This window comes from Embiotoca jacksoni, unplaced genomic scaffold (genome assembly GCF_022577435.1).
Source record: "Embiotoca jacksoni isolate LCO1_2020_lvr unplaced genomic scaffold, fEmbJac1.0.p SCAF_8, whole genome shotgun sequence".
NCBI classification, from domain to species: Eukaryota; Metazoa; Chordata; class Actinopteri; family Embiotocidae; genus Embiotoca; species Embiotoca jacksoni.
The window spans coordinates 4,331,707-4,403,381 of NW_027185436.1; the positions used below are offsets into that span (position 1 = coordinate 4,331,707).

The window sequence follows — 71,675 nt, forward strand, 5'->3', positions numbered from 1 at the left end:
TTGCAGGGCTCCTGCACAATGAAGCTGAACAGTTCATCAGAGTTGATGGTGAGTAAATCAGCAGATCTGATGGAAACAGGAAGTACTTTCTCAGTAAATTCTCATCACAGGGTTCAGTTTAGACTTTACTGAAAGCCTTCAACCATATCTGCTGGCCTTTCTCATCAGAGGATGGAGAAGGTTTAGTTTGCACTTCTAATCTGTTTCCGTGACAACTGAGCAACTCCTCCACACAGTATTTATCGTCGAGCTGCTTTTTTCCAAACAAACCTTAAAGTTTAACATGAAGTGGTTTTAAACGGTTGATTTATTTCTTTCTTTTTTTGTGTGTGTCCTCCGTCAGCCCATCACCTGGAGGGAGTTCGCCAACATCCACCCCTTCGTTCCTCTGGACCAGGCAGAGGGCTACCAGAAACTCTTCATGCAGCTGGAGAAGGACCTCTGTGAGGTGACGGGCTACGACAAGATCTCCTTCCAGCCAAACAGGTGAGACCACAGACCTATGTAATCATATTTATATATTTGTGCTGCAGCACACAATCGTATTTAACAGGTCAACAGTGTAGGTCTGCTTCTAAATGCTGCCTTACTTCATGAAATCATTATAAACTCCGTGGTCCAGAGCGACCCAATTTAGGGCCCGTCGGCCAAGTTTGGAACACCACAGCGTTTGACAAGGTCGCGCTTATTCTCAAACAGAAACAGATGGATGCTTTTATGTTTTTAGGAATAGTTTCTGCAGAATAATACAAGTACAATTGAGCAGATTAAAGAGTGGTTAAGTTTCATCATTTTTTCATTCAGAATGTACAATTTGTGAGACGTATTGCATTGAAATTAAATATAATATCACAGAACATAAACATTTACTATTGGCCATCGGACATTAACTGCTGTCAAAGTAAAGGTTACAATGATTATTCAAAAACATTTTTATTGCAATGTATGATTTGTTTGCGTGCTCCTTATTTATCTTTCTATGATCAATAAGTGATCGTGTTCTTATTATTCTGCGTAAACATTTCTACCTGTTCGAGGTTTGGCTGATAGAGAAGTAGAGACTCTTTTGAAGTGTAACTGGTTTCAGATGGACAGTATCCAGCAGGTCGGTGTTGGGAAATGCACGCTTCATATTTCAGATTGGAGCTGATAACGCTCGCACGCCTTCCTGCTGTCAATCACCACTTATCAGCAGCAGCGGGTTCATTAATGGCACACCGGGCGACATTGGCCAAGAGAGTTATCATGCAGCTAGCTTTTCATCCCTTCTCTCGCTCCCCTTTTGGTAATGTCTGTAGACTGCTCTTTGGACACACACACACACACACACACACGCACACACACACACACACACACACAGTGTGTGCGCGATGCATAACCATGGTGTGTTTGTCTTGTCTTCCAGTGGTGCTCAAGGAGAATACGCCGGCCTGGCTGCCATCAAGGCCTACCTGAACTCAAAGGGAGAGAGCTCAAGAACTGTAAGTGTGCAGCTGCAGAGAGAAAAGGACACTTCATGTTTATTGCAAAAACATTTCAGGCTTTTATGTTTTTCTTTTACTAAACACAACCTAGACTAATTGACTAAGATTATCTGCACTGCAGACCAATAAGACAAAGTATGTTACAGTCAGAGCTACGTGCAGTGTCCTACAACAGTAAATCAAAATATACTTAAAGGAATCGTTTGACATTGATTGGAAAATCTGCTTATGAAGAGTGGTGAGAAGATGACACCTCACATCTTTGTTAAATATGAAACCACAGCCTGCAGAGTTTGACCCTTTTTTTTTTTTGGTATAAATTTTTCTTTTTAGTCTTCCTGCAAATGAAAGTCTTGTTGTTGTTTGTTTTTTGTTCAGATTAATCAAAAAAGAAACAATATGTGAAACTGTGCTGTGAAGCTGCTGTTAGGAGAGGGGTTTGTTATAATGCTTTCATACTTGATACTCCCTACTGTGCTCAAGTACCTGTAGGCCCAAGTTGTGTACCGTACCCGGTCCATTTGGAGCAGGTGGACACGGGTCCAGATCGGCGTACGTGGGTGCGGTGCGCATCAAACATGTACGGGTGGTGAGGATATTTTCAAACATAAAAACATGGTTCTCTGCACGGCTCGTCTCTTCCGAAATGTGGCTGCTCTGAACGCTCACGTTCACTCGCTGACGTGACAGATGAGGTTTGAAGACAGGTGAGGGTTAAGTAGTGCTCCATTGTAAAGTTGGTTATAAAAACTGTATCAACTGGATTAGATTGTTACTGTGTTCATGCACTGTGCGATGATATAATTATACTCTGTTACAAAACGGTGTTTTGAAATGAGTGGGGGACATTTTACTGGTGCACAGTATAGATTATTCGTACTGTATGTGGAAGCACACATGGACCGAGCCAGTGCAGCCGTCTCTACACTCAGATCAGCTCTCCATGCTGCTGCTGAGGATCTGATGCTCAGACATGAAAGTGGTATCTGTTGTTACTTTTTACTTCTTCGTCGTTTTCAGGACACTTTGCCTAAAGGAAGGATTTAAAGAACCAATCCATGTGAACCGGAAGCTCCTGAAACTCAACATAAATGAATAATACGACACTTCAGTTGGAGCACGAACCAAACTGAAAATAAAACCGTTAACTTTCAAGATTAAAGTCAATCAATCACTTCATTTAAAGTCACCAAGCAACATGGTCCCAAAACACTTTACAATTAAAAAGAATACATGGACCAGGACATACAGCAAGTGGATGAAATAATTAAAGTTTTAAAAGCGATTGATTCGTTACTTTTAGACGTTATGACCAGAGATAATTTATCACCAGTAGTTTCTTTGATAATCGACCGACCGAGGTCGATAGAGGTTACACTCAGTCGCTCTTTATCAGTGGGGGGGTCCCGACACTCAGGGTTTTTGTTCGCAGGCTACATCTGGTTACTCCACCATCACAGATTAACATGCTTTGAGGCATCCATGTGGGAAATTCTTCCAGTGTCCCGACATGCTGATTGGCCGTAGGACGAGGCGAGATAAGACATCCTGTCAGATTACAGACCGGCTGACTCGAGTATTTTTTTTTTTTTTCTTGTACTGTGATTTGGCCTTTGGTTTTTTTTAATAGCTTCCTCATGAGTACATCTTGGGTAGTGGCCTGATCAATGGAAACAGTCAAGGTCCAAACTGACGCCTGTTTGTGCAAACAGAGGGGCTGAAAGCGCTGTGATCCCACTATAGGCTACCTGCTTTCAAGATCCCATATTTGGAGGTTTTAAGACTTTGTGAACTAGAAGTCAGCAGCGTGACGGGCTCAGCAGTTTTTTTTCCCCCAGTCTGTCATAAATCAATGTTGGCCAACCCACAGGTCTAAGTGCCCCAGATTTCATGTGTGACTAAGTTGCAAAATGCTGCAAGTGTCAACCTAATAAGGGATAAAATCAAGTAGAGACCTACTGGTAGGTTACACATTAGTGCCAGAGGTGAGTGTCATCGGATCAATATTCAACCAAGAAGAGCGACAGCATTTCCTCACACTAACTGAACCCTGAAAAGCCCTGCTCTTTCTATAAAGAAAATATATTTAAACATTTATTCTGCAGCATTACATCAGTATTACCTGTGGTGGCTTGGTTTCACTACAGTTAACATAACTGATTTCTGCCTTTTTAAAAACTCCTCCATGTCTTGATTTAGTTTTTTTTTTTTTTTTTTTTTTTTTTTTTGGGTGTGTGTAGAAAGCAGGATTTTTATGTTAAAGTTTGCTGAAGGAGATTAACTCTAATATTCACCTCCTGTAGTTGAAAGCCTGTCTGACAACACTGTCCCTACAAATCCTGTGGCTTTAATCAACACTGGTTCTGTTCTCCTTTTATTGCATAAACTGCAGCCACAGCCTTTTAATCAATATTGAAATATTCAAATCATGATTTGCCGTCAGCCTACATGTGCTACAACCTGCTGATATTCAAGATTATCTATCCAACTAATTAGTGTTCACCTAAAATTGGTCCTGCTCGACTGATATTTTTTTCTGTCTTCCAGGTCTGTCTTATCCCCAAGTCAGCCCACGGCACCAACCCAGCCAGCGCTCAGATGGCGGGCATGAAGGTCCAGGTGGTGGAGGTGGACAAAGACGGCAACATTGACCTGGCACACCTCAAAGCCCTGGTGAGAGCCGAACCATTTGAGTTCCCCTGGTTTTACTCATGAGGGTCAGTTAACCTGTGAAAACGTCTGTGGAAGGAGCTTTGTCAAGCATTCACCACCAGGATTATTTCAGGTTGGACTTGATGCATCACATTTGGGAAAAGGATTTTGGAAGATTAAGGCATTTACAGACACTCATGAGTTTGTAGGATGTTGTATTTTTGGAGCTTGACTCTAGTAGTCAGAATATCACATCTTCAGCCTCTCATATAGGCCTATAATTAAAGAAATCAGACTTTTAATGAGTGTCTTAACTTTAATAGTGCAAAGGTAAATTGCTGGAAAGCCCCCTTTTTTTTTTTTTTTATAAGTAAGGGTTTTCTTTTGTCAATGAAGAGTTACCTACATACTTATTTTACAGGAAAGGATACAATTTTAAATCTACATTTATGCTTTATTTATGACGTCCAGTCTGATGATCACTGTAAACCTAAACAGGCTTTTGATTGCCTGCTTTGTCCACAGTGTCCCTCAACAAAGTGATGAAGTCATAGCTTTTAGGTCTGAATCTGTGCTTTATGGTCTTGAAATCTCTTTCCTGAATTATTTCTGCAGTAATCAGCAGGTTTTTTTTTTTTTAAACCGGTGTAAATTACTTGCTGATTAAAAATTGAAGGTGTTCATAAAAGACCTTTGCAGCTTTGAACTAATGTAAAAAATAAAGTGGGATCAAGAGATATCGATGTGATACCTTACAGCTCAGAGGTCACGGGTCAAAGTTTTGTCAGCTTAGATGTCCTCTATACGAACATGTATCCTAAATGAATTTCTTCCAGGTGGACAAACACAAGGCGAGCCTGGCGGCCATGATGATCACCTACCCGTCCACATTCGGTGTGTTCGAGGAGAACATCGGAGAAGTGTGCGATCTCATTCACCAACACGGCGGCCAGGTGTACCTGGATGGTGCCAACATGAACGCGCAGGTGAGAGAAGAGACAGCAGCACAACGAGAGAGCATGAAGTTTGTTGTGGCAAAAAAAAATGCTGCTGTTGGAAGGTAGTTGTGAAAACTGAAGGCTAATAAGATCAGGGTTTTTATTTGTGCATTATGGCACTATAAATAGATAACCTTTGGTCTCTGCAATATGCAGATGACTGCTTGTACGCCAGATCCACCTCCACCATTCCCTGACAGACATAGTCTGACTTTTAAAATGGAGACCTCCTCCTTTTTTATTGGTGGGATAAAGTCACATGACTCCTGAATTTCTAAAGTAGTCCCAGACTATTTTAATTTAATTTGTCCAGTTATTCAAAAGTGTTTTTTTTTTTTGTGCCATTACCTTTTATGATTATATAATCTTGTACACACATAATTCTTATGCAATGCAGTATTTTTTAAATCTGTCATTTATAATTTTCTTAATGCTATTTCATGCTGCAGCTACTTACACTTGAAAATAAAACTAATCAGATGCTGGAAAATCTGAGCCGAGACTAATATTTCAGTTTTTCTGCTTTTCCAGTAACTGATCTTCCTGAAATGGGTCAAAAATAAGAACTGTGGAGATGAATTTATAGATTTGACAGCTACTTTTCTATTCGGTGCAATACCACTGATCACTGCAAGGCTAGTTGTATGCAGCACTCAGTTTCTTCTCCTCTCTTCTTAGTATGCATACTTGTTGACCTGTTAGTCACATAGCTGAAATACGAAGGCTACAAGCTTATTGTATATACTGTGCATTTTTATATTTAATATTTTTTTTTACTGTTATTTTATTTCTTTCCTGTATCTATATTTTCTCCCTCGCTTTGTCTTCAAGGTGGGTTTGTGTCGTCCTGGAGATTACGGCTCCGACGTGTCTCACCTGAATCTGCACAAAACCTTCTGCATCCCTCACGGCGGAGGAGGACCCGGCATGGGGCCCATCGGAGTGTAAGTCACAATATGAAGTATAAAATGCTAAACTTGGCAGACAAGAGGGGAAACTGTTTTGATGTGTGCATTTTAACATTTTACATCAGTGAAATTTACGCTGTGAAAATGATATTGTTGTATATGCACACAATAACGTGCTCACTGAACACATTTTTTTTTTTTTTTTAAACGTTTACAGACCACTAAAACTTGCCCATAGACTTTACATATGAAATAAACCGGTTTGCCCTCTTAACCTGGTGGTGTGTTCTCACGGCTTTTCATGTGCTCCTCACCAGGAAGGCCCACCTTGCCCCGTTCCTGCCGAGCCACCCGGTGGTTCCCATGCATTCAGTGAACAGCGGCAGGTCGCTGGGCACCATCAGTGCGGCTCCCTGGGGCTCCAGCGCCATCCTGCCCATCTCCTGGGCTTACATTAAGGTCGGCGTCGGTCTCGTTTAAGATGACGATTTGTTCTGGTGCCAAATCAAAAATCTCTCTCTAACTTTGTGGAAAAAGATTAGAAACAAAGTTGATGGCAAGAGAGCGCAATAGGACGATCACTAGAGGACCACACAGAATATTTAGGAAATAATCAGCTACAAATAACTTTGAAATTGAGACCATAACATTTTTTTTTTTTACACAATTAGTTTATCTCTATTTAACATTCAGACGGCAAAATATAACAAATTGTAGCAAGTTCACATTCAGTCAATGGTTAGTTTCCGGGGGTTTAAACCTCTTCACATGTTGTTGTGAAAGTCACCATGTGAACTTTGCGCCAGCATCACATGAACTAAAGTGTACGTTCTTAATAAACTGCATGAAGGAAGGTCAGGATCTCACTCCAAGTAGTTAATCAGTGTCATAATGACTCTTTGTAGTGTTTAGCAGGGAGGTGACGTGATGTAACGTGGACCGTTTCAATCAGTAATACAGAAATCAGACATTGCTCTCTGCATTAAGCAATTTATATCAGTGGGTCTGAATTCTTACATGAACTGTTTCACTGGGTTGTTGTTTTTTTTAACAGCCCAAATTTTGAACAAAACTCTTCATTTGATCAGTGAAAATTACTGCTGACATCACTCCTGTTTGGTGTTTAGATGATGGGATCCAAGGGACTGGTTCACGCCACCGAAGTGGCCATCCTCAACGCCAACTACATGGCCAAGAGGCTGGAAGGTCACTATAAAATCCTCTTCAGAGGCAGGAAAGGTAAAGCGGTGTTTCCGTCACTGCATGAGGACCTGCAGGGATGTCCGCAGTCGATTTATACAACCCTCTTTGGTCTGGTGTCTCGGTCTGAACAGGTTTTGTCGCCCACGAGTTCATCCTGGATGTGAGGCCATTCAAGAAGACGGCCAATATTGAGGCTGTGGATGTGGCCAAGAGGCTGCAGGATTATGGTAGGCCGAATGATGTACTGTACATTTCTCTGTTACTGTAACAGAAACTCTTTGATACAGTATGTTGAAGTGCTTTGCAACCAGTAGAACTGGTTTCTGATGTTGTTGGTTTACTTCTTTTTTTTTTTTCTCCCCCCGCTGGTGTCTATAGGTTTCCATGCGCCCACCATGTCATGGCCGGTGACCGGTACTCTTATGATTGAGCCCACAGAGTCTGAGGACAAGGCCGAGATGGACCGGTTCTGCGACGCCCTGCTCGGTATCCGACAGGAGATCGCAGACATCGAGGAGGGAAGGATGGACTCCCGCATCAACCCGCTGAAGGTGCTCTGCTCGCTCCATTTGACTCTTTGAAATGCCTCTTTTCTCTTCATACAATGACGTGTGTGTGCTATGAGGTCCTCATGTTTGTGTGTTTGTGTGTTTGTGTGTGTGCAGCTGGCTCCTCACTCTCTGGCATGCATCTCCTCCTCCAACTGGGACAGACCGTACTCCAGGGAGTTTGCTGCCTTCCCCCTGGTGAGTGCCATCATCTCCTGGACTTTACACACTCCCCACTTCACCTCTGTTGAGCCAGAGGTGCTTAAGATCAAGACTTCTTAGTCTCGTTCGCCCTCTAGTGGTGAAAAGTGTGACAACACTAGACCGGTGCATTAATGATGGCGACATTCCAGTCGGAGCAGGTCGGGCAGCCGTGCATGTTCACTGTCCGACTTACTGGGACACTTAATACAACTAGGTTATTATTAATATCAATTATTTTATTTTATTGCTGTGATGAGTTAAAATGTCTGTTTTGACAGTAACAACGTTGGTCTCAGTAATTGTCACACCAATTCAGTCCAGAAGAAAGAAATCAAAAAAGTAAAAAAAAAAGAAAATCCACAAATGTTTTGATTTAAAAAGGAAGGAAAAGCAAAGTAATTTCTTAAGATTAGTCAAACTTAAGTTAAACAGAGTAATCATGTTTTCTCAGGCTTTCTGTCGGTGCAGCTGCAGAACCTGACTCCAAAAATGTTTTGCGGTGGCGGCTTAAGTCGGACAAAATTTCTAACCATCATGGATTGTTGCAAGTCCAGCATGCATCACAACATGAAGTTAAACTCACTCAAAGTAACTCTGATTGGAGTTTAGGGCCAATCAGACTTTATTTGTACAGCACATACCGTGTAACACAAAGTGCTTAACAATACAAACAGTTTATCTTGTAGATAAGAAATATTACTCTGCTACTTAAACACAAGCAGAGGAACCAAGGAAGCACTGATCTTAACTGTTCCCCGTTTTCATAAAGTAAGAAACATTTTAATATCGGCTCTTTTGTTCGAGAGGTTTTGCATAGTGCAGTAAGACTCATTCAACTATTTTGCACTTACAAAAATATTTAATTCAATTTATTTATTTAACTTCACAGCCCTTCATAAGGCCCGAGACCAAATTCTGGCCGACCATCTCCAGGATCGACGACATCTACGGCGACCAGCACCTGGTGTGCACCTGCCCGCCCATGGAGGTGTACGAGTCCCCGTACGAGGAGAACCGAGCCTCCTCGTAGACGCTCTCGGTGCCAATGTCCCTCCTGCTTCAAAGCACCAACGCCCCACAGACTGCCAACACCCGCGAGCTCCTCGGAAACAAATCAATTATGAGAACTTGGTGAAACCACCCGAGCTGCAGCTTTTCCATTATAAGTGAAATGTGGCGCTCATATTTCACGTGTCGTTTATCAAAACTCCGTCGCATGACTGGGCATAAAAGTCCATTTGAAAGACAGAGGGTCCAGCTCTGTCTTTTTTATTTTTTTTATTTTGAAAGACTTTCCCTGCTTATCATTGCATTTAACATTAGCACTCTTTGAACTGTGATGTACACATTAGTACAATCTCTGCCAGGTTTTGTTTGAGGAAAATCAGCCAGTGACGGGTGTTGAGGTCTGCGGGGAGGTGGACATTGGGACTGAGCTCTGTCTGACTGCACCCTGTCTGCCGGGGTCGTGGGGTTCACCCCAACTCGAACTGTTCAAATGGACCAAAGGTGCGACTTTTTGCAACAACAACAAAAAAAGCGCACCCTTCGACACAGAGGCAGCTCTGTAACACACCTCTGAAATACTGTACTTTGAGCCGAGTGCAATTGATTTCTTGACCCCCCCCCCCAACTTCTACAAAAACAAAAAGCCCTCGGTGCCTCTATTTCGTTGTGTAAAATAGCTGCCTTGACTTTTCCCGTTTGTTTTCAAATTCCTGACAGGAAATAGTTGTTGTAGTTGTTGTAGGCTTTTTTCTAATATGCCTGTAGTATTTGAAAATGTGTTAATGCGTTTTGTGACATTTGTTGAACAAGTAGATCGTCTTTAATTGGAAATAAAATTTGTTTTTAATCTGAACTTTTGGTCTGTAGAAGAAAATGTTTGTATTAAAATTTTTTTGTCTTTGATCGTGTATGTGGTTTTGTATTAAGATGCACTTCAGGTAGACAAAGATGTGTTTAGGAAACACTGCCACCTGCAGGATTCATACAGTCTTTACTGCATATTGACGAAACAAGTTACAAAGAAACATCTAAAACAAAGGATTTGTTTTTAGGGCACCGAAGATGTGAAAGCTCTATTGTTATCCAAGGAATTATTATTCTTTTCGTTCCTTATTTTTCTCCTCAAAGAACTGCATTTTTGGAGGCTTTATCGTTTTCAAAAACTCGTGAAAGTTGGTACACCCGTCTCTCCCAGGGGAACATTTCATATTCTAGTGGAGTGGAGAGTTGGTGTGGCCAAATAGCTCGCTAGCGCCCCCTAAAGAGATGCCCCGGTGGCTACATTTATCTACATGCACAAAATTCGGTGGACACGTGTATCACACCGAGACGTACAAAAAAGTTACATTGCACCATTACCTCAACTCAACAGGAAGTCCACCATTTTGAATTTAGTCGCCATTTTTGGTGATTTGCACGTTGTACTTTAACGAACTCTCTAGCTGAGAGGCAGCAGTGCCCCCCACTGCACCATCTATGTTCCCAGGAGCATCGTGACAAATCTTTGGCTCACTGCAACCTATAACTCCACCATCCATATTCATTCAAATGCGACCAAAATTGCCGCAGGCATTCTTTGGATAGTAGCTATACGTGTTTTCAAGGGGGTCTGCAGTGATATTAAATATCTTCCTGTAGTGTATGCAAAACTTTTTCAATTTCTCCAAAAGTTTCAACTTCACTAAAAGTTAAATCACCATCAACAGGCCGAGGTGGAATCTGAACGATAGCAACCTTGGTGAAATAGAATCTTTTACCTGTTGAGTTAACCAGACTGTCTGTTGAGTCTCCTGCCGCGACTCGTTCTCCGGCGTCGAAGATAGTCCAATGGTCTGCGACGCCGCTTCAGAGCTGGAAACGACCTCATGAAGACACGCTTCGAGCCCTGCTCAGGTATTACACATGGTTCACGGAGGGCGAGTCCCTCTAAGGGTAAGCCACACGGGTTTGGGTTTGTACATGCAGTCATACTAGTACCAAACCAAAGGTCAACAACAATACAAAAACCAACAATGAAAAAAATCCCCCAAAAGAGGCTTTTTTTTTTTTTTTTTCATATTTCAGACATGCTATAGTGTGACACAGTGGTGCACTGGTTAGAGCAGTTGCCTCAGTGAGAACTAATTTGAGGCATGCATGTCAGTTCAGAAGGTCATACTTCAAAAAGTGATACAAAAATTCATACTGTGTTATCTGAAATATAAAAAAAGTCAGACTATAGCATGTCCAAAAAGTGATAAAAAAGTCATTTTTGTATATAGTATGTACTATATAGTATATAGTATATAGTGCATTGTATATAGTATATAGTATAGCCAGGGCGATGCGGTTAAGTTTGATGTTTCGCTATGACACAGGAAGTTGATGTTTAAAGTCAAACGATGCTCCAAACCTCAGGAAACTTTGCACATGCGTCAGGCACCAACTTTTTGAAGATGTTAAAGCTGCCAAAAAAAGGCAATTTTTTTTAAAAGAAGAATAAGGAACGAGATCAAGAAACTACGAGGGGGAATATGCGGACCCTTCCGTGCTGCACGCTGGGGAGCTGGCGGCCCCGACCCGTTGGACCCCCGACGTGCAGCCTGCGAGGGTCCGCGCATCACTGCTTGGAGTTTTAATTGTTTTTTCTCATCTTCAGCAGGTTTTGTATCCCAATTTGTTTTAGTTTTTGTGGCCTTTGGAATATTTCTGAACTCTATCTGCAATAAAATCATGACAGAAAATGTATTTTCTGATTAGTGAATGAGATTTTCTTTTATGATTAGTGTGTGTACCGACCATAAAAGAACATCTCACTGAATTTTAATCTGGGCAGGACCTTTCCTGGGCAACTAAAGCTCAAATGAATAAGATTGAAGCTAAATTTGATCAATTAATAAATTACCATTTTGATAATCAAGTAGCAATGATCCTACTATAGCAAATTGCTGCTTCTCACTTGTGAGGATTTGCTGCTTGTCTATTGCATTACGTGGTTAAACAGAAACTGAGGTTCTGAACTGTTGGTTGAACAAGCCATTTTGTAACATCACATTGAGCTTGACCAAACAAATGGGTGAATGGCACAAAGTATGACTGCAACCAATTATGTTCATTTCCAGGTAACCCGTTGGTCCATAAAGTGGTAAAAAAAATGCCCATCACAGTTTCCTGAAACCCATGTAGACATATTTAAGTTGTTCAGTTTGTTTGACCAACAGATATTTAGGAACCATCACGTGACAATAAGGAACCATCTGGAGCTGGATTGGGAATTAGGTTGCATAACTGTACTTTTAACATGTGAGCAATTTGTACAGCACATACCAACAAATGTCCTCATCCTGGTATCAGTTTCCCACTGGGGGGGGGGGGGGGGGGGGGGGGGGCAACTCCTGAAACTCAGAGCCAGCTGTTTGGGATGAAAGTGAATCTGGGTGACACACAAGTCAGACACTTAAAACCCACAGAGGAGATATTCATTTTTAATGTGAAGTGGTGATATGAAAAACATTTAATATATAGACATAAAGATTCAATTTTATACATAAAAATGTGCAGAGATAACCTGAAGATATTCAGTGTTAAAAGTAAAAAAAAAAACAGCTTTGATTGTCTGATTTCAAGTATAAAAATGTACAGTGGTCTACATGTACATCAAAAATCATATGGATTAAAAAAAAAAAAAAAAAAAACACTTGGAAAATGAATATTTTATTGATAAAAAAAAATGACCAAACTGCATTTCCTTTTTAAGACTTCATGTTTAAATCTCCGTTTCAAAGGCAGAACAGCTTTGATTTGGACAAGATGAATATAGTAATAAAAAACATGTAAAATGACACAAAGACTTTCAGTATGACAGTGATTAAACACTAAAGTAATGAGGGAAACCTGAGCAGCCTGACCATCATCAGGTTGAGAGTCCTGCAGGAGTCGTAAAGCTTTAAAGAAACTGTTTCTTAAGTTCTTTTGCTCTCAGAGAATCCAAACCTCGTGTCCTGCTGACGACTTAGTGAAATCGACACAGGCTTTCATTCAATCATTTTGCTGTTACTGTTCAACACAGTATACATATAACTAACATGAAACCCTGTTTCCTGTTCTTACGCTTTGTAAAATGTAAATAAAAACTGAATTAGCTGATTTGCAAATCAAATAAACCCATATTTGTGCAAGCTATTTATGCCATTAGCACGAATGCATATCTTTACCACCACAGATGCTGGATTTGGAACATTGCGCTGATAACAAGCTTGATGGTCCCTCTCCTCTTTATCCCGTAGGATGCAGCGCCCATGATTTCGAAAAACAATTATCAAATTTAGATTTTTCAGACCACCAGACAGTTTTAAACTAAAGTCCTCAGTCCATCTTAATGAGCTCCGGCCCAGAGAAGGCAGCAGCGTTTCTGGATCATGTTTATAAATGATATCTTACTTATATTGTAGAGTTTTAACCTGCATTTGAGGATGCAGCGATAAACCGTGTTTACAGACAATGGTTTTCGGAAGTGTTTCTAAGCCCATGCACTGATTTCCACTAAAAATGGTCTGTTTTTGGTGCAGTGCCACCTGAAGGCCCAAAGATCACTGCCATTCAATAAAGTAGGTCCCCTCCCTTTCCCCCTAAAAAAATTATTAAATAAAATTTCTCAGTTTCAACGTTTGATATGTTGTCTTGTTATTATTTACATTTTACACAGTGTCCCTACATTTTTGGGAAAACGGGGTTGCACATAGCTGATATTTTAGTTTTTCTACTTGTCAAGAACTGTTTCTCTAGACCAGGGGTCTTCAACATTTTTCAGGCCAAGGAACCCCAAACTGATAGAGAGATGGAGCACGGACCCCCTAATATATATATTGTATAAAATTATGTTTTATACTAAACTGGAGGAGTGCAGGAGGCTTGGAGGGACGGGTCCAGGTTAGTCTCACGCTACGAGTGAACCGGTGTCCAGCTTGAGAGAGCTCCTGTGTGTCGCTGAATGTGTGCATTTCAGACTGAAAGATAACATCTTCTGCCTCCATTTATTCATTAGCTACAATATGTTGGATTCATGTTAATGTGTATTTGAAGACATTTAAATTTGTGGAAAAAAAACATTAAAAAAAATAAAATAAATTTTAATCAACCATAAATTTCACAGCGGTACCTCCGTGGACCCTCTGAGCAAACTCTGCTGTGAGCCACAATGTTGCACTGAATTACATCACGATGAACAAATGCACTCTTCCTGTCACCAGCTTACAACCACGCAGCACATTAATGGTGAGGTTATCGTTTATAAATATGATCGCAAAAGCCGTGACTGAATAAAACATCGAAGTGCAAGCTGAATAAACTCTCTCTGTTTGTCTACTTCTGACACATCTGTTTCTGCTGTGGTTTTCAGGGCTGATCTACAGCACGCTGCGGCGCGACGCGCAACAATAACACAACAGGCGCTACGGTTGGAAAAAAAAAAAAAAAAATGGAGATATGATTTCCTTTAGCATCCACAAGAGGCGTGGAAGCTCCATAGACTCCCGTTCACCTTCTCTAACTAAAGTCTAAGTCAATAAATTGTCTCGGTGTCGAAAGATAAAGTCGCTCCTTCTTATCAGCGTTCTATCTGCTGAATAATCCCGTCATGTCATATCAGTGTTTTTGGAGGCGTGTCGGGGGAGATCGACAGGTCTGTGGCGTAGTCGGGTCACGGCTATCGGTTGGCGGGACGTGGTGTTGTCAGGTTTCCGATCAGATGTGCTGCTCGAACTCAAGGCCTCATAACAGGCGTTCGCAAACCAACGGGTGATGTCATTGTCGGTTGCCGCCTAATTGGCAAAAACAGGTGAGTGCGTGTTCTCACAGACTTTTCTTTTAACACTCCAGGCCTGGAAAAGGATTTCTCTCTAATTATAGAACTTTTCTAGCAATGTCGCGTGTCAGTTCTGCGTCCATGTTCACGTGCGAGTCATGCATCCGCTGGTCGACTTGACCTTTTTGCTTGAGGAAGCTAACGAAACAAAAAAAAGTCAACTGTTTGGAGGTATTTCACGAAGTGAAGTCGAGTCACACGAAAGAACCGTCGTTGTCTCTTCCGCGCAGGAAGGTGCACAGCTTATTATTGAACCGCTGGTATCGGCTGATACTCGAAGCCCGGGTGTTGGTGTCAGGGCTGAAACAGATGGGACGCGTCCCTATAATCAGGTGTTACAATTTACAGGATGGACTATAACGATATAAAAACAACAACAACCCAGCTCTAAAGGGTGTGTTAACACTTACAGTCAGACCTGTTTGCACCCAGTGACCTACATACCACGCCAGTCAGCAGCTGGCAGCAGACCAAACGCCGCACACACACCAACACACACCAAATGGCTCGGCTGGCACCTCGGGCTCAGGTCAACAGCTCTTACGCAACACAGTGTCACTTGACTTGTCCTCTCTCCCGGTCGTCCTGCTGGCTGTCGGCGTCTGCGGCCCCCCTCCTCCTCTGAACCAGGCGGTCGACCAGGACGACGAACACCGCCGAAGAGACGAGGCAGAGGCCCGAGAGGTAGAAGGCGGCGCTGTAGTCGTTGGTGTGGTCCACCAGCCAGCCTGCACAAGAAGGACGAGAAACATTATACCCCACGGTGTGCCGGCGCTCAGAAATAAACGAGCGGGAGCTTTCTGTTCCTGCGGCGAGATGTTTGGAAGCTACCGTTTCAATTTGAACCGTGTCGGCACACCGCACCGCGCGCTCCCGCGTCGCACATGTTTAGAATCCATTCTGGGAAAATGACCTTGTTCTCGTCACTGTGACAGTGGTGTGACAAGAGCTGTAAATCAGTTTTTGGACAAGAGTAACACACCAGATAATCACGTTACTACTTAAATGTGTGGGAGGCTGTACAGAATCAATTATTTACAATTTACAGGATGGACTATAACGATATAAAAAAACAACAACAACACAGTGTCACTTGACTTTTCCTGCACAAACACAGATCTGTAAATGCTAACCTCGGCACGGTCACAATGACCGTCCTAACATTTGATAATTAGAGTTAAACAGGGTAGATCGAAGGCTAATGGAAATATCAACTGATTTTATGGGCTTATCATTGTGAAAATTGTGAAAATTAATTCCGAGGAGGACGTGAGTTTCTCTATCAAATGTCATGGCTACAAATCCCCTGAGATATTTCCCTGTTTTCAGAAAAAAAAAAAACCCCACAGGTGATTAATTCTTTTGATTTCAGCTTGTGATCCACTCTCAGAGTCATGTGGGCTTCTTGGCCGGGACGTGACTCCAAGTCAACCCTGCTGACAGCCCCCCCCGGAGGAAAAAGACCACGAGTGCACTCACTAGCACGTCTGTCTTTAAAAAAAAATGTCCCCTCGGGATTAATAAAGTAACTACCTAACCTAACCTAACCTTACGTAACGATATCAGAGGTGATTAGGTTCAGCTCTGTCTTTCATGGGGACTCAGTTTCTTTAAGTCGGCAAAACCTGCTGCGGTGAACCTCCGATCCGAAGTCCATCCTGTACACCTGGCGTGCGGAAACATGACATTAAATGTGAAGTCAAATTCTTTCTCTCATCGGATATTTTCTGATCTGAATCAGAAAACGTCTCTGATCACTTCAGGCTTGCAATTGTTTCATAGTCAGTCCACAAACACTCTAAAATGAACTCCTGAAATGAATCATCTGGGCTAACATCTAGGTACTCTGCATGCATTTATCTTCCACCGTCACATCTCATTACTTTATTAGTTATTCTTTGTCTCCTCACCGGCGTAGTTCTGCGCTTTATTTATGTCGGTCAGCTGACCGTGGAGCTGCATGTGGCTGGTTTGCGACTCCTGGCTCCACCAACTGTTGATTGTCCTTTCTCTCCGCTCACCTCCTTTTCCTGTTGAAGGGCGGCTCGTGCTCTATAATGTCGGAAGGACTTTACTATTGTGTTGTGATGTCAATCTATATAAATAAAACTGAGTTGAAAAAGCACGATTTATTACAAAGGAAGAGTACTCGGGTTTAAATGAAGCAGTTCTTTCATATCAAAATTCCTGTTACTATTCCTACAGGAAGTTAGATTTATATTATAGACTGGAAATAATCATTTTTATTAAGTTTAATTTTGTTTCGTGTTTTTTTTTTTTAAACAGCTTATTTTCCTGAGGGCGAGTTTGACGTTTACCCAAATGAAATGTGTAAAATCACGTTTTCTAGATGTTCCTCAAACTAATGTGCTGAAACAAGGCTTGTGTTTGCAGGAGAGTGACATCACACCCCGTCCCGCACACGGCCGCTTCTGCTCTGCGCTCGTTGCGACGTCACGTTTGCAGTCCCAAAACAACCGGAGAGGAACGCGAGCGATAACCTTTCCGCGTTTCTTTTGAGCGGCGCCTCCCCGCGTACCCGCCGCGTCGCTTCCCCCTCCCGCCGGCCCGAGGACGGACCGCTCACCTGCAGCGGGTGGACCGACGAAGCCTCCGACGCTCCTGAACAGCATGAAGAGGCCGAGCCCGCTGTCGAACCCCTCCAGGGTCACGATGTCCGCGATGGAGGTGACGTGGATGGCCACCACGCAGCCGAACAGGAAGCCGTAGAGCGAGGTGAACGCCAGGACGGCCCAGTAGCAGCGGCTGACGGGCAGCAGCAGGATCACCACCCCGAGCAGGGTGGTCACCACGGCGAGCAGCTGCAGGTTCCTCAGCAGCCTCATGTTGGCGACCCAGCCGCAGGTCAGGCGTCCCGCCAGGTCAGCTAACGCCAAGACGGAGAGGACGGAGGCCGGCCAGTACTCGTCCATCCCCAGACTGTAGGCGAAGGGCACCAAGAAGAGAGGAGGGATGAAGAACCCGGCCGCCGCCAGGATGGCGAACAGGATGTAGAGGCAGAGTTCAGGTTTTCTAATGAGGGAGCACTGGAAGGTGCTCTTCCTCTTCGGCGGCGCGGCGGCGTCTCCGTCGAGGCGCTCCTCGGTTCCCCGCGCGGAGCTCGGCGTCGTCTCCAGGGGTCTCATGAGCGCGCCGCACACGCACAGGTTGAGCTGAAGGCCTCCGATGACGATCAAGGCGCCCTGCCAGGTGTACGTCTCAATGAGCCACTGGAAGGAAGGGCTGAACGCCACGGCGAAGACGCACTCCCCCGAGCTGGCGATGGCGTAGGCGATGGGGCGCCATCGCACGAAGTAGTGGCTCACCATGCTGTTGGCGGGGATCCACGAGAAGGAGATGCCCGTTCCTGGAAAAAGAAGATGGACATCTTTGACCTGAGAGACTGGAGTCCTTCGATACTGCATCGACCGCCAAAAAGTGGCCACCTTTGATCCACCCAGCTGCAGAGCTTAGTGCCAAATTGGGGGGAAAAAACAAAACAAAGAAAATCTGATTTGTGTAAAAGAAAAGCAACACAGAGCAACGCAGATTATTTTCTAAAATGATCATTGTGTCTCCTGTAGATCGAACACAGTCAGAATAAAGCACACAAGAGAAGGATCAAATCCGTCAGGCTGGTCGAGGTCAATTTCTTCTTCTAATATGCAGTTGAAGAATTGTTTTACACACATATCATCTTGTGTTTAGAATAAATCATTTTGTATTTATTTAATACCCTCAAAACTACATTTTTTTTTTGCCTTCTCCATAACTCAGATCTTAAAACAGCCACATTTTTCTCAGCCTGCCTTTTCATAATAAAATGGCTTTACAGATGTGTGCACGTGCTGACATTTCCTTTTTGTTCTAGTTTTCCTTTTCTGTAACTGCGCCAACATACAAACTGCGTCTCCATTCATAATCAGAAATGGAAATGTGGAGCAAATAAAAGAACTATAAATAGCAGGGCGAGAGACTCCAAACAGCTTGCCGTTCGCTCCGGGCACTGAAATAGGACAGAGCTCTGGTTCCTGACCTTTCCCTACGAGGAAGCCATGTCTGCTTGCAATCTCCTCGAAGAGATTTTGTTTTTCATTTCAATTAAGGGTTGGAAATGTGCTGTTACTCCAAAAAAAAAGAAATTACACGCCTCAAAATTAGAGTAGCAGAGCAATGTCTTTCGTTTCTGCTTTTCAAATTATTTTGAAACCCCCTGGGGGGTTAAGATGCCACCACAAAAGTCAGCAACAAGTCTGTCAGATGGCGGCAGACGTATCTCTGGGTACCGGGAGGAAAGAAGTCAAAAGAGCCGGCGACGCTTTCTTCGGGGTTCGGCGTGCGTCCTTGTGTGTGCTACCTTGCAGGACGCCCATGGTGAGGTAGAGCCAGGGCAGGCCGAGGTCCAGAGATGCCAGCAACATCCCCAGAGAGGTCAGCAGGCCTCCGATCATGATGACCACCCTGTGAGAAAACCGGAAGGCCAGAGCGCTGGCTGCTGGGGCTGCGGGGAGAGAAATGAAAGCAGCGCTATTGTAAAAGCTTTGGAGTTAAACACTGCCAAGAAATTCAAGCTGATTAAAAACCGCATCTTGACCTCCGAGGTGAAACATGGCAATGGCTGTGGAGGTGACCCAGGATGTGGTGCTGGACAGGACTCCGAAGTGATTCTGGATGTCCAGGAAGAAGAGGCCGAAGTTCTTGAGGACGGCAGCCGTGAGGCCCGTGGTGAAGAAGGCCGACGTGACCACCACCCAGCCATACCCCCCGTCGGGAGGTCCGGCTCCGCTGGGCTTCATCCTCCTCAGCTGCTCTGCCGGCGCTCTGGAAGTTGTCCTGCCGCAGAGCAGGGTGAACAGTGGAAACAGTGGAAACTTCGGTTCTGGCAACTATCACTACTTATTTGTACTATTACTATTTCTTAAATGTTTACCGGTATTGGACGTTATGTATGACTATGCTTTGCTTCTCCGTAGAGCACTTTGTAAACTCTGTTTTTAAAGGTGCTATATAAATAAAGTTATTATTATTATTATTATTATTATTACTTCACGATTTTAATTTAGGAAAGAAAAGTTGTGTTGGAATTTTAAGAGATTTAATGCTGTCAATCACAGTGACCAAGAAATCCAGCACAGCAGTCCAGTAATGAACTTCTGTGGACATTTCTAATATTATTGGTCTTCCACATTAAAAATGAACCAGTTCAATATAACCTCATGACAAAGTACAGCCTCTGATGATGCTTTTGAACGCACCACGGTTCCTTCAAAATAAGACCAAAAAAAACCACACTTACAATATCGTCCCAGCTGTCACACCAAGTCTGAAACAAGGAAAAAGGTGAAAAGGTAACTATCCAGCCAACTATGTGTCCCTTTACTGTCCGACTCCCGATGTCCTCATCGCATCATTTACCCACCCGCATTCAACAAAGACCCCCCCCCCCCTGCTTCTGATTGGCTACTGGTCGCGTGCCAGCCGGTCTGTCTTTGGGAAAAGTTTGCCCTCAGAAGTTTCTGACAGGAAGAGCAAGTATTAGAAAAAGATAAGCTGGGCAGGTTTTCTGGAAGAAACGAGGGCAAACTTCTCCAGCGTGCGGGCCAAATGGGTGAAAGCCAACACTACTGATTAGTAAATATAACTTTCTGTCTAACCTTACATCTTTTTTTTTTTTAAACCAATAAAAGCTCATCATTCAGAACCTAAAACAGGATTAGTGTTTAATAAAGAGATTTGTAAAAACAACAACAACAACAACCCACAAAACAAAAAACAACTTTGTAGGCTTCTCTTATCAGGTTACTAATACCGGGTCTAATGCAAAGTAATGATTATTAAATACCTCTCAGCATTGGACCAGTGTCCCACCTTATATGGGACTTCAAGCCTTTGAGATGATGTCCCAACTTTTTGATTGTCTCTCGTTAGTTCCCAATAAACACTGCAGGAAGGAAGCTTTTCTCATGTGAAGAAAGCGGGGAGGGTTTGTTATCACGGGGCTGCAGCGTTTGATGTCCGTGAAACGATGTGGGTCAACTTCAGCAGAGCCTGTTAAAATATTAAAATGTGACACCAGCTCTCAGCATTGATAACAAAGTCCCACATTGGTCCCGTGTAAAGTTTGCCCCACGTTTGGTTTGTTAGGCTCTGTTCATCCCACCGCACAGAGCCGAGAAACCGATGCTGCGAACTAAACCAATCACAGGACACCTGATGGTGGGGGCGACGAGCACTAACCAATCAGCGGCGGAGGAGGGCGGGTCTCCGCGGAATGCAGGTGGGAAATAAATCAAGCTTCCGAAACGTGACGTGCTTCAAACACGTTTCCGTTCTCGCTGCCAAAACCCAGCTGCTCTTCAAATGACGCGTTTATTGTCGCTGTTAAGATGGTCTCATTGGAACAGAAAGAGGCTCCCGTTGAGGATGTGTACATTTCATCTCGCAGTACGTTTCCGTTTATCAAACAAACACCACAACGTTCAGCTGAAGCTAAAACTCAGCGTACACAACATCCGGATTTCAAAATAAAGTGTCGGTTTACATATAATTCCGATTCCGATACGAACATAAAGGGAATTTTGTGTTACTGGTACTTTACTTGAGTGTTTCCATCTAATGCTGCTTTACTCCTCCACTGCATCTTAGAGGGACATATGGTACTTTGTATTGAACAAGTTATTTGACAGCTTTCTCTACTTTTCAGATGAAGATTTAACACAATGTATGATAACAAGCTTCAAAACTATAACATGTTAAATATTAAACCAGTGGTTTTCAGCCTTTTTTTTTTTTTAGCTTCTGTCATCTTACTAAAAACGCCGTGTTGTCAATAGCTCCACTAAACTGTGATTTCCCCCCCCTAAACTTCTCTCGTGGTTTACATTTCAATAAACGTCCAAATGATCCAATATCTCAGCAAAGATCAAAGATGAGAGAAAAAGTCCCAAAACTGAAAACAGATTTGTGTATCAGGTTTAATATTTAACACGTTTCCTCTGCCAGTAGTCATCTGAGGACACTCGTTTATCTGCCGTCTCTGAGGACACTCCTCGTTTATCTGCCGTCTCTGGATATAAAGTAGTTCAAACTAGCTCCAAACACGTCACTTCTTTTGTTTAAAAGTAAACCATTTTTTTTTTAATAATTAACAATAAGTTGGACTTTGAAGCTTTAATCCTGCTTCAATTTCTCTTCCTGCATGGCAACAGGCCTCCAACAACATCCCCCAGGAGTGAACCGTAAAAGCACAATTGCACTGAACTGTAGCAGTGGAGCGTAGTAGAGTTAAATACGTTTTAAATACCTAATAACTGCTTATTTTATTTTATTTTTTTACCACTGGTACTTGTTAACAGTTTTGATTTTTGTATTCGCCGCTGTTCTGTTTATTATTCTTCTTCCTTTGATTACGGCCTGTAAGCCTCCGGCTCACTGAAGCTCTGTGGACTGTAAAAGAGGAGTCCCTCATCCCTTTTTACTGCAGATACATAATCAAGAGTACACGTTACAGCACCGGCGCCTGCAAAGGTTGAACGGTGGAGATGTTTTGCTCCACGCTGCAGGAGATGAGGAGCCGAGCTTCAGCTACAGAGATCGATGAAAACAGAAGAAGTCAAACACCCTGACGAGCTGCCTGAAGTCTTCGTTTCCGCGTCATTCTGCAGGTCGTCAGACTGGATTTGCGGGAGAACGTTCCTGGATGAAGTGAAAACACTTTCACTTTCAAATGTTAATGTTTCGAGATTCTCAAACTGTTTTTGTCTCTTTGCTGGTTTTGGTGCAACGCTTCACGAAGTGCTGTGATTTCGACAGCGAACGTATTTACAAAGTGGAAACGGTGGAAGAATTCGCTTCTCCGAGACGCCGTTGAATTAAATTGTTCTTTAATTTTCACACCACCTCTCACATTGAAAACAGAAAACAGATTGTTTAAATCACTTCATTTACAAGGACATCTTGCTGGCAGTTCAAATATAGTGTTTACTATATTCTCATTTTATAAAATTATAAAAATTTTTGGACATATGTACACAAATGTACTGGAGGTATATACACAGAAAATATTCAACTCGAAGTCCATTTCTCTTCTGGTGACGGGGACAAGGGGATGGCAAGAGCTAGCCCTGCTAGCTGTTTGTATGGACACACACGTTCACACACAAACACACATTCTCTCTCTCACACACACACACACACACACACACACACACACACACACACACACACAGAGAGAACTTGTTCGCCACAAGCATCTCTAGCTTTACGCCTGGCAACAGTCTAGTCACAGTTTCTAAAAACTCTACAACTCTTCTTTATAACTTTGACCAATCACGTCCACTCTGCCCCTCCAACCTCACCTTCAACAGTTTGACCATCCAATCAGCCGTTTCCATTCTGCTGCAGCAACTAAGCTGCTCCACTACAGAAAATGGGGCGGTGCCTTGCTTCAAGGCACCTTGGCAGCAGTTTTTGAGCAGGTCCTCGTTCTGAACCACCTCTCTACCACTTACAAGCTGCTTCGTCACATGCTGGCTGCCAGCAGGTTGAAGGACCTCCCTTGGCTTTTGTCCCTTTGCAATAACAGGGCGACAACGTCAAGAGCGTCGTGGTTGAAGAGGAGCGCGGCACTTTGGGTGATTTTAAAACTCCTTACTGTCCCTGAGCAGGTCGATGCGCAGAGCCAGCTCCTTGAAAGAAGGACGCAAGCCGGGGTCTTTGTCCCAACACTCCTCCATGATCTCGTGTATCTGAGACAAAGAGGAAGGAGAGGTTTCAGCACGGAGCTCCAAGAAACCACTCGGCAAATTTGTCTGTACACGTTGGATTTTGTATCACCTGGGAACGTTCAGAGCCACATTTATGTTTATCATTTGCTTCACCAAAGCCTCCTCTGGATATTAATTTTTCTTTGGTTTACGTCATCTGTAATTTCTGACATATCAGACCCACATGTGTGGAGGAGCTTCCGTCAGCCTGCACGGTTCATTTATCCACCGCAGCGCAGATCCCAACCCTTTCAAACCCACTGCAATCATTAAATAACCTGAGCCTGAACTGACGTGATTAAAAAAACGCTTTTTACGGTTCAGATCGTAAAATTACAAATTTGAGTGTTCAGACATTTACAAATGTATACAGTAATCATTTTCTAACAAACGGAGCAATAACACGAGACTCCAGTGAGCAAAGATGTCTCATTGTGTTAAATCCCAGTTGCTTTGACTCCTCTCCTGCTTCCTGTAGCTTTCAGAAAAAAAAGAAGAAAAAAAAAAGAATAACAGCAGTGGATGTTCGTACCTCTGTGGGACATCCGAGGGGTTGAGGCAGCCTGCTGCCTGATTTGAGGAGCTCAATGAGGTGATAGACGATCAACTGTCCCTGTTTGTCGTTCCCCATCATGGACATAAAAAGCTGAACAGGACAAGAAGAAGAAAAGAAAAATGTCCAGTTCTTTTAGAGGGAGCAAGAAAATCCTTTCGGGTAATTTAAATCTGTAAACAGTAATTGATGTCCACAGAAAGACGAGTGATAAATCTGTTATAAGTGAGAAGGACACAAAGCCAAACATGTGCAGCAACCAGAGCAGAGAAACGTGGTGGAGTCCAGTACGGAAACACAGAACTCAGAGACACTGAAAGCATCTCCTGAACATACGTATGTATGTACACACCTGGAGATATGAGGGTCCAGGTGAGGGCGGAGAGCTTTGTTCCCCGGAGCAGTTAGACAAGCTTTCAACTTGTCAGGGTTCAAATGTTAAAGTTTGTTTGACCTTCGTACAGAACACGAATCAATGTCCTCAAATTATTGTTGCCAAGACATTGACAGGTTGACAAGTCAGTTCTCCAGGTAATTCACGTCTTTGTTCACTATGATGGATTCCAACACGCCTCTTCACGTCTTCTGTGTTTTTACGGAAGAGTCACTTACATAACATGTTTTTTTTTTTTTTTTTAACAGATAATTTACTTCTTTGGCATTTGCCTTTGACTGATAATACAAATTGAGAGGATGACAGGAAATGAGGAGTGAAACAGGGATAAAAGAGTAGAGTTTTAAGCAGCCTTTGTGGATGCAGAAATGAACTGTGTTCACAGGCAATGGTTTTTGGAAGAGTTCCTGAGCCCACGCAGTGATTTCCACGACGGATTCGTGTGCGTTTTTAATGCAGCGCCGCCTGAGGCCCGAAGATGCCATTCATTATTTATAGGTTTTCAGCTTTGTCCCTTGTGTACAGAGATTTCTCTGGATTCTCTGAATCGTTTTATGATATTATGTAGCATAGATGATGAAATCCCCAAATTCTACACAACTTTATGTTGAGAAACATTATGTTGCACTATTTGCTCACGCAGTTTTTCAGAGTGGTGAACCCCTCAACACCTTCACTGTGGAGAGACTCTGCCTCTCTGAGATGTTCTTTTTATACACAATCATGTTACTGATATGTTGCTAGTTAACCTAATTATTTGTGAGATATTCAACCAGGTGTTTTTTTTGTTTTGTTACACAACTTTTCTAGACTTTTACTGACCCCGTTTCAACTTTTTTGACACATGTTGCTGGCATCACATTCAAAATGAGCATATCCTTTTCGTAACAATAATTTATGACCACACACCCGTCTGAGTTGCGAGTGCTGCAGTAACTGGAGGCTTCTCTGTGTGACGCCAGCAAGCTAGGGTCTCCCTCATGGTGTCCGATCCCATCTACTAAATTTGACCGCTCGTTTAGAAAAAATAATCCTCTGCTCCAAGCTTTTTCTTTGTATGTCCAGTGTGCAATTGGTGGGATGACCTCGCAGTCTCAAGATCTAAAAGTATAGTTGTATTGTTCCTTTTACAAAAAAAAGTATTTTACTTTCTTTGAAAAACCCTGAACATGCGTTACCGATTTCCCTCCACGGAGAACTTGCATAGACGATATCTGTTAATTGTAGCTGTAGAAACAAACCTGTGTCATATCATCTTAAAATGAAAAAAAAAAGTAATCATGTCAAAGTCAAGGTTATAAGGTTACCGGTATCCAAACTTTTTCAACGACACCCAGCTGTAGTCAAGTGTTCTGGCTCCAAACACATCAGCTGCAGTGAGCCGATGTTCATATTGTAGCTGCCACAGGTGAAGATGAACCTTTTAACAGACGTGTCAAACCAGGTTGCAGGTAACCTGTGGAGTGAGCTAGTACTCCCATAGAGCTGTTCTGCTATGAACGGGTCGCTGTTTTGTTCGATGCACAACACAATACATAGTGTCACACTATTTTGCAGACCTGTTAGTGGTGGTAATAAAAGAAATAATGCAGCAATGCGCCGCAGACAGGAAAGACGAAGACAGCTTATGAGTACACATGGACGCAAGCAATGCAGGTTGCAAACTCTTGAGGAAAATTGACTTTGCAAGTGTATTATAAGAATACGTTCTTTACAATTGTTAGACCTGACACTGAATGTAAACGTGAATTTTGTTTTACAAAAAAAATGTTATGAGTTATTTAGACATTTATGCAGCAACATATCTTGTATTCCTTTTGTTTTGTTTTCAATAATAAAAAAAAAAAAAATTGGCTTCTAAATGTGGACTCCACCTTTAATGTTCAGTTATTTTTTTGCTGGTCTTTTTACTGCAGTAAGTTCAACCGATGGTGAAACGTCAGTGTGTCATTACTTACTGCAGGAGGGCTGCAGTTCTTGTCACTGTGGGTGAAGAGTTCATAAAGCACAACTCCAAAGCTCCAGACATCCGACGCCACAGAGAACTTGCTCTCGGTCAACGACTCAGGGGCATACCTGCAAAAATTGCACATCATGTGACTGCCTGTCCCGACTCTGCTTCTGTGAAGTGGTTGTTAATTTACAGGATAACCTCAGCACCACAACAGATATCACAGTTTAACTTCCACAGCAGCGTCGTAGTAAATACATTCAAAATGATGGCTGTTGCTGAAGAATGCCTGAGAGGAATGACTTGTGTGTTATCGTCTGTACAAAACGGTATTCAGAAGTTTACTGGAAGCTAAAATGAGGCACGAGCCATCAAAATAAATCAAGTCAAGTGGATATCTTCTGAAGTTACAGCGTTTTTAGTCCAAAAGTCCTGCTTTTTGTTACCACATCTCCACTGCAGCTCAACAGGGAAGCACAGAATTGAGTTTTTACATTTTATACTGAAGACTTTGGCTCCTTTTAGAAAATATCTCGACCAACTCAAGTAATGAAGCTTTAGCTTCGGATACACTTCAAATGCATTTTTGCACAACACGAGGACTGGCTGTTACAAACCAGAGGAAATATTACCGCAAGCAAAACCCCTTTAGTTGTATATATGGATACAAGGCGATTGTTTTAAGATAGACTTGAAAAATTGTGAGCCTATCCTTCAAATCACACCTCTCCCCTCTGCAGCACAATGAGGAGGGTAAAAAGCTTCCGCAAAATCAATAAAATATCAAATCAACATTATAATACTGACCAGAATATGGGGCTCTCTCCCGGCTCTTTCACCATGTAGTACTCTTTGTCCTGAGGCAGAACTTTGGTGAGGCCGAAATCCCCGATCTTCACTCTCAACTCGCTCTCCACCAGGATATTTCGGGTTGCCAGGTCTCTGTGGATGTAACGCTTACTTGACAGGTACTCCATACCCTGCACCAACACAAACAAACATTTCAACCTGTAGCTCCGGTCATCCACAGCCCCAGAGAGCAGAACAGGCCAGCCGGCAGTACCTTGCAGATCTGAGAAGTGTAATGCATGAGCTTCTTGTGGTCGGTCCTCTCCTTGTTTTTCATGAGGTAATCTCGCAGACTTCCGAAGGGAAGATATTCCATGATGAGACGGAGATTTCTTCGACCTGAAGGGAGTCAAAAAGAAAATGAATGCCAATCTGCATGTGGCAGATAAATACAACGTTGAGAGATTAGTTTATCCAATCTACGGCCCGCAGGCCCGATACTGCTGATACATCTATTGGCCCACACATGCAGGTGTGTGCCCTTGCATGTCCTAATATAACAATTAATATTATGCTGGAAGTGTAAGAGTTATTTGAGGCCATTAATTGACAAAATTTGTCATTTCCATTAGTTAATTCAAATCAAGTATTGTTTTTGGTTGTTGATGAACCACAGTTACGTAAACAAAGCTACTAAAACGGCTGTCAGAAGTACCTGCACTGTAACAAACGCCCTTGTATTTGACGATGTTCTCGTGCTGGAGAGATTTTAGGATCTCGATTTCCCGCTCAAAGTCCCGGATGTGTTCTGCAGTGCTGTGCTGGAGCTTCTTCACAGCCACCACCTCTCCCGTGTTGTCCTGAAGCGGGTCATACCGGCACATCTCCACGCTGCCAAAGTTTCCCTGAAAGAGAAGATCAACTTCAGTCAACCATTTTTTTTACTCATAGCTTGATTGTATGTTTTGCTTCTTCTCTTCATTACTTTTTCTTCTTCAACAACTCCAGAGGGAAACATTAAACTCTTTAGCTGCCAAATGTTGCACACTAGCTTTGTCCCTCTGGTTTTTTTTTGTGCGGCATGTAGCATACAGCGGTTTTATCACCGCTGTTTTACTGAATAAAAAGTTGTGAACTTCATATTAAAAACGATGGGCCTAAAGATGCTAAAAAGCTGTGTGAAGCACAAGGGAACTGCGGAGTAAGGTGATAAGAGGTGAGATCCAGAAAAGTGTGAACTTCAATATTATATGATTGTTCTATGACAAACCATTAACAATCTGGATATAAACCTGCAATAGCCCTCATCTGCTCAACCTGCGACGGAAATTATGGAGTTGTCAACTCTACTGAGAGAAACTTCAGAAACGTTCGATGTCTTAAACAGAAATAATTGAGAAAAGTCCGAAAAAAAAGTGTAGGAAAGCGCCTTGTCACTGCAAATACTGCTCCAGAGACATTTCTACGTCTTCAGATAACACAGCGTCAGTCTCATCCTTCAAAAACTGGAGTCTATTTCCTTCTACAGACAGAACAGACGTCGCATTTGGAAGTATTTGATCCTTCACCTGAAAAAGATGTGCCTCATTTCTTTCTGTAGAAAAACCTAATGATGAAGAAAAAAATTCCTTTACATTTAATTGAAAGCACATTTGCTTCAATAGCTTACTGGATGGAACGTGGCACACACACGTGGACTGTGCTTCACGTTCAAATCCTTCTAAGAAAATATTCACCGCGCGCACTGAGCAAGGGAAGCACCATATTTAAAAGTCTCCTTCATACTTTGCCCAGCTGTTGTAAGAATATGAGGTGTCTCTCTTCAAACTGAGCTGGCTCCTGATTCTCAAAACCCACGGTGGTCCAGCCAGAGCCCACTGTCCTGTTCGGCAGGATGTCACTGTCCACGATCAGCTCATAGTCTGGGAACACAAAAGGAAAGAAAATTCAGCGGATTCAAGAGATCATGGGATGTTTCAGAAGTTAATTTAATCAGCATCTACTCAAATAATTAACGTCAAAATCTACTGAAAGAATACAAATGTTTTCTCTGACAAGTAAACTTGGACCCTCCGGTCATTCCAGCGCTGGTTCCTCGAAGGCCCCAAATTAATATTGAATGTCTCTTTTAACTTCGAGTAGGAAAACGTTCCCAAAACGCTAAAGAATGGCTTTAACATGATCCCTACTCTACCCTCATCACATTCCACCGACATGTTTCGGAGAACACCGTGATAAATGTGCGTTCGGTCCGAGTGGGTGCGTCCGATGGCATTTGAGATTCCACGCCAGTGGCGACCTAGATTCCTGATCCTGTTGTGACACACTGTCATATGCACCAACCTGGTGTGAAGAGGCCGTGGAGGTCACGGATAACCGCGCGAAATGTGGGCCTGAATGTGGGCTCGTAGTCCATGCAGCTGGTGATCAGGTTGGCCAGTTCGGTCCACTTTGGTGCAGGAAGCTGGTGGTGATCCTCGTAGAATAGAGTTTTCTATGACACGAGATTTAGGATTAAAGTAGGGGCGACGATGCCCTGGGCTACTCGATAACAAACAGATATATAAATGAGAGGAAATGCAATACAAAAGTACATCAACAATGATCTTTTACTGAAAAGAATTGAAATGCCAAGTTATTCCCTCTTGTGCAGGATTTAACAACACTACTACCACTCGTACCATGATACAGACTGTACTGATACCATCCGATATTAAATACGCACTTTACTAGCATATGCTGTATGTTGTAGGTCAGACCACTCAGCCCTACCTTAGAGTTGTCTAGTGTTGCTAAAGGTTTCTCCCCGCCGCTGCAGATTTCCCATAGTGTGGTGCCAAAGCTCCACTTGTCTGCAGCCAGGCTCAGTTTGGCAGCGTCCTCGATACATTCAGGCGGCACCCAAGGGATCCTCTCAATCAGGACTGATCCCAACAACAAACACATTTCACCCACCACTGTTAGTTGATGGACAAGCCAAATTTCAGCTGATTCAGTTTGATTTAGTGCACTAAGTGAAAACATCCCTGCACTGGATATTAGATCATTTGGCAGCTTGCACTAAAACAGAACTTATGATTGTATAACAAAACAACATATCAGTGTCGTGCCACTTATTCTAATTTGCTTTTGTAACAAAGTAAGACACAAAAACTAAGAGTAATCCAATGCAGTGTGGATTTAAAGAAGGCTCTACCTTGCTGCAGTTACAAGCCTGTTAAGTAGCGACCTACTGCCCCCTGCTGATTAAAGAGGGTCATTACTGGTTTGCGGGGTAATACAATTAAACTCACTTTCTTTGGGCAGGACAGTGACGCTGATACCGGGGTCACTCAGTTTGATGAAGGGGGGGTTCCCAGCCCTCCGGTCCTCCTCTCTGATCAGAAGAACATTCTTAGCACACACATTCCCGTGAACAAGATGCTTTTCTTCCTGCAGTGACAGAAAAGTAGGGACTCGTCAATCTCTTACCAACATTGAAAAACAATTTCAATACAATTTGTGCACCCATTTAAAGAGGAGAAGCCTCAGATCTACAGCTGTAGACAACAAATACACCGATATTAATCAACACTTTGGGGACAACGAGTGAAGGCCTCCGACATGACATGGAGTCGTACCAGGAAGTTCATGGCCCAGGCCAGCTGCTTCGCCACTTCAAGCTTCCACAGAATGTTGATCGTATTCTTGTTCTTCTTCAAGTAAATGTCCAGTGATCCGAACTTCACCAACTCCTGCACCATGATGTCTGAGAAAAACAAAAGAAAAACAACAAACATTTTTCACGTGAAATAAAAAATTACTTCAGGATTTTGAGATTAATTTAGTTAAAGAGAAAAAAAAAAAATCAAAGAGAGACACACGTGCTAATTTGATTATATCGTAAACTGCCTGTTGCTGGTAAAGAGTATCATCTCTGACGTCTCTAGGATGGATTTCTTACTGTAAAATAAACAAGAGGATGTTTGCTCTTGAGGTTTTAGACAGCTGTAAAAGGTTTTCTTAAATTCAACTGTGGATAAATTGGAAATATCACTGTTGCTTTTCCATTTAGTACAGTCATGGATTAATTTGTTGATATCCTTCTCACTTTACTGAAAAAAAAAAAGCCTTTATTCCTCCTGGAAAGCGATGAAATTAAAAGCAATGTTCTCGTATACCTGATGTATATCATCGAGTTAAAGCAGAGAACGTGTGAAAAACATGATTGCTTCTTCTACAAAGAGTATTCTACAATGGCCTGGACAGATTTGTCAGTACAACTATAATAAATTAAAATCAAATTCAAATGAACTGTTGTCTTTAAATAGTGTCACATGTCTTCAATCTTGTAATCGGTCATTCAGCCTATTTAAATGGAGAAAAGTGGTCACTATGCTGTTTAGTGTCATTGTATACACCACACTGAACATGCACCAGAGAAAGCAAAGCAGTGAGTTGTCTGGGAAGATCAGGATGAAAATTATGGACAAGCATGTCAAAGCTAATCGCTAGAAGACAATCTCCAAGCAGCTTGATGTTCCTGTGATGACAGCTGTACATTTTATTAACAAGTTTAAGATCCACGGAACTGAAGTCGAACTGCCTGAAGGCGTCTGCGAGAGGAAACTTGACACCAAATTGAACAGAAGAATGGTATAAATTAGTAGATATAAGCTGAACTACAAAGTCTAGGTACATCAGTGTCTGATGGGACAACTCCACTATTGAAGGAAAAACTTTCATAAATGACTGGAATTTGCTAAAATGCATATTGACAAGCCACAATGCTTCAGGGAGAGCTTCCTTTAAACAGATGAGCGAAAACTGGAGCTCTTCAGTAAATCACATCAGCTAACAGACAGAATTTTCCAAGAAAACAACACTGTGTGAAACATGGAGGACATTTGGTTCCGTTTTAGGGCTGCGTTGCGGTGTGGCACAGGGTGTCTTAAATCTGTGCAGGGCAAAATGAAATCTCGACAATCAAGGCACTCTGGAGCAAAATGTGCTGCCCAGTGTCTTCTGGGGTCCTCCAACAGAAAAATGACCCAAAACACAGCTAAATCCAAGAACAAAACATTGGACTGTTCTGGAGTGGCCTTCTGTGAGTCCTGATCCGAATCCTATTGGACATCTATGGAAAGCGCTGGAACACAGACTGGAGAAGGCACCCTTCAAGCCTGAGACAGCTGGAGCAGTTTGCTCTGGAAGAGTGGACCAAACTACCTGTTGACAGGTGCAGAAGTCTCACAGTAGTCATTTGTTTGCAGTGATCGTCTCTGAAGGTTGGGCAACAAAACATGAGGCTCCCACCAATTCTGTCATTTTCTGTTGTTTTTTTTTGTTTGTTTGTTTTTTTAAATGGAAGGGTACCAACAAATTCATCCATGACTATATATCTCAACAGGTGTAAACAATGTTGGAATTTTATTTGCCAAACCTATCAAAATTGCCTAATGATTGATGTCAATTCTGATAACAAAGACAGAAAACAATGAAGACAACTGCAGGCCATCCTGGGCAGATGACCACAGTACATTGTGCTGCAATGAGGTCTCATGAGGTCAGAGGGGTGCATGTCCGGTATGGGTATTGTAATCCTCTTTAGAATAGTCAGCCGCTCACGGTTTGATCGCTGCTTTGAGCCGGGTTAATAAGGCTGGTCAAGATTATAGTCTGGAGGGCTGATGACATCAGTGGACCATAATTACATGGCTCATGTACGGGCACTTGGGGACATATGTTATGGTGAGACAACTTGAGAGTGGCTGTACGTCTCTGTGTCTGACTAGCTTATGTGGGAATTGTTGAATTGTTGGGTTTCTCTGTATAATATTGTAAAGTCTTGCTGTAAGGACTTTAATGTGTTAAGTGCCATGAAATAACCTGTGTTGTGATTTGGCGCCATATAAATAAAATTGAATTGAATCGAATTGACTTACTCTCCTCTCCGCAGACACATACTCCGTAGTTAAGGATCAGGTGCTTGTGGGACAACTGGCTCATCATGCTGGCAGCTTCAAAGAAGGACTGTAGGACAAGGAAAAGATAGAAAACCTAATTATTTATATGGCCATGTCAGAAAAAAAAATGATTGTGGCAGCACATGGTATTCATGTCCTACAACTAACTCAGGTTGGAGGGCAGTATATACAGTATGTATATAAAGCAGTCTGCAAACGTTTAGGCACTGCTGGCAAAAAACATGAAAAAAAGAGGTAAATAGGAAACCTGCAGCAAACAAACAAAGAATTAAAGTTGCCAAAAATGCAATTCTTTACAGAGAATAATAATAATAATAATAATAATAATAATAATAATTCCTTGAAAAACAATAGGGGCCTAAATAGAGCTGACTGATGCTTTCAAAGTAGGGGACGATATATCACATACAGCAATTTCTACAGTCTCAAATGTCATTACGACATGGTAGTAAAGTGACTCTTGAGTGGTGGTGTGCTGTTCCTCTGTGCACTGTTAATGCACAGTTGGGCAGCTGATGAAAGTCCATTACAAACGGTTAAGAATAGAGTTGGAAGTATTATAGTTTGTGATTGTGTGTCCGCCAGTGGCACAGGACAAACTGCCCAGAGACAAATGTAACACAGTTATTCAAGAACCTGAAATAGAAAGGAGGCCGACTTCTACAATAAACTGATATATCAGCTGGCAAATCATCACAGATGTATCGATATCGATGTATCTGTTGGCTGATATACAAATGTTTTTTTTTACAATACATGATGCAGAAAAAGATGCTTGGGGTAAATTAGAAATGGTTCTATTTGTGTGTTTTTATGGATATATATACATAATTATAATTATTATATTCCCAGTGAAATTTATTCTTTCAGTGCACTGATGTCAGCGTGGTTAATAAACTGTAAAATATCCAGCCTCCATGACACATCTTTGTCACAAGTGTCAAAAGTGTTTGATAACCACATTTGTGTCTTTATAAACAATATCGGCTGCTTTATCAATATAGAATTTGTTTTACTTCCTGTTATCGCTATCTGCCCCAAGTCCCAGTCAGTCTCTACAAAGCACACCACAAAATTCACCATGAACTACCAGTTGAGTGCAGTGACTTGATTTTCATATAAAATGTGAATGTAGATCTTTCTGTGCACGACAGTCGATTCCTAAATCAAGAACAGACAGACATTTGGAAGCTGTGGTTTCTGTGTTGGAGGACTGTTGCACAGCAACAGAGGAGTGTGCAAAGCTTGGAATATATGTTTGCTGCAGGGGTTGTATTTGTTTCATTACATCTGTCCATCCATCATCTGTCCCCTCTTTATCCTGAACAGGGTCACAGAGAGGCTGGAGCCGATCGCAGTTTCATGTCAGGTATCAACACAATATGTACTTTGCATACAGTTGCCCAAACGTTTGCATTTAGCTGCCAGTGTCTCTGTTGAAAGTTTTTTTTGGCACAGCTTTTAAGCCACAGACCTCAGAGTAATTCCTGTGGGCCTGGTCCAGGACTTTCATGACAACTTCTGTTTGGTGCACAAGTCCGTAGTCTCCCAGCTCCTTTCGGACTCCTTTGAAGATCTTCGTAAACGTCCCTTGACCAAGACTCTCCATCTGACGGGAAGATCATTACCGGATAAACATTCAATTCTAACACTTGAAAAGTGAAGAACCAAATTCATTCAGAGGCTTAATTGCTGGTAAAATGGATAGTCTACTATGATGTTGTAGTAATATCGTAGTTTAACATCATAAATGTAGGTTCTCATGACCATTCACGTACAGAATGACTGCATAAATGAGGGAGTACAGAAATATCACAGTCCTTAATATGCAAATTAAACTTACAAATTCCAGGTCTTCTTTCCTGATCTTGTGAAACACCATTTGACTGATGTTGTGTCGGTGTAGTGATGGAGACAGAGGCACTTCTGGGCCTTTGTTGCTCCTGCACACGAGGAGGCAGGACTTTTCTGTTGGCAGAAAGAAACACACTTACAGTTTCCGAACATAAAGAGTTCAACTGAGAGCACGAGAATCGAAGATGTGAGTCAAGAGATTCAAGAGAAGGTCCATAGTTCTTCATTAACTTCTGTGGAAACCGTTCTGGTATAATTAAGAAAGCAGGCAAGGACCGAGTCACCTTTGACCTATTCTGTCTGTTAGTTTGTATTCTGTGCATTGTCATCATGAGAAAGTGTAAGCTTGCTTGGAACCCCAATGGGGGCGGGGCGGGGCGGAGGGGCGGGGGGGGGGGGGGGGCAATACTAAAATAGTACCAGGTACCAGATACCATTCACAGACAATGGGAAACCAAAAAAGCGAGGGGAGTCGAGTTGAGTCGAGCAGGTACTGTCAATGCATAACCAGGCTAATGTCTATCAATCTGGCATAACAGTTTCCTGCGAGTTTTACCTTTGGATTTAGGAGGACAGCACTTGCTGAATTGGAAAATGATGCTGTCTGAGCGCACAGTTTCCTTTTGGTAGCAGCTGAGCAGTTCCTGCAGGCTGCTGAAGTTTCTTTTGGTTCCACTGAGGTTAAACTCTCCGCCGGCTGATCTGGTTATCTGGCAATGCTTGTATTCCACAGCATCATACACCTGGCAGACACAAAGAGGAGCTCAGAAAGTATAAATACACATCATGTGACTTTCATTCATGGACTCAACACAACTTACACAACACAGATTGTAAGCATGACACTACAAATCTACAATTAATTAAAAAGAGAAAAAAACAAGGTCTTAAAAGGGCATTACTATTCATGTAGGCTTTTATAATTCTGTTTACTACTGAACCCGTGTAACACGACTCCGCTCATATTACTGAGGGCTGAAAAGAGCCAAGTACTGAAAGCTGGCACACTATGCTTAGCAGATCCTTCGGCCATATTCAGAGTGATAAAAGCAGCACATCAAGATTACACCCCTGTGTTGGTTTACTATAGTAATGCATAGTAACATGCATTACTATGTTACAGGTGACGAGATGAAAAACAGAGCAGGGAGTCCACTACAAGTTTAAACTACTTTGAGGCACGATTTTCTTTAAGGTAAATGGTACAACGTAATCTGCCTCATCTGTGTCGCAAAAGTTGAAGAAGGATAAACTTTTTTTTTTTTTTTTTTTTTTTTTACCAGAGTGTTACTGTGTTTGTATCAATCAAATGATTTTACTTCATGTATATATTGATCTCAGTGATAATTCAGCTTTATTCAGGCCAGGTTCTTCTGTTTGTCACAATATTAAAGATGATAAAAGTTGAAGAAAAAATGTCTTTAAAATTAGATACGACAGCAAAATAAAATATTTTGATGTTTGTACTGAAATTTATGATACTGGCGCTGCTATCAACATATTTCCCACATAGCAAGAGCAGAACAACACAGAGACACAAACACAGCAGAAGACAACTGAAAAAATGGTAAGTATTACTGTCATAGGTTTGGGCAACATACAGGAGAAAAAGTTTTACTATATTTCCATTGTTACTCTAAGCTTTACCTGTCAGTTATAAATATATGAGGTGAAATGAACCACCACATGAATGATACTAACCTCAACAGGGAAAGTCAGAAAGTACTTGTTGAAGTCTTTAGGGCTACATCTTAAAATGTACAATCCCCGCTTGTTTCCACATTTATGAAGCCGGCTGACAGCAAACTCCATCCTACAACAAAAACCACAAGAAGCACTGCAGTCAAAACATTGATGTGGCAATTTCACTGCCGCTAAGACAAAACTGACTCATGCAGTTCACCGGAAAACATGAACACTGGCAGAGGAAGGAGTGTAATAAATAGAGAACTACATTTGCAGTTGGACCCATTTGTGCTCTTGTTTGATCACTGTGGAAATGGGGTGTGACTATTGGTTTGTCACTTTTGCAGAGTTGCAAAAATTAGGTGGTGCGATCACAAATCTGACTGAGGAGTCATTTACAAGCGTGTCAGGCCCTGCAGGCACCACAAATTAAATCAGGTTTATTTTCAACCAAAGTATCAGAACACTTTCTAAAAATCAAACAAAATGTTTTGGAAGACCTCAACAAAGAAAACTGTCCACTTGTGATCGGATCACCAAAGACGCATGTTAGTAGTGCGCCTGTGTTGCAAAATATGCATCTCACACATTTATTTATCTATGAGAGTAAAACCCCACATTACTTCTTTCAGCTAACTTACAGTAAATACATGTCTGATAACAAAATAACTGAGGCTCAAATAGCACAAGCAATAACATACAGACATCTTTGATTTAAAAAAAAAAAATCTGATTAAGATCCATGCCTAATAATTCAAATACATTTTATTTTAGTTCATTCAAAGTTAATTTATCCTTTACTTACGAAATGGGACCATGGCAATGAGAAGATGTGGCCTCAACTAGCCGAGGAGGTGCCACTTCTTTACAAAGGTAGTGATGTGCATCTGTGGTCAGACGATAGTAGCCATCAATGAGGGACACAAAGGAGAGGGCTTCAGACAGGCAGGGGAACTCCAGCTCCTGAAATAAGATATTAAATAAGAGAGTATTAAAAACCATAAGAGACCACATCCACAGGATTCTGTCAGGCATAATGGTGAAAAGCAAACAAGGTGAAACACTGATATTCAGTGCTTCCCACACATAGACTTCACTTGGGCGGGCCGCCCAAATATATTGAAGGCCACCAAAGTATATTTGGTGACCTATTTCAGCATTATCTAATTCTTCATGTTTTAATCTCCGAGATAACAAAGCTATCGATGGTTTAACGAGTGGACAATCTCCCGTCGCTCCCTTCGTCTGTGTCTGCTCCGCACCGTGTTAGTGCAGCAGAGGTTGAGCTCTGAGTGACACACAGAGATCAGAGGACAGAAAAACGACCGTCGATGTGCCTGCAAAACGCAAGAGACTCACACCGAGCTGGAAAGAAACAGGTGTTCATAAATTATGAAAATGACAAATACAATATTTTTGACTGGACTGCAACAGCAGGGCCAGAGCTAGAAATCAAGTGTCTGTCACTGTGAGAGATCAAAGCTACACGGCAGGTTGGCTAAACACCGCATTGGACACTTTTCAAACTAAACTGCACGAGTCCCTGTGTTCACATTGGTTATACGCCGTGCCACCCACTACCACGAGTAAATTCTCAACCCATGGTAAACAATGATTTTACATTTCCTTATAAAATGAATGCTAGTATTTGCTCTGGTGAAATCAAAGGACTGACAAAGATCTAGAAGGTGAAATTACCAGATTCTTGCCATCCTGCTTGTTGATGGTGACCGTCCGGCTCTCTGCAGCGCCCTCTTTGCTGGCCTGTTTGATGCTGATGTCAGTGACTTCAGGGAAGTCACACAACGTCTGCAGCTCCTGGCCAAATAGTAGAGCAAAAGCATGACATTTAATAACTTTATAATAAAAAAACAAAAACAAAAACAAAACAATTTCACTTATAAACAAATTGTGCAACAAACCACTGAAACATTTGGAAATTACAGTTACTCATTACAGTTATTGGGGCCAATGTATTCTGTAATACTTCATGTCTATTGGACGAATTCAGCTGTTTTATGTGTAAACTTTAACTTTAACATTTTAGGGTCTCAGAAAACTGACCTGACCTGCACACTGGTGACAATTAGTTCCTTTATGTTGATGATTTGAGAAGAAAAAGCAGCCTGTGTCACACTCATTTTATACTTCTCTGCATAAGTCAGTTAAAACTAAAATATATACCACTGTGACTTGCTGAAAGCTCTCATGGTACCGACCTGGTCAGAATCATTCAATTTCTGTCGACACCACTGTATGCCGGTGGCCGCCGCCACCAGCATGATGAGCTGCCCGCTGGACGGTTCCCTGACCTGGAAGGTCTCTGTGTAGAAGGCCTTCTCCAGGGACTCCATGCTGATGAGGTACTTAAGCTTAAGATCGCGAGCTGTTGTCCGACACTGACTGAACTGCTGGATGAAGCGCTTGAAGCGGAAGCGGATTCGCTTCCGTGTCAAGAAGTTGCAGTCCTGGATTTGAGCTCTCATGTCCTTTGGCAAGAAGGACTTGTAGCTAGAAGAGATTCAGCAGAGTTTTATATCAGCATTAGGGCAGATATCTTAAATCCATTCAAAAATCTCATATCATGCACAGTGAAGGAAATAATTATTTGATCCGGTGCTGATTTTGGAAGTTTGCCCACTGACAAAGAAATGAACGGTCTATAATTGTAATGGTAGGTTTATTTTAACTGAGAGACAGAATATCAAAAGAAAATCCAGAAAATCACATCATATAAAAGTTATAAATTGATTTGGATTTGATTGTGTGAAATAAAGTATTTGATCCCCTGGCAAAACATGACTCAGTACTTGGTGGAGAAACCGTTGTTGGCGAGCACCGAGGTCAGACGTTTCTTGTAGTTGGTCACCAGGTTTGAACACATCTCAGGATGTTTGGTCGACTGAATTTTAAATATTAATTTCACACCTTATAATTTTAGCAAAGTTTCAACTGTTCTATTTGAAAAGACAAAATTCAATTAGTGAAATTATTGAAAAGCATTTATTTTTCATCATGAAAATCTGGGTTATATTATACCCCGCAACACCGGCATTGTACAGCCAGACAGACGACATGATTGAAATCCTTCCTAAACAAAAATCACCATCAATGACATCATTCCCTCAGTGAGTGCTTCGCCTGTATTCACTTCACTCGGATGTCAAACACTCAGATCAAAAGCCTGTCTTTCTTTCTCTGTCTTTCTAAAGTACCTTATAGTGTGGTAGATGTCCAGAGGGGACATCCGTCTCTCCTTGGCTGTTCTTGTCATGTCGAGTACAGCCATACCAAGGCACTCCTCCTGCGTCTCGTGGGAGCTGGGGATCTTCACCAAGCCGTTCACAAAGTCATTCCTCCACTGCACACAGAGATGAGAGGAACACAGTGGTTGTTACGACAACAGGTGAGCATATCTTCTGATTGTCTGTGTTTCTTTATGCACTTAGGTTGAGTGTCTACAACCTCACACTCTCATGTGAAGTCTACCAATTCCTGCAAACTGTATGTGCATGGACGTTTTGAATCAAAACAATCAGGTTTATTGTGTAGGGGTGTAGATTGGTTATATGTTAATCCAAAGCAGACTGGCTACAGAGTCATGTGACGTATGTGACATCAAGTGAATCCAAATGCAATTCACACATGTCTATCTGCTGATCAAGGCCTCATTATGTTCCTGTCCTTCCTCTTATTCTATTTTGCCCATACACAACTACCTGTTCGTCCTTTTCTCAGGCTCTTCATGACCACGGGAGGAGATATGTAACAGTTTGGAGAACAATTGGGTACAACATTACTCGCTTGCTGTCACTGGAACAAACTATGTTTTTCCGTTTTCCCCTGCAGGCCCATGTAGCATGGATGATGCAGGATGGCTGTTCACCACAGCTGACCAATGAATGCGCTTCCTGTCAGTGCATCTGACGTCATGTGTTCAACTCTTGTTTTAACTGTTATTACTCAATGTGAACACTAAACAGACCAGAACTACAACATAGCAATATCCATTTTTTCCCCTCTGCATTGGTCTGAATGCTGCGTAACAAGTGTCAGCACAGCCATGGGTGATAATCAAACTATATTGTTTCTCAATGTCTTTTAAAAATTGGAAAAGGATGGGCTTTTTTTGTTGTTATATTTACCTTCAACTGACAAATGAAGATATTTTTCATTTATATTGTACAAGTTCCTTTTGCACACAGCTGAACATATCATGCACAGAGCAGAGGAAGCTGTAACCTTTGTGACAAAGTACTCAAAGTTTTGTCACTTGATCATAATCAGCACCTGAGTTACACACGTTTTTGTGACCACTCGGACGAGGACTTTTGTGTCAAACTCTGGATGTTGGCAACAGAAACCCATGAAATACTTCAGAAAGACTACGGCAATGATGTTGCTGTTTTGGTTGACATTTGTGTTTTAGACGGGCAGAACGTTATTATCCAAGACCGAAGAAGGAGCTTCAGGTCAGGAGCAACCAGGTGGGTTTTCTATGACATTTGTGGAGTTGACCATTGAGTTCGTCCGCCAGAGTCAGACTGTTAACAACGGGTTCAACTGTTAAGTTCTGAAGCATCTGGACTAAACATACGGCACAAATGGACCTGGACTGTGTAGCGATGGCACTTTGGTTCTCCAACATGACAGAGGTCCCGCTAATAGTGTGTGAAAATGCCTGTAACAACACAATCGTTGCTCTCCACCACCCAAACTTGTCAGAATTGACTCCCTGTGTCTTCTTTCTGTCCCCCAAAATTTTGACAGAAAATTTGATGAAAGCTCTGCTCAGATTTTGAATCAATGTTAAAATCGCAGAAGCAACAGACAAGTGGTCAAAACAATGTGTGTAATTCAGGTGCTGAATTTGATCAAGGGATTAAACTTGGAATATTTACTCACCAAGGTCACCGCTTTCCTGAGCTCTGTGTACGTAATGGTGCTGCACTCCGTTTGTCTTTGAACTTTCTGATTGCACCTCGTACATCAGTGGAACCCCGACTCCCCAAAACAGAGAATTTACTCAAATTACCAAAATTACGATAATTTATCACTGTTCTTAGAAAAATCAAAGCATTGATGCTTTTTGTTGCTGTATTGGCTGATCTCCAACTACAAATGCAGAGACACACCTTCCCTTGCAAATAATAATAGCCTTCCTTTATCCCAAACTCAGAAACTGAGCTCCTGATCAGACTGCAAGGAATCCAACATATCCGTCACAAGTTAAAAACAACATCTGCACCGAGAGAATGCAACCATGTGTATTGGCTGGCACTTCCCTTCTACCTTTTAGGCTTTTCCTGAGCCACCAGGGCAGATTTCTAAGGACAGAATTCCACATAATCCTTTGGTTCACGCAGAGTTCAGCTCCAGTCATATTACTGGCTGCAGTTACTTGGATTCACCTCCACTATAGGCATTTCTATTGTAATGTGGGCTATATATTTTTTGATTGGGTTATGCAGAGCCCTGATGATTCATCTGATAAGTCTCTAATGTACTTTTCCTGTCCTACACCCATATGTTATTGTTAGTGCTGTGTGGGAAAAAAAATACAGAACTGGAAACTCAAGAAGCCAACAAGGAGAAACAAAAGTTGAAAATGCACTCCATTCAAACACACCACACCAGAAGGGATTTACAGTGTTACTTCTTAACCAACATTAACCTTTAAGCATTAATAAAGTAGCAGTATGCAAGTCAGTGCAGCCTCCATGGGCCCATACCACAGCTATGCTACATCTATCTTATCAACATGGGCACTACAGTGTATTTCTAGGTAATTTCACGAATGTTGTCCTATTGCTCTTAATATTCATGAATCACACCAGTGTCTAGTGCATATGATTAAAAACGGAAAATAGTTTGCAAGAGCACACACTTTTACTCTTCACTGTTTGAGTAAAGTTAGCTTACAGTTATTTTTGGTCATTTAAAAAAAAAAAATGAACAGTACATATTTGTGGCCAGCATTTCCACATTGTTTTTTCATCTTTAATAGGAACCAATGGGGCTAAGAGCTACAGAAGGCCGAGGGAGAACTCAGAAACAGGCAAGTTGACAGGTTGACAGAAGGAAGAACCTCCATTGTAGCGGACATTGTGCTAACATGGTGATTATTCCACCCAGAAATCAGCATTTGGTCAAATTTCACAAAGCGATCGAAACACAGCTGGGAATTCTTGAGGATCTGGAGCAGCCTCCTGCTTTACCTTGTTAGTTATTGAGTCTTAATGGACGATAAACTTTCAATTAGAAGAAGGACTTTACGAAAAACAGGGACATTTTTGGACAACAGCGACCCAGAAGAAGTCTTTGAAATCACGCGCAAAAGAGTAGAATTGAATTTTGCTTACGCATTCAGGTTTTATGCGTACCGAGATGTGTATTTTTGCATGCAAGCAGCAAAATTAGTACCAGAGACTGAGTTCCAGCTCACATCAGGGCTGTAACGACACTCACCAGCTGTCTTGTTACGGCCACTTGCCTCAATAGGCAGCCCTCTTGTTTACAGAAGAGACAGAAAATACAACGTACCTGCAGTGTCATATCTTGTATCTTTCCCTATCTGTCGTAGTGTTCCTGGCAATGCTTTAAAAAGGTCATTTCAAGTTGCGACCCAACTCATAAACTATCAAACTGATAATACTCCACTTGTCAATGATGGGAGTTGTCCAATCTGCAATGGATGATGATCCTGAAAATATTTGTCAAGCTGAACCACATATAGATCTTTTTCATGGCCGACACACTTTGACTTGTCACTGTCAGGGAAAACACGGGTGTGTTAGTGACGGCTCGGCTCCATTAAGAGTCCGAGAACAACATGACAGAGGAACCTGTTGCTTCCAAACAATGACAATCAAAACCTCTGCAGTGGAAAAAGTGTATAAAGCACTAATTTCTAACCAGTATGGGGGACTGTGTGGAGGCGCTTACCTGAGAGAAGAGGTACGACATAACAAAGTCATCAAGGATAGGACTTTCTGAGCCCTTGATGACCCCATAACGATAAGCCCGAGATGCTCCACCACTGTACCAGCCAGGGAAGTAGTACCTACAGTAAAGGTAGTGAAGAACATTCAGAGCGTCAGGAGGATTTAAACATTTTTTACTTAGCAGGAAAAGCAGAAGCAAAATAATGTCTGGTACCGTATTCTGAAAAACACATCTTCAGAGGCCGAATCATCGAGCTGGAAGATGTGGTTGGGTGAAAACCACAAGCGGTCTCGCTCTCTGAAGAGACCAAAAAGGCTGCAGTATAGAGGCAATATACCTGCAGTGACCAAAGAAGGAGACACATATTTGATTGTGTAAGGTGGACAAACACACTGCGGTGTACCTGTAGGAGTTGTGTTATTAATAGGGAGCCCTCAGGAGCACAGACTGTCATGGCCTCAAGACACACGAGAAAACTATTTGTTTCTATTTGCAACACAGGTGAGTAAAAGGTCAATAAAGACAGTCTTAAATGTGAGTTGTGTTTGGTTTATCATCAAACACATGACATGGGATTCCAACCACATGCTGGTGAGTCTAGTCTCCCTCCTCCACCGCCCTGCATGGTCCTGTTGTATGTTATTAGTCATACTTTTATTGAGTCACAAATTGTACTTCTGCAAAAAAAGAAAACACACCGAGCAAAGCTACTATATTTTTGCTTTTCCTGTAACAGTTAGCCAAACTGTAAACAAAGCATGAAGATCCGACAAGTAAACAATTTTTCTGCTGATAGGTTTCACTGTGGCCTCCTGATAACCTTATCTTGGGACCGATGTTCCGAGTTACAGAACAAAACAAAAAAAAACTGCACAAATAGGGGGTGCCTCGTGCAGGCTTGCACAGCTTGAGTACTCACTGCACGCCTTGGCTGCGTCAATACACAGCTCCTCAGCCACGTAGTCCCCAGGTGGGTAGCTGAGGGAGCTGCAGTCGGCTGCTCCCCGGCTGCTGTGGTAGAAATGAAGCCTCAGAACAGCAGCGGCTGGTCTTGTGTCTGAAGACTCCCGATGAGCGGTCCCGTTTTGGTGCACCGCAGGGCATGTGTCAGTCACAGTGTCCATGGCTGGCAGGGAGGGATCAACAACACGCACCCTTCAATCAATAACATGAAAAATGTCAGCACAAAGTATCAAGAGCTTTTTGTCTTTTAAGTTTTTGTGTGTGTGTGTGTGTGTGCGTGTGTGTGCGTGCGTGTGTGTGTGTGTATTCATTATCAGGATATATCGTATGCAGCGTTGCATAAACTGTTATCAAAAGTATTGCATAAAGCTGCAGTACAGAGAAACCATTGTCTGGAACAAGGTTATAAAATCTGTAAATCTAATTTGAAAATAGGCTACCCTAAGTGAGAGTTATCAAACACAGTCATCGTTTCATTTCGAATGGAGCGTTGACATATTTACTTTTTTTTATTAAGTTTCTTATTAATTACGAAAGTTGACAGGAACAAGACTGTACACACTGTCATTACCGGTAGATATATAAACATTATGCACTTGGCAGAGGCAAAGCAGAATAATTAAATCTTCTCTTTCGACCAGCTGATATTCAGCTCACACTCAAAGTGCCTCCAGCATTTAATCAAACTGAGAGCTGAATTATAGGTGTATTTCCTCCACAGTCATTAACCTACTACACATAGGTTACATAACTACTTGGGCCCTGCTCTCATTTTTTTTATATGTAACCGGGTCACGTAGCTTCTTCACTTAAAATGAAACTGGTTATAAAAAATTAAAAAAAATAAAAAATCCCGACATGTTTTTTTTTTCCACATTACAAATGTAACGACACAACTATGAGACAAATGAGTTCAGTTCAGGTGACTAGAGCCATCACAAAATAAGTTGGGATATTGTGTTGAAGTACAGACTATTCACTGTGCGTTTTCATGTTTTACATCACATCTCATGTTTCACAGTGGATGCCTCTTTTTGAGATTGGGCAATCAAAAAAAAATTCAATTTGGCAGGGGACATTTTGTGAGAAGTTGCTTAAAAGTAGACCTATGAAAAGATGTCAAAACAGCAACTCTGCTTTAAGCAGGGTGTATTCATCAAGTACCTATCTATCTATCTATCTATCTATCTATCTATCTATCTATCTATCTATCTATCTATCTATCTATCTATCTATTCTGTAAAGGACACTGGCAGGTCTGCAGGTTTCTATGGCTGAGATGGGACACACTGCATCCAAAAACTGTTAACCGGGTACTTTACTAGTAGCAACGTTATGACAGAATGACATAAAAAATTGGGTTGTGCATATTAATGTGATTAGTTCTGCTGCGTTACCTTGATCAACGGCTGCATTTCTGTTTATTTTCACGAGAATGGATCAGTTCTTTAGATCAGTGTTAAAAACAGCTTCATGACATCCACTTTGGTTCAAATTCGGAAAACATCTCACCACAAAAAAGGTGAGGGTGACTGTGGTTATTTCTAATCAGAGATTCTGTATTTGGATCAATCACTTGACGGCGTTGTCTACAACATTAGTAGAAAAATCACAATTGCTCACCTCCTGAGGTCCTCGGGGAAATGGCAAAAAGAGATTTTCATTTCATAACAAACCAAAAACCGAGACAGGGACCAAACTCTTACATATGCGGAAGTTAAAATAGTGGAAGGTCAGCAATTTGTGGTTTTTTTTTTTAAATCACAAGAAACATGTCAAACCATTAGTTGATCATCAAAATCGTTGTGGGTTAGTTTTCTTGTCAGTGAAACGTGTGATTATTCACTCAGCACTTCCACGCACAGTGTTTGACGAGCTGACACACTAAAAGGGATGCAGGTTGATTTAATGCCATTTCTCACGAAGACAGAAAGAGGATATGGCACCTAATGACAGCGGTCAGTCCAGTAACGTCTCACCAAGCTGTCCCTCCCGTCACTGCTCGCCTCGAGGCCCCAGTACGACAGCGGCATTAAAGGGACACATAACCGCGTTTTGAGCCCTTTTACATGTGGGACATCCTAACTGGGCTTGAATGCAGCATTTAGCGCGCCGCCGTCGTTGTTCAGAGGAGACAACTGTCCCGGACGGACAAGTCGGACAGTCGGACTGGACATGTCAGGTCAAACATCATGAACTCAGCTGCAGAACAAACTCACCGCGGTGCTGCGGTTAGCTGCAGCTTCAATAGATTAACTTCAGGCTCACACACACACCTACTGCTGGAAGTTAATGATATATGCTGAGTAAATAAACTATGCACATGCGATTTGGCCACTTAACCTACTACGGTTGGAGGTTTTTGCGTTGTATTTATTTATTTAAAAAAAAAAAAGAACAAACCGAATGAAGCTGTCAACGAAGTATGAACGAGTGTAAATACTCACAGGCGAGGTAGCGTCCTGCTTAGCTTCCTGCTAGCTCCCTTAGGCCAGCTCCGCAGCCAGGACGAGCGAGACTTTGGACAGCTGCGGACCAAACGCCGCTCGCCGCTCGCACTTCTTCACGACCACAACACGAACCGGTTATTCAATGAGCGTAAATCCAACGTTGGAAACATATTTCACATATTTCCCAAAACGTCGCGCTCAGCTGGCCGACTCCGCTCCGTGAGCTCCGCCCGGTGACCGGAGAGTCTCCATCTTCCGAGTCCGGAGGAACTTCCACGTTTATCTGATCGGGTCTGGCGAACTTAAAAAAAAAAGGGGGCTAATGCTGGCAGCAGCAACAACAACAACAACAACAACAACAAACACGTCGCGCTGGCTTTTAAAAAAACAAACAAAAAAACAACTGGACCGATAACGCGGAGTTCAGTGGCGGGCGGACATCTTGTTGTCCCAGAACATGTGGCTCCATCCACATTATTGACAGATTGTCAACTGAACAGCTACTTGGCCACCGAGTCAACAAACCAGCCTCTCTACCGCTCTGGTGCTGCGTTCAGGGACGGTCGGAAACGTCACGAATACCCCAATATCAGCCCCCGCCCCCCTCCCCCGTATCAATACTTGACCACTATCAGGTTAGGTTAGGTTAGGTAGTTACTTTATTCATCCCCGAGGGGACTTTTTTTTTTTTTTTTTTCCCGCTACAGCAGCATACAGGAAGCAATAAGATAATAATAGAATAATAGAAAGCAATAAAATGGCAGTAAAAATATAAAATGCACAGTATATACAGTACAGTATATATCTATATATATTATATACATCAGCAATGATTTGAAGCTATATTGACCAGTAACCTGGAGTATTTATTTTCATTGTATATATATATATTCATTGTATTTTTATTTTTTTTATTACAAAAGAATAATAACATATCATTATTATTATAAACTCGAAATAACTACTGACTAATACAGAAAGAGTGGGTGAAGCTGTGTTAAAAAACTCTTTCTGATATATTTGATCAAATACACGCACAGAAGTATTCATTTTTTTGCAGATTATTTCAAATTGTAAGGCTATGCACAGAAATTCAGGCAAAGTAAGGATTGTTTAAAATTTGACTTTGATATTTTAGCTGCCAAATATTATATTAATATTAAAAGACAAATTGAGCAAGAGGGGCAGCTTCAAAACAGACAGTGATCATGTACTTTTCTGTAAGTGCTTGTTCAATTAAGGTCTATAAAATGTCTGTCTGTCACTGGGAAGCAACTTCTCCATGTAGCTAATTGTAACATACATTTTTGAGATCACAGAAATAATCTGCATAATTTCCTAACTTCAGAACACACTCTCAATATAAGGCTTCACAAACAATTTGACAAATTCTACCGCTGGCTAATAAGTTATTTTACAACTGTATCTCTGAATTTCAGGATTACAAGGAGACAGGGAAGGAATCTTCTTCACACTGAATGAGCACCTCCCCAGACAGCAAACCAACGACTCATCCCACCCACTGAAACTACAATTAAACAACAATTAACCACAGAACCCTATATTGTAATATCTATGATATGTACCACATATATATTATAATTACATGGTAACAAATATTTATCTAGTGAAGCTAACACAATGTTTTATGTTGAGACAGTAACACAGGGTTATTTATTTCACTATATCATTTAGAGTATTGTTATTCCTTTAATTTGTCACCTGTATGAGTTTTGATTTAGTTTTGATTTTTAAATTGTCTTCCAGACCAGAGATTGTAAGAAGTCCTCAATCAAATTCCCAACTCTTTTTAATTGACAGAAAACTTTGCAGACTAAATTGCAACAAGGATTTTATTATTTTTATATTAAGAAACAAGAGGGTAGATGGGTGTGTTGTGGTCAAAGAAACACCAGCTGGAGAAACTCACAGCAAAGAACACTGAGGCGACGCTCACAAATCTTCCCATGAAACACCTGGAAGGAATAATCAAAAACAGAATAGTTGAGGACACTAAACGTCCTGGACTGAAAGCAGTTTGTCATGAGGTCTTAAAAGCGGGCTGAGTTGCTCTCACTCTCTCTTCTAAACCTTATTTTAAATTATTGTCAAAAGCCAATGATGTGCTACCTGCAGCACTGTTAGAGTGACTGGGCATCCACTGACTCTTTGTTTTGACTGACTAGAGTCAGTATGGATCTGCATGTGGGACTCTTTGCAGGATGGTCACATTTCCCACACTTAAATGGGAAGACCATTTCTTGACTGAAATCCTTCACTGCCCAGAGGCATTGTTTTGTTAAGACAGGAAATGGTCCTTTCCGCACTGCTGAACTGTCAGCACAAAGGTGAAAGACATTATAGTCTGAAACTGTGGTTGCCAACATGGGGTTCGAGACCCCCACAGGGGTTGCAGATGAAATTGAGGAAGTCATTAGATGTTTATTTTTTCCAGACTTTCCTCTAACAGATAACGCTTTTGTTTTGAATTTATGTTTTTGTTTAAAAGGTATTCCAAAAAAAAAAAATCAGGTTTCCAGCTACAGCATGCTAACATTTGCTAATCACCACTAAAAACAAATTACAGCTGAGGCTGATGGAAATGTTATTATTTTTAATGGTATTTGGTCATAAACTTAAGTATCAGACACATAAAAAATATGACCTGTTGGTCACTCTAGATTTGATCCAGCCAGGGACATTAATGTGTGTCATGACACTTCATCCAATAGTTGTTGAGACATTTCACAAGCCAAACCCATGGTGGTGCTTACAGAAAAGTCATCACAAACGTTATCAGGATACATCCCATGCACACCACGAATGTCTGTGCAAGAATGTCATCCCAATCCATCATGTCAAGACACAAACCTGGGCCTTGTCCTTGTCCTGTGAGCACCACAATTGTTCATGGTAAGCGATAGTTGTTTCAGTGGGACGGACTGACAGAGCGATTCTGCCACCCATGGAGCAACATAGCAGGAAATTTCATTCAGAATCAGTCACAAATAATGGTCATACTCTGCAGCTAAGAAGGGTCACTGAAAAAAAAAAATTTGTTTAGAGGGGTCACAAGCCTAAAAGGTAAAATGCCACAGGTCTGTAGAGTCCAGATTAAGATGAACTTGATCTGTAGCTGTTAGGGAAGCTGGATGGAGATAGACAGACAGACATGCATCTAAAAGGAAACATGTCTCTTGGTGAAGCCCATGGGCAAGCACCTGACACACACACACACACAAACACACACACGCATGGATGAATTGCAAAGGCATTACGGCAGTCCTGAGGAACTCAGGTGACACTTGTCTTTACTGCTGCACACACACGCGCACACACACACACACACACACACACACACACACACACACACACTGATAAAATATCTTAAGGATGTCCTCAGGTGTTTGTGTGACAGCAATCATGCATGCTCCCCTTCCACACACACAAACACACACGTATACACACACATGCCAGAACAGAAGTGTCTGTTCTGCTCTAACACTTATCCCTTCGGTGGATCTAAAACAGCATCACAGCCGGTTCGCCCCGGGCAGATGAGGGGAGGTGGAGGGAGAAAAATGAGACAATAAGAGAGCAGAAGACAGGGGAGGGAGGAAACGAAAGCACAGGAGTATGGAGGAGGATGAGCAAGTGGAGGAACTGAGAGAAGGAGAAGATGAGAAAACAAGGGCGGGGTAGTGGAAGAAAGGGAAGTTAGGAGGGGAGGGAGGACAGAAGGAGCAGCAGAGACAGTTGTTATTTAAATGTTATTCATCTGGATTATTATTCAACTTTGTTGGGTCTTAACTTTTTTATTTATTGTTGACGTCTTTTTACATCTTCATTTGATCCAGACAACCTAATAAAGTTGCTCCTTTAAACTGTAATATTCCAATAACAAGATCCATAGAATTCACCCTGTTGTAATTACTCAGACCTTCATACTTTGATTATTTTCTGAAAGAAACGCAACATAATTTACTATCCAATGCTCCACATTTCCTCCATTCATGGAAGCACTTATTATTTGTGACTTTTTTGTGTATTGTCAATGGATCAGAAATAACAGCTCTAGCTTGATAATTCAAAATGTTTTACCATCTCTTTTTTAACGTATTCTCTTTTTTAGCCATGAGGAGGTTGATACCACTGATTTCTGTGTGTTCAGTATGTAAATGGAGCCAGAAGGCAATTAAAAAAATTTTTAAATCACAAAATGTTGTTTTTATATTAAGTGTTCAGATTAAACGAACAAGATACACTATGTTACTGAGTGAGACTTAGACATTTTGGTGGGAGTAAAATCCAATTTCAAAGAGAACATTCATTGTAAACATGGCACTTTACATGTAAACAATCAATAAAGACATTTTTGGAAATAAGTTTATGCCCTTTCTTGCCAAGAGTTAGATGAAAAGAATGATGGCACTCACAGCTTTAAGTAAATATGAAGCTACATACAGTAATCAGTTAGCTCAGCCTGAGCCCAAAGAGTGGAAACAAAGCAGAGACAATTCAATACAAACCACATGTAAGTGTGGTCGTATCAATGACGTCAATTTGATGCATATGTTGAGCTACGTGCTCACTTAGAGATAACCTGCAGTGTAACAGCATACTGTGTTTCCTCAACTTGTATAAATACTTTTTAATAGATGAAGTCTTTTGAAACTAATTCATTGCATTCATCCATTATCTATTCCCACTGTATCCATGCACAGGGTCAGGGTCAGGGTCAAGGGCTGTAGCCTGTCCCAGCTGACATTCAGATGGGACACACCTGGACAGATTGCCAGTCCTTTGCAGGGCTACATTCAATCATTATAACACAAGCTTTGTTTCTTAACTTAACATCACATATGGTGAGTGATAAATGGGTCAACCTGAACATGTAGCCAAAGCAAGGTACTTGACTTTCCCTTAACACTCGGTCACTACTCGGTTACTGGACAACATCCTCAGTCCTTCTGGAACAAACACATTAATAAAGATATTTGTCTTAGTAACACCAACATTTATCATATATGCAGTATGATGCAGGGTACCCAATTAATATGTCATTGTAATGTTTATAACATGAGAGGTTAGCTTTAGTAAGTAAACATAGCTTAAGAACTTCATTTTGTCTGTTCCCTCCTGCTTTACAACAATAGCTGGTGCTTGGAAACACACACCAGTAGTCTGTTGTAATTTTGTTTTTACATGATGAACCACATTAACAAACTGTCTGGTCTTTTAATTCCTTGAATCTTTTCTCTCTTTCTTGAATTGCGGCTGCTGTGACTAACACACTGAACTCATTTAGAGGCAGATGTTTTCGCTTGTTTCTTCTGACCACCCTTTTCATGACATTTTCTCTCCATGCAAACCTTAATCCGGATTCTTCCACACTTTCACTAGCCTTCTTTATTTACTGTATATCTCAGCATGCAATGAAAGTAATATTGTTAAAAACTAAAAAGCCTAAAAATAAATATTATTACAATTATTATAACTCTTCAATTTAATAGCTTGTACACTTTTTTTGCACAACATGCAGTAAAATGTGAGTTTAACAAAAGTTACACCTGTGTGCTGTTGTGCAAATCAGGTTTAATAAGCTGAACAATCTAGTAAATGCACCTCTGACAGGATATCTCTCAAATAGCAAATCAGGTTTGAGCATTAATGCACAAAGAATATCAGACAGCTAAAAGCTAACATTTGTAGGAGTGCTTGTTATGACTTACACTGATTTGTATTTAGACCGGCAGGTCTGACGGCCGTTCTGGACTTTGACAGAATGTCCAGATTATCAGTCTGTGCAGAGGCATGATAGTGGTATTGATCTTCTCATTTCACTGTCAGCAAAAAAGCAAATAGAATATTTTCCACAATGTTAGCTCTTTCTTTAAAATATATATAAATCTGTCAATGCATTTGACATATTTTTGTGTGTGCTGACAAATAAACTGTTTTTATGGAAACAAAGTTGGTGCAAAGGTGTTTTCGATTAAAATTCTCCCTAATGCTTTTAAGTGGTAAAGAGATTTCTGATTTACTCCAATAAAGTAACAAAAATACACCTTTCGATGGTCATGATCCTTTGCAGACACCAATATGTGAAAGTGGCTAAAAACTGCGTTCACAGGATTTACCACCAGATGGAGATAGATGTACACAAAGAGGTGGACGAAGAAGGAAGGAGAACATAAACAAAATGTAAAAAAAGAACATGGTGTGAAGAGGAGACAATTGTGAGAAAACGGAAAGAGAAATGACATGATAGAAAAATAGAAAGAACAGAGGCAAAAATGTTCTTCTCTCAATCCCTGGTGGTTTGAACAGAGCCTCCAAAGGCTTCCTATGCCTGTAACCCACCACCTGCGCCTCTTTATCTTCCAGCCAAACACACACAGACATACATGCACACACGCACACAGAGCCATTTTCTACTCCAAGTCCTTTAAATAAATTGTTGGTGTTACAGACTTGAGAACAGCTTCATGCTTTTGGAGCGGTCAAAAGGTTTTTCACATAAAAATGAAGCCATCAGAAAACTGGCGTGAGAAAGAAAACTGGTGTCTTGTTTCTATTGACACAAATTATCATCTTAGCTTGTCCCTTTTGTGTGTTTTTATTAAAGTCAAAGTTGAGGTTTTCATAACACCCGGGATGCACTTTGCTTTCATTCTTTCTGGATTTTTATTGCAGTGTTTTAGCGCTGTTTGGTCTCTCATTATTGTTCAAAAGAAACAGCAGTATATTTGTCAAACTAAAGACCAAAACTTGTGGTTGGGAAGTCTAATTCTGCCAAGAGCTAAACAACTGCTGGTTTTCAATAGAAAACTGTTCTTCCAGACTGTTGTATCTACGTCAGAGGAAGTCGTTAACTGCAGTTCATCATTCAATTTAGCAAATGAGGCCAATGAAAATAACTTTTTTTTTTTTTAAAGATACACTCATTTCTTTTCAGTTTGTGTTTTACAGAAATCATTTTTATGAGACAGTCATGTTTCAGAATGTTCCTTGTCAAAACCAAACAAGCCACACTGTTGTGCTCGTTACAAAACTACAACTAGTTTTCAGTTCAACTTCAACTTTAATGTCAATCCACCATATGACATACAGACATCCATCCATCCATGAGTCTCCCACGAAGCTGACTGCTTTGCGGGTAAGGCGGGTGTTGTAAATGTCCCCCAGAGGGAGGGCAGTGTGGAACCAATGATTCTACCACCTGCTTTCAATATGCGCTGCAGGGTCTTGCGGTTGGAGGCGGTGCAGCTCCCAGACCACACAGTGATGCAGCTGGTCAGGATGCTCTCCATGGTGCCTCGGTAGAAAGATCACATGATGGGTGCTGGGACTCCTGCTCTCTTTAATTTGTGGAGGAAGTAGAGGCGATGCTGGGCTTTCTTGGCCAGTGATGCAGTGTTGTTTGTCCAGGAGAGATCCTCGGTGACGTTCACACCCACAAATTTAATGCTGCTCGCCTGTTCCACAGCAGAACCGTTGATGGTTAGAGGGGGGTGTTGGGTGGGATCTCCCGAAGTCGATAACAATCTCCTTTGTTTGTGTCAAGTTGAGGGAGAGATTGTTGTCCCTGCACCATGTGGTCAGTCGGTTCACCTCATTCCTGTAGTTTGCCTCATCGTGATTGGGGATGAGAAACTTTAAGATGTGATTGATGCTGTAAAGTTGGTGAACAGTTATGAGTTAGTAGGCTGAAGTGCAGGGTGCTGAGCACACATCCTTGGGGAGCCCCGTGCTCAGTATGATGATTCCTGATCGATTGTTGCCAATCCGTACTGCTTGTAGTCTCTCAGTGAGAAAGTCCAGCAACCAATTACAGAGAGAAGAGATCAGGCCCAGCCGGTCCAGTTTCCATTAACTGCTGAGGGATGATGGTGTTGGATGCTGAACTAAATTCAATGAACGACATTCTCACTTGGGAGTCATAGGGTCCAGTTGGGTGAGGGCTGAGTAGAGGTAGAGGAGACGGCATCCTCAGTGGACTGGTTGCCTTGATATGCAAATTGATATGGGTCCAGAGAGGGAGGATGGATTTTATTTTCTGCATGACTAGTTTTTTCAAAGCACTTCATGAGGGTGGAGGTTAGTGCAACAGGGCGGTACTCATTAGAGCAGGATAGGGATGACTTCTTCGGCACAGGTATGACGGTGGTGGCTTTGAAGCACATGGGGACAACGGCCTGGCTCAGAGAGGTGTTAAAGATGTCTGCCAGGACATCCTTGAGCTCCTCTGCACATTATTTCAGCACAGGACCAGGTAGTCGCAGAAAGTATTCACAGCACTTCACTTTTCCACATTTTGTTATGTTGCAGCCTTATTCCAAAATGGATTAAATTCATTTTTTCCCTCAAAATTGTACACACAATAACCCATAACGATAACATGAAAAACGTTTTTTGAAATTTTTGCAAATCTATTAAAAATAAAAAACGAAAGAATCACATGCAGATAAGTATTCACAGCCTTTGCCATGACACTCAAAATTGAGCTCAGGTGCATCCTGTTTCCACTGATCATCCTTGAGATGTTTCTACAACTTGATTGGAGTCCACCTGTGGTAAATTCAGTTGATTGGACATGATTTGGAAAGGCACACACCGTCTATATAAGGTCCCACAGTTGACAGTGCATGTCAGAGCACAAACCAAGCCATGAAGTCCGAAGAATTGTCTGTAGACCTCCGAGACAGGATTGTATCGAGGCACAGATCAGGGGAAGGGTACAGAAATATTTCTGCGGCATTGAAGGTCCCAATGAGCACAATGGCCTCCATCATCTGTAAATGGAATAAGTTTGGAACCACCAGGACTCTTCCTTGAGTTGGCCGCCCGGTCAAACTAGGCAATTGGGGGAGAAGGGCCTTAGTCAGGGAGGTGACCAAGAACCCGATGGTCACTCTGACAGAGCTCCAGCGTTGCTCTGTGAAGAGAGGAGAACCTTCCAGAAGGACAACCATCTCTTCAGCACTCCACCAAGCAGGCCTGTATGGTAGAGTGGCCAGACGGAAGCCACTTTTCAGTAAAAGGCACATGACAGCCCACCTGGAGTTTACCAAAAGGCATCTGAAGGACTCTCAGACCATGAGAAACTAAATTCTCTGGCCTGATGAAACAAAGATTGAACTCTTTGGCCTGAATGCCAAGCATCATGTTTGGAGGACACCAGGCACCGCTCATCACCTGGCCAATACCATCTCTACGGTGAAGCATGGTGGTGGCAGCATCATGCTGTGGGGATGTTTTTCAGCAGCAGGAACTGGGAGACTAGTCAGGATGGAGGGAAAGATGAATGCAGCAATGTACAGAGACATCCTTGATGAAAACCTTCTCCAGAGCGCTCTGGACATCAGACTGGGGCGAAGGTTCATCTTCCAACAGGACAACGACCCGAAGCACACAGCCGAGATAACAAAGGAGTGGCTTCAGGACAACTCTGTGAATGTCCTTGAGAGGCCCAGGCAGAGCCCAGACTTGAACCCGATTGAACAGATCTGAAAATGGCTGTGCACCGACGCTCCCCATCCAACCTGATGGAGCTTGAGAGGTCCTGCAAAGAAGAATGGGAGAAACTGCCCAAAAATAGGTGCTAAGCTTGTCGCATCATACTCAAAAATACTTGAGGCTGTAATTGCTGCCAAAGGTGCTTCAACAAAGTATTGAGCAAAGGCTGTGAATACTTATGTATGTGTTATATTTTCGTTTCTTTATTTTTAATAGATTTGCAAAAAATTTAAACAAACTTTTTTCACTTTGTCATTGTGGGGTATTGTCTGTACAATTTTGAGGAAACAAATTTATTTAATCTGTTTTGGAATAAGGTTGTAACATAACAAAATGTGGAAAAAGTGAAGCGCTGTGAATACTTTCCGGATGCACTGTATGTTGTCTGGACCAGCTGCCTTGCGAACGTTGATCTTGGAGAGTGTGCTCTTCACCCTGGCTGGAGAAAGGCACACAACATGGTCGTGTATTATTTCCCCTTGTTGGAAAATCAACATGCTGGTATATTTTTGGAATCCTAAGGTCTGCGTGGTTGAAATCCCCAACGAGAATGAAAAGTCCGTCTGGATGAGCTGTCTGTTGTTCACTGATGGCCTGATAGAGTTCATTGAGTTCCTCATTTCAGTCCTTGTTGTTGGGACTCGGGTGGGGGATGCACACCGCGACCACCAGAATGGGTGTTAATTCCCTCAGCAGGTATAACGGTCGGCATTTTCGAACATAAACTCCACCAGCGGTGAACAGTGTCTGCAAACAACCACAGCATCCCGACACCAAGCATCATCAATGCAAACAAAGACTCCGCCACCGTGAGTCTTTCCTGCCGTAGCTGAGGCGCTGTCCGCCCGGTGGCATGTTAGCCGGTCAACATCAATGGCGTAGTCCGGGATGTTGTCGTCCAGTCATGTCTCAGTGAACACGCAACCACAGCATTCTCTCATGTCCCGCCTGGTAGACCTCAAAAGACATATGTGGTCCATTTGGTTGTCTAAGGGGCGTACACTTGCGAGGAGAATGGCTGGGCTCGCCGGCTTGTAGGGGCTCGCTGCCAGCCGAGACCGAATGCCTCCTCGCTTACCCCTTTTTTTGCTTCCCTCCACACTGCGTCCTCTTCGGGTGGGGAGCAGCAGTTGAGGCCGTTGGAATGGTGGACGGGCGAAGCAGTCTTAGGATGTGAAGCTCCTCTGTGTGGTTCCCAAGATGTAATAAGTCTTATATCTGTCCAGCAGAAAGTGACGATTGTACTGTTGTCTTGACAAACACGACAATCTTTTACATGCACACAACAGAGATACACAGTTAAACACCGTAATATCAGGACATAGAGGGGCTCTGCTGCATCTGAACGCGCCGCCATCACCATGGTAGTTGAAGAAACTGTTGCCAGAAGTTATTGTTGTCAGTAACACATGAAACTTACTTTTTCCCTGCATGTTAATGTGAACAGAACTAGATGAAAATGATACACAAAATGGCATACTTCTTATATACAGATCTGAAAAAATTAAGAGACCACTTCAAAATGATCAGTTTCTCTAGTTTTACTATTTATTGGTATGTGTTTGAGTAAAATGAAATTTTTTGTTTTATTCTATAAACTACTGACAACATTTCTCCCAAATTTCAAATAAAAATATTGTCATTTAGAGCATTTATTTGCAGAAAATGACAACTGGTCAAAATAACAAAAAATGCAGTGTTTTCAGATCTCGAATAATGCAAAGAAAACAAGTTCATTCATTTTTAAACAACACAATACTAATGTTTTAACTTAGGAAGAGTTCAGAAATCAATATTTGGTGGAATAACCTTGATTTACAATCACAGCTTTCATGCATCTTGGCATACTCTCCACCAGTCTTTCACATTGCTGTTGGGTGACTTTACGCCACTCCTGGCGCAAAAATATAAGCAGCTCGGCTTTGTTTGATGGCTTGTGACCATCCATCTTCCTCTTGAGCACATTCCAGAGGTTTTCAATGGGATTCAGGTCTGGAGATTGAGCTGGCCATGACAGGGTCCTGATCTGGTGGTCCTTCATCCACACCTTCAATGACCTTGCTGTGTGGCATGGAGCATCGTCCTTCTGGAAAAAACACTCCTCAGAGTTGGGGAACATTGTCAGAGCAGAAGGAAGCACGATTTCTTACAGGACAACTTTGTACTTGGCTTGATTCATGCGTCCTTCACAAAGACAAATCATCACCGATACTCCACCAAATGTAAAGTGACACAAATTGGCATGAATATTGATACACAGTAACAAAAAATGAGGCTGATGCGGAAGTGTCTCAAGCTGTAATATCACAGAGTGCCACTAGACATTGGCTCCAAAAAGACTCTGGCTCCATAAACTCCAATTCAACTTGTCTCATGAAATAAGTCATTGCATTTTTACCACAAGGTATTTCGGTGTTGTTAGCTAAAGTTGCTCATTCTTATTAGTTTTTTAGTGGTCCATCTGAAAATAATCCTACCATTTATTAGAAAATAAGCATCAAAAAGCTGTGTTTTTTTGGGGGGTGTTTGTTTCATTGACAGGCCTGTGGTCCAGTCAGGTTACGGCTATTGGTGGCCAGGACGTAATGAGGTCATGTTTCCCATCAGACTGAGTCAGAGCCACTGCTCGCTCCCCCCAGATTGTCCAAATATGGTCACTTCTGAACTAGCAAGATGGCTGCAGCCAAACTCAGAACTCGATGCTTCATAATGGCTGTTCACAAATCAATGGGTGATGTTACTGTTGGTTGTTGTTTGGGTTTACCCAAAGACAGACTCCACACAGAGATGTATTTCTTATGTACATGTACAAGTAAGGAGAGGGGACATTGTTCCAAGCAGTTTACCTCATGCACGGATATACTTTATTCAATCTTCGATAATGTCAACTACAGCTTAGTATGGACTTCAACATAAGCTCACAATCTCTCTAGCTTTACCTTTCTATACGCATCACTCTCCCTCTTGAATGTGCAAATATGTACGTATCTCTATGAACTCAAACCTTTACCTACACCTGAGCCCAATTCTTACCTTCAACCGTCGACATGTGGCATGTAAACACCCAAAATGTGCTTGGCTTCTAATGATGTCCTTATTCTGAAGGTCTAAATTTAAATTGGTTCTCACAAAGACAGAAGCACAGGACACACAAACCCGTAGAGATGCACATGATACCCGGTACCTGAAACGACTCAGTCGGGCCGAGCCGGGAGGCACAATTATGAGTAGCTGCCTTCTTGACCCTCTATCTGCCAACCAATCAAATTGAATGATGATTATCATAAGAGCGATAAGCTCATTTTTTTCCCCCCAGAACTTTCCCTTTTTTCCCTCTGACTGTTTGTCTTTTTCATTTCCCTACTCCAGTTTATTTCTTCCTGTGCTTTACCTGAATATCTCTCAGTCTTCTGCTCATCTCTCGTATCATCTCCCTTCCTGTCTCGCCTGCTCTTTCCCTTCGCTCTGGAAAAGGGCTCCTAAACTTCTACTTCATTTTTGATTTTACCAAGAAATGTCATATCTTAGTTGGTCTTATCTATCAGAGTCCTCCATTGCAAGAGGTGCGTTTTAATAAATCTTTTGAAGGTTATGTGATGCATACTGAAAATCCACTTTGCTTTTTGTCTTCAGCGTTGTTGAGGTTATTCTCTTTGTATTTTTTCAGTGAATTCGATAGCTTTCATCTCCTGGATGTTTACTAAACTTGAACAAATATTGGAGTGTTTGTAGAAGTTTTAACCCTTAGGATTTTCATGAAATAAACCCACATTATTTGCAATCTGCATTTTCCTGCAATTGAGTCATTAGCTTTGGGTGAGGGTTTTGTTGTGAAGGAAAGACAGGAAACACTTAGCTCTAATTGTGATTATTCATCAAAATCTGTAAACAAATGAAACATGGGCACTTGCTGTTACCATGGTAACCACACTCAACTTAACTTTAGATCCATCTATTTGGTTTTATAGACAGAAAATATAACTAAAAAGTTGAATGTATAATATGAAAAATCCAAATAATCTCAAAACTTTCTCAGTTGAAATTTCGAGATTGGAAGGGGCTGCTTTTGTGGACCTTACTCTAATAAACTCAGTATTTCTGAATTCCCCACTTATCTCATGAATTATTCATATAATGTATATTTAAATTCGAGTTTATTCAATATTTAAAGTATTGTTGGTGACACTTTTTACAATGCTGCAGGCTATCCAGCTCCAGTTAGGAGACTTTTGAATTTAAGTAAGCACTTGTGTATGATTTTCACACACTAGAAATGTAGTATAAAAGCCTCTGAGTAAATACATTTTTATTTTTCCACAGTTAGTCAAAGATTTACAAATGCACACGCCTCTTTTTTTTAAAGCTTATAATGCAGCTCTGAGCACTGATATGCTATTGGACCAGATGCTTAATTTCCCACAAAAGGCAGTAAAACTCTCAAAATGACGAAGATCTGTCCAAAAGTTGAATGTGCTTTGCCATCTGTTAAGTGGATTGTTTTGGTGAAGTACCACAGGCACAGATACTGATTAAAGTTTCAATACAGTGAGGCCTCATGTTGTTCACAATGGACCTTTGGTTGAAATCTATTGATAAAATATGTATGTAAATGAAAACAAATCTGGTTTTAAAAATAATCCTCACAAGATTAGGTATAATTTTTCACCACTGATATCCCCTTTTAGTTTCTACAATAGCATCACGTCTTTTAATTTGACATGATGGTGTGGACTTGTACACACTGTGGTGGCAGCTCAATGTAAGTGAGAATAATACATTTTGCCTTTGCCGAATGTAATTTCCATTAAAATAGTCATTCATACTATCCATGTAAAAGATATGTCATTATCTCTGCTAGAAGAAACTCTTTAGAGACTCCCCCACGTTCACATGCTCAATTTTCTCCTGTAAGACTCCCAACACTGAACTGATCGAAGTCTCACAAAAGGAAAGAGGTGTGTGTCTCCTTTGACAGCATGACGAATATGGTAAGAGGTATTTGGCATCTGGAATTATCTTCATATTTTGTCTGGCCTGTGCATCAGAGGAAGCACCTCAGCGTGAAAGATCAGCTATAAACCACTTCATTAGCCTTCAATGAAGCGAAATGCAAAAATGGTTTGCGCAAGCCAGCACACAACAGAGTAGTCTGTGTGAAAGATGGGACTTCTGGCGGGAGCACGTGTATTTCTGTGTGTTACGAATTCATCGCAATATGGGGACACAAGTCTGTTTCTACAGTTGTGAACTGAACTCGCATGTTGAGACACAAATTAGGTCTCAACGAAGTTAAATGTTTTTTTTACGAGTTAAATTCAGCAGTACGACAAGGTTAAAGATTAGAAATCTCAAAACAAAAGTGTGTGTATTTAACATTTTTTGTGAGGATATGAATAGGTTTACATCATCTCACTGATGATTCACCTCACACTTGGAGACAAAACTCGTGAATTTTGGGGTTCATTTTGGGGAGCTCTTGTTCGGGATGCAATTAGCATTTGGGTTATATCATTAGGGGTAAAGGTTGGGTGAATTTATAAGGAGTATAAGTCAGGGCAATGTCCTCCCCAGTGTCAAAGAAGGTTGTGTATGTACAAATACTATGTTGCATGCGTTCTTTATATCTTTGTGTGTCCTTGTACTGCATGTGTGTATACCCGGTCTCTGACAAATGACACATGCAACCTGTTTGAACGAGCAGGAATGATGCAGTCCAGTTAAAAGAAAAAGTGTGGAAGTGGACAACTGTGTAAAGTCTTTGTTGCAGTTCATTGGTTTGACTTTGCATGTCGGACTTCACATTTTTATTATATAACCATGAACATGTCTCGTTCCCATTCAGATTTAGTTATCTTGACTTAACTTTATGCTATCCGATATAGAAGGAAAAAACAAAAAGAGTGCTTAAAGACAAACTCATTTGTGCTTAAATGTACAGTATTGATGTGTGTTTCTCATAGCTGATTGGCTTCTAAACCCAAAACGGCATGGGATGCAGCTTGAACATGTGTCTACAGACAACGCATGTATCTATTAAGAGGCTTTGTCATTTGATTCGAGCTGATGAATGTCAACAATGTCAATGTCAAGAACTGCCAACCGGGACGTTGATTGGTGTCCTTGTAATAGATTGCCCTGGTACTCGAGTGACACAAAGCCTTCCAGATTCAGACACACTGTAGTAATGATTGTATTAGTTTCCCCAGACTGACAGATTTGACAGCACACACACATTATCATTTTAAAATCATGCTACAAGGTTTTCCATTTCTCATTTATGATGATGATTGAAGTTCACTTCATAAATAAGTGTGAGCTTTGGCCTGCAAAACCTTCGACGGAAACCTGGTATCGTTCCTTTAATTGCCATACTGGCCCCTGGAGAAAAACAGCTTTGACATTTATAGCAACAGAGCAATGGTGAACTGAAACACAGCCAATAGATATAGAGCGGAGTCACATCTATACACACTGAAGAGATTCAATGAATAAACAACCACAGCACCAGGAGTAAAATGAAGCCAGCAGCGAGAGTTAGAGAGTTTGCAGGAAGAGGATGAGAGGCTGTGATGAAGGGGGTGGTTAAAGTTTATCGCTCTGTGACTTAGATTGACTGAGGGAACTGAAAGGTCTAAATTAGGAACATCATCTCTCATATGTAATTTGACTAAATCAATCTGCATGGGTGTAAAGTAGACCATCTTTTATTCATAGAAATGATGGAGAGAAAACAGAGGGACATGCTGGCTGGTTATTCTCGCTCATACGCCTGTCATTTACATGTTCACACCTAAACCAAGCACCCCCACCGAGTCTGTGTCTCATTTGTCCTTTCTGTTCACACATTTTGGTACTTCCAAGTGTCCAAGCAAACTGTGTGTGTGTGTGTGTGTGTGTGTGTGTGTGTGTGTGTGTGCGTGTATGTGGGTCTGCCCGACGTTGGCGATGGCGTGCCCGTGTATGTCTGGCTTGGACCGTTAATTTTCTTTGCCAGAAAATGTCCCGCAGCAAGAATTTGGAGTTGAGAAAGTGTCCGCTGCTCTGTCGATATGTGACACGGTGCCAAAACAGGCACGCAGCCACTTTCGATTAGCACGCTCCAACACTGCCCAATCACAGCTAGAGCACTGCCAGAAACCCGTCGAGAGTGCTGAGAAAAAAAATCCTTATTACCAAAATACAAGTTTGAGATGATGAAAAAAGAAAGAAAATAAATCGCCAAAAACTTGTCCAAAAGGCTGCGAACAATGAAAAAAATAATAACAAATGTATTATTGGGATCAGTGCTGCTCATGTAGGTCCTGCTTGTTCAGTGTTGGCCAACAATTATTGAAAATTATAGAAAATGAGTGGCAGTGTCTCGGCCAAAGTGGAAATAAATAAGCTTACTACATTCATGCAGATCATTTTAGGCCAGTTGACATTTTCCGTGATCCTGGCTTGGTTATCATTGTACTGCCTACTACTAGTGGTGAATTCAGCAGCTGACAGTTTAAAACTTGGCTGCTGAAAAGCATCGACAAATGTTGTCAGTAAATCAAATCCAGACACCAAAATACGAAGCAAACATGTCATGAGAAGTACAATACAACTTTCAGAGTTTTGTGTATTAAAATATTTCCTGTTTGCAGTGAATCCTCAAATCTCCGATTTGGATTAAACAAACAAATAAACATGTAAATATTAAGACCAAATCCAGAATGTGGACGAGTCAAACAGAACTAAACAGAGAGAGAACAGCGACGCTGGTAGCGGCATAATTCTACAAATTCAGAAGCAATGTTGGTTAAAAAAGTGGCAATATGTGTCATTTATCATCATTATAATGCACCTCATGGTTCACGCTAAAAAGAAAGTATTTTCCTCTGTGATGATTAGGGTGTAACAGGGCGTTCAGGCAGTGAGTGCTTGCTGCTGCCTTGAAATGTCGACGAACTATATTCAGAATTTCATTAGCAGCCAAATAAAGCAGAGAATAATATGACAAATTTTGATAGCTAAAGACAGCACTAACCTGATAAGCACACATTAAAAAGCTGGTGTTACTCAAAGATATAGTCACTTTTTTGTACATATTTATTCAGGGAGGTATAGGATAGCGTGGCTAATAGCTGTGTGCTGAATTTGAGACCTATTACATTACAATTTGACACTACTTGGACACAATCAGATTGAATTGAAACGAGTCCTGACTCGTGTTTCTATTACCTGAATGCCTCTCTGCCATTTAGACTATTTTTCCTGATTTTGTCACTCTGCCACTCTCTCCGTGTCTTGCTGTATCAGCCAATAAAAGATCAAGCAATTTTTCTTTGCCTTTCCTTTCCCCTATCTCCTTGCCATCTCCTTACTTACTCCCACCCTCTCAGCTCTCTTTCTGTCAGTATTTTGGTGCCTCCCTCTCAATTTCCTTTTTTTCCGTTCCTTTCCGTCGTACTGCCAGTATTTAGGGGCCCGGTTAACAAGCCATTTAAGTCCCATCTTCTCTGCTCCCTAATCACACTGTCAATACTCGTACATGGCTGTCACTCATGCGGACGCATTAAGGCTGCCATTCCCTCTCCGCTCTCCTCTTCCCTATCCTTTCTCTGCTCTCTCTCTCCCTCATCTCCTCGTCGTCGCCGCTCCCCTGCCTCCTCTCCTCTCTACTCTCATCTTTCTGTCTCCCGCTTCCTTTTTCTCCCATTTCCTCTCTGCCCTCCCTCCCTCTCGCCCATTCAATCTCCTGCTCTCTTCCCATCTGCATACACAGAAAGAGCGAGACATCTTGAGTCTTTTCATGTGATCGACTGAGAGAGACTGCAGTGAAAACTGTTTATCTTTTCATAGAGATGCGATGTGCAGGATCTGCTTATTAATAATAATTTGCTGTAAATCAGCCACGATGATACATTCCAATATCCGTCTCACATTTCTTTATAAACCCCAAGGACCTGCTTGGTGTTTTAATTTGTGTGAATGTGGGAGCTTGATTGCCTGTAAAATATATTGCTGATGTAACCGTCAACAGTATCTTGAGGGTCGGAATAGTGAAACGAGGCCTTAAGAACAAATCCCAGTCTTGCCAACACTGCCTGACGTTGTGCGCAGCGCTGCTGTTCGGCACTGGAAACCTGCTGGATGTCACGTAGCTCCGCGTGAACGGTTTTTGTGCTGATGCTGCGTCTAAAAGCAGATTTGAACTTTGTAGTGACAACTGCAATTCAGGACAAATCATTTTTGTCACGTTAACTGCTAACACACTAGCCACTCACAAACCTGCTAGGACTAGTCAATAACTTCCCAGTCTTAATTCACTCTGTACAGTTTTGTTTAGTTAAATGATGTACAAAAGATTGCACATCATTTGCTATCTGTTTATATTTGTATTATCTTCTATTATAACTGTCAGTAAACCATTCCTCTTTTATGGAACAGTTTACAATGCCTTTGATAATGGATGTTTAAATGAAAGTGGACAGCTAAGCTATGCTTCTGCCATTTTGGACTCTACAGCTCTCAGTTTCCTCTAAAGTTAAGACTGTCGTGCATATGTATTGGTCAACAGCACAAACATGATTACCAAAGCTCAATTTGTACAGATTAAATTAAGTAAATTGAAAATACTTGATTTTGAGTTTCAAAAACTGCTTTGTCACAGTCTGCTGGTGTCTCAGAGATACAAGGTTTCCTTTGGTGCCTCATACATACATCCAACCTATGCTTGCCCCCTTTTGGGAAAAACAAGTTCCACTCAACGAAGAATTTAATGTAAAATAGCAGAACAAATTATTCTAAAAAAAACACCTGAGTTTAATACGATCTTCTCACTCAGTGGCCAGAGGTGTCCTACCTGGACATAGTTTTACCTTACTGAGTCTCCAGTTGAGCAAATCATAGCTGAAATATTCTACTTTTCAGTCCTGCTCTACAAATACTGTAACTACCAATTTCACTGTGCTCTGACAACTAACCAAGCAACACCTCACTTTATTCCCCTCATACAGCTTTGGGGCATAAAGCATTTCCATCAGGATCTTTTTTTAAGGACATAGCAGTGATACAATTCAAGATCACTGTTTTTGACATTATCGTTGGTGCAACTAACTACACATCAACTCTCATCGAGTTTTTCATTTAAATTGGTTAGTTTAAAGTAGAAGTTTGGAGAAAAGTCTCAACTTCCTTCGGTTGACTATTGTTCGTTTCACCGAGAAAGGGCTGTAGTCATGAGAACCTGCTGTGATCTGATATATATACATAAGGTACCTCAGGTTTAGGCATCAACATGGTTAGGTTTAGGAAAATATCTTTTTTGGGGTTAAAAAAAGACATTTTACGTAAGTTGGGCTACTTTATGTATGTTACATAAATGTTATGTAAGTAACTAATGTTACTTACAAAAAAGTCAACATTGACTTTTGCTTTTCTCACGGACTCATATGGCATGTCCGGTGTTTGTTTCATTCAACCACTTCCTCAATATGCAGGCGTGTCTCTCTTTCCACTTAGTCACGTGTCCTCCTTCTTTGACCCTGCTCGTCATGGTGCCGATGCTAAAGGCCACTTTGTGTGTGTATTTGATGCCCAAGGGACGAGAAGGGACTGTAACACTTGTGCTTGTGCTTCTGCTACTGTGACAATTAAATTCAGTAAACGTGTATTGAAATAGTTTGACTGTTAAACTTAAGACTCAGAGTGTATGTATGAAAATATATCTATGTATCATTCCAGAAAGATATTTGTCAGAGTAGTGCAGCCGAGTTGTTGTGGCTTTAAGCTGTAAAACTGATAGCAACTGTTTTAATTTACCATCAGTAAATATATTGGTTGTTTAGTGGATTCAGACTGACTTTAATTGCTTGAAATTTGTCATTAATGGCAATATGCAGACGACTGCGTGAACTAATAAGTCTGCTTCGCTAGCTCCCTCCGTGTCTCCCTCCTCTCCTCGCTCTGTAGTTCTTTGTCTGTTAACGTCACGTCGCTAATCAGCGTGAGTGTGGATGGGTATCCAAATGCAATCACAGACAATTATGCTCCTTGCTGTGCTTGTGTGCGCGTGTGCATTTGTGTGTACATTTTAGTCCATTAGGAAGTGACGCACTGATTAACTATCAACTCTCAAGCTGCCCGACTGCCAGTCACACCAACAACAAACACAGCAACACTCCCTGACTCCCTAAGACAGAGAGACACACACACACACATGAAAATACAAAAATTGCATTCTACACATTATGCACTCAGGATACTTTTCACAGTCACAGTTGCAACAGCCTGATAAACTGCAGCTAATTCAGTTAAATAAAATAACTTAAAGAGTGCGGGGACATGTTTTAAATGAACACCTTTCCTCTGCTGAATAAGGACAACATTTCTGAGTTCCTGTCAAACTTTTTAAATTGGACTTACCATTCTTGCTTTTATTTTAGATTCCTGTATAGGTTCTATTGTGCAAGTTCAGCTATTTCAGCCTCACTGTGTCTTGTTCTGCTTGTGTGTAAACTGTGCAGCCCGGTCCATCCTCCAATATGCTGACCCAGTTGTGCAACATGCTCACCCACCATCTGCCACACTCTTTTAGTGTTATTTATATATTATTATGGTGATTCTGCTACATCAGGACACTGTGAAGAGATCTAATGAGGAGATGCTGTAGTTGGTGAGATGGCTTGTGTTCTCAAAAAGGCAGTTAGTAAGATTTGTGCTGCCACATGGAACTAAATGACGATACTAAAACACTATATGTCTGTGGGGGTTTGATGATGAGTCAACACCAACTGTGTGCAGAGATTTTTGGATTTCATAAGTCACTTCCTGGTTTTGGGGTTCTTCCTAAGTTTTGGAACAAAAACTGTCTACTCACTGGCATTTCTAGAGCACCCACTTCCCACAACTCACACATGAGAACATAGCTATTCCCCAACTGCCCAATCATGCAATGTTATGAGCAACTGACTACAACACAATCAAACCTCTGGAAGTGAATAGGACACCTTTTCAAATATGATCTTACAGTCTTGTTATTTCAGTTGTCTCCACAATTTTAAAGTGTGCTTTATCAGCTCTTTACTTCTACTCTACTAAGATCATTGCAATCCAGTCAAATAAGTCAACTTTTATTTTTTTGGTTGACCCTGTCAAATACTAAGGGGTGATATTATACTGGACTTTATTATACCGAGGAAGGTTTTGAATAATCTGCTGCCTTCATATATGTAAAAAAACAAAAAGCAAAACAGAAACTAACTACGAACTTGAATATTAAGTTGAATTTACATTTAACGAAGTCACCTAACAAGAAACATTATATCTAATACACTGTACAGAGTGCCTAATAAACTGTGCATAAGTGGTATTTTACATTAGCTTTATAATTATTCGATTAAATGCTATTTGTGTAGATTATTTAATAAAATTTTACGAAGAATATCTCAGTACTACCACCACGTCACAAATGTTCAAATCCTACAAATTCTTTCTTGAAAGCATTAGTTTGAATTTTCGGTAAATATTCCTATAATCATTAACTATCTTGCTGCTCTTTTTCCACTGCAGACATTTTGACACAGGTGTATTATTGATGGCTGCATTCTACTTAGGGGAGATCCTGTATTTGTGTTCACTGTCATGGGGCTTACTGCCACTTAATAGAGCTGAGCCATCATTAATACGCTTGTACATTCCTTGCTGTGACAAGTCAAAATGTCTGCATTGAAAAAGGTCTATTAAATGAAGATCAAGAGATAATGATTCATTTTTCCATATCCTTTAACACTCACTAAACCATTACACTTCGAGTGGTTAGAGATTGATTTCAAGGCCACTGAAAATTAGCAGTTAGCTCATGGGCGAACTACGTTATGACAGTTGAGGTTAGACATATTTACATGCATGACTTTGTATCTGTGAAGTATCCTCCTCTCACTTGGCTGCTCCTAAAGGAACAGAGACACTTTGAATGTGCTTTCTGCATGAATAATCCCAAGAACTTCAAATGCCTATCAATAATTACGAGATCAGGATCTTAAGAGAAAAGGCCTCGAAATGAAAAGATCAGGATAACTGTAGTCTGTTGAAGCAATGAATTCCTCAGTGTGTGCTATTTTGACCTAGCCTGGTGTTACTTGTCTATTCTCACAGCTTACAGTTTCAGATTTCTTCAATTTGATTAAAGTTAAGGAACCCTGTTCACCCAAAAATTTCCTCAGCAACTCTGAAAGGTAGACCAATCAGTGAGCAGTGTCCATGGCTTTGAAATAATGACGTTAAAATCAGTCTCGCATTTTTTTCTAAATACAGTTGCGGATGGAGTTTTGGTGCACATGGTGGTCAACACCAATTGGTTAAAGGCTGCCCCAAAGTTTCAAAATGAAGTTTGGGTAACTTTGAGGGAGGAAGCTGAGTTTTTCTGACTTATGCTGCTTGCGTAGCCCAGCCAGCAGTGCCAACATGTACATGAATGCACTGAGCGTGACCTTCTGACTCCTAACCTCCCCTTCGGTTCCCTCTGCCAAGTCTCTCCCCTTCTAGCACTCACTTGATGAAACAAAAACAATAAGCGGTCAGATCGTATTGTTATCGTATTGACATAAGAGGGTGACTCATCTGGAAGCTATTAGTACTGTTCACACACTGTAACGTTGGTAGTTATTGTAAACTTGAGAAAACTGCGTGTTTAACATTGCTGTTCATCATCACCCTTTGCGTGTCAAAACATCGTGTTCAGTGACAAAAATTGCTCAACGGTCATCTGCCCTCTCGGCCCTGCTGGTCTTTGTTGCCTTTTCCAATCGGTCGTCCTTGGTTCAAGTGAAGAGAAAACCTTTGTTAATACTATCGCACTCACAGCTCTTACAGTTTGCGCTGGCGACAGCAGCCCTCAAAAACTGCCCTTACTGAAATTCATTGCAGCAGAATGATTCTGTTTCTGTCGGCCTCGGAGGGTATTATGAGCAAAGGCACCACCAGACGCTGTTTGTTCTCTGCAGCTCCGTTTTTGGTCCCTGCTGACCATATTCTCTTGCACAGCTAATGCAGACACAGTGTTGGCCTCTATTCCAAAACATCCTGTGCACTCTGGGATGTCATTTTCCCTCTTGAAAACATAGCTAGTTGCAGCACAAGTGAAAAGAACAAGGTATTGTTTTCGAGCAGCATAGAGAGGCTCAACCTCTCCATCCAGACAGCTCAATTAGTCCGTGGTTCTTCTGGCCACCAGCCACCTCATTGTACGTGCCAAATAACGGCGCTGGTGCCAGAGGAACAACAGATTTTGCAGCTGCTTCAGAGAAACAGAGAATTTATTGAGGAATTTATTGCTTCAATTGCCAACATACTGTATACCATCAACACCGAGTAGATGTCCACATAAAAAGGGGCACATTTTGGCAGATCGTGAACAGGCCGAGATAACCTTTTCTCTAAAGTACTGCTACTTTAATAACTGCTAAATAATTACTTGAGATGTGACAGATAAACATTTATGGTGTAGTTAATAAAACAGCACCATCTCTCTCATAGAGGTCTACCAAAATAATTTCAATACATTTTTAAATTTTCCTGAGGGAATTACTGCACCCAAGAAGGTGCTGCTTTTGTTTCCTTCTGGTGGATGTCTTGTTTAGCAATGAAACTCTGTATTTCTTAAGTGGTACACATGTAGTACATTGTGATAATGAGTCTTAGAGAGCTCACTGAGCAGCTGTTGAGAGTAATTAGTATTTAATCTGAGAGAGGAGAGTGCTGTGAATATTCGCACTTTGATCAGCGCAACCAGCCCATCTTCTGTCCTCTCATTTCACTCTCTCCTGTCTTCATTTATTTGTCTCCTCCTCTTTCTCCTCTTTTTGTCTCTCCCACTTGTTTGTACTCCCAAAGGAGGAGAACCATTTTGCATCTTAATGGAGGAGAAAGTCCCTTTTGGTTCTGTCTGTCTCTGTTTGTTTCTTGCTGTCTTGGTGATGATAACTGCTTCATTACGTTATTGTTTAATAAGTATAATAATATTT

At 41.6% G+C, this 71,675-nt stretch overlaps 4 protein-coding genes across 5 annotated transcripts in view; 1 reads left to right on the forward strand and 3 right to left on the reverse strand.

Moving 5' to 3' along the window:
* Positions 1-9,908, forward strand: part of gldc (glycine dehydrogenase (decarboxylating)) — a 19,857-nt gene extending 9,949 nt beyond the window's left edge. Inside the window, exons 14-25 of the mRNA XM_069138630.1 lie at positions 7-48; positions 344-486; positions 1,406-1,481; positions 4,032-4,157; positions 4,973-5,122; positions 5,966-6,078; positions 6,360-6,501; positions 7,170-7,281; positions 7,377-7,472; positions 7,624-7,796; positions 7,911-7,991; positions 8,887-9,908. Of these exons, the coding sequence (XP_068994731.1) occupies positions 7-48; positions 344-486; positions 1,406-1,481; positions 4,032-4,157; positions 4,973-5,122; positions 5,966-6,078; positions 6,360-6,501; positions 7,170-7,281; positions 7,377-7,472; positions 7,624-7,796; positions 7,911-7,991; positions 8,887-9,027 (1,395 nt within the window). The 3' untranslated portion in view covers positions 9,028-9,908. The remainder of the gene's footprint in view (positions 1-6; positions 49-343; positions 487-1,405; positions 1,482-4,031; positions 4,158-4,972; positions 5,123-5,965; positions 6,079-6,359; positions 6,502-7,169; positions 7,282-7,376; positions 7,473-7,623; positions 7,797-7,910; positions 7,992-8,886) is intronic.
* Positions 9,909-12,487: 2,579 nt separating this feature from the next.
* On the reverse strand, positions 12,488-20,972 carry LOC138191976 (monocarboxylate transporter 13). Its single transcript, XM_069139096.1, has 6 exons — positions 20,690-20,972; positions 20,144-20,170; positions 19,442-19,680; positions 19,205-19,348; positions 17,435-18,214; positions 12,488-15,575 (listed from the first exon to the last, which is right to left on the reverse strand). The coding sequence occupies exons 3-6, from the start codon at positions 19,641-19,643 to the stop codon at positions 15,403-15,405; spliced, it is 1,299 nt and encodes a 432-aa protein (XP_068995197.1). The 5' UTR covers positions 19,644-19,680; positions 20,144-20,170; positions 20,690-20,972; the 3' UTR covers positions 12,488-15,402.
* Positions 20,973-22,713: 1,741 nt separating this feature from the next.
* jak2b (Janus kinase 2b) lies at positions 22,714-47,692 on the reverse strand. 2 transcript variants are annotated; one of them, XM_069138303.1, is made up of 24 exons: positions 47,161-47,692; positions 44,670-44,876; positions 43,964-44,087; positions 43,751-43,868; positions 40,021-40,166; positions 39,025-39,316; positions 38,504-38,623; positions 37,611-37,768; positions 36,821-36,932; positions 35,676-35,862; positions 35,109-35,233; positions 34,740-34,874; positions 33,224-33,311; positions 30,920-31,047; positions 30,593-30,731; positions 30,072-30,223; positions 29,643-29,793; positions 29,085-29,221; positions 28,015-28,204; positions 27,574-27,698; positions 27,318-27,490; positions 26,518-26,635; positions 24,145-24,258; positions 22,714-23,594 (listed from the first exon to the last, which is right to left on the reverse strand). In XM_069138303.1, the coding sequence occupies exons 2-24, from the start codon at positions 44,872-44,874 to the stop codon at positions 23,487-23,489; spliced, it is 3,345 nt and encodes a 1,114-aa protein (XP_068994404.1). In that variant the 5' UTR covers positions 44,875-44,876; positions 47,161-47,692; the 3' UTR covers positions 22,714-23,486. The 2 variants fall into 2 exon arrangements, with proteins under 2 accessions (XP_068994404.1, XP_068994403.1); XM_069138302.1 differs by having other exon boundaries at positions 44,670-44,905.
* A 17,532-nt stretch (positions 47,693-65,224) lies between these two features.
* Positions 65,225-71,675, reverse strand: part of LOC138191596 (octapeptide-repeat protein T2-like) — a 13,460-nt gene continuing 7,009 nt past the window's right edge. The window contains exons 3-4 of the mRNA XM_069138498.1: positions 65,748-65,878; positions 65,225-65,422 (exon numbers count right to left, since the gene is read on the reverse strand). Of these exons, the coding sequence (XP_068994599.1) occupies positions 65,225-65,422; positions 65,748-65,878 (329 nt within the window). The remainder of the gene's footprint in view (positions 65,423-65,747; positions 65,879-71,675) is intronic.

Excerpts from the sequence above, each read along its gene's own strand:
- jak2b (XM_069138303.1), bottom strand. The coding sequence starts at position 44,874 with ATGGACACTGTGACTGACACATGCCCTGCGGTGCACCAAAACGGGACC. Across the intron at positions 38,624-39,024 it reads AATTGAATGATTCTGACCAG|GAGCTGCAGACGTTGTGTGA; the intron begins GTCGGTACCATG and ends CTATTTGGCCAG. Across the intron at positions 28,205-29,084 it reads TCTTACAACAGCTGGGCAAA|GGAAACTTTGGCAGCGTGGA; the intron begins GTATGAAGGAGA and ends CTTCTCTTTCAG.
- LOC138191976 (XM_069139096.1), bottom strand. The coding sequence starts at position 19,643 with ATGAAGCCCAGCGGAGCCGGACCTCCCGACGGGGGGTATGGCTGGGTG. Across the intron at positions 19,349-19,441 it reads TGCCATGTTTCACCTCGGAG|CCCCAGCAGCCAGCGCTCTG; the intron begins GTCAAGATGCGG and ends CTCTCCCCGCAG. Across the intron at positions 18,215-19,204 it reads CACCATGGGCGTCCTGCAAG|GAACGGGCATCTCCTTCTCG; the intron begins GTAGCACACACA and ends TTCTTTTTCCAG.